This window comes from Chenopodium quinoa, unplaced genomic scaffold, assembly GCF_001683475.1.
Source record: "Chenopodium quinoa cultivar QQ74 unplaced genomic scaffold, ASM168347v1, whole genome shotgun sequence".
Lineage (NCBI taxonomy): Eukaryota > Viridiplantae > Streptophyta > Magnoliopsida > Caryophyllales > Amaranthaceae > Chenopodium > Chenopodium quinoa.
Genome location: NW_018745080.1, coordinates 1,946,744 through 2,018,665, shown reverse-complemented (window position 1 = coordinate 2,018,665; position 71,922 = coordinate 1,946,744). Strand labels below are relative to the sequence as shown.

General features: G+C 35.3%; 6 protein-coding genes across 7 annotated transcripts; 5 read left to right on the top strand and 1 right to left on the bottom strand.

The window, feature by feature from the left end:
* Window positions 1-398: 398 nt before the first annotated feature.
* Window positions 399-4,452, top strand: LOC110709605 (serine decarboxylase 1-like). The gene is made up of 5 exons (XM_021887817.1): window positions 399-819; window positions 1,497-1,728; window positions 2,191-2,384; window positions 2,581-2,717; window positions 3,711-4,452. Exons 1-5 carry the CDS (start codon window positions 462-464, stop codon window positions 4,275-4,277), a joined length of 1,488 nt encoding a protein of 495 aa, XP_021743509.1. The 5' UTR covers window positions 399-461; the 3' UTR covers window positions 4,278-4,452.
* Window positions 4,453-5,271: 819 nt separating this feature from the next.
* On the top strand, window positions 5,272-9,659 carry LOC110709580 (putative disease resistance protein RGA3). Its single transcript, XM_021887794.1, has 3 exons — window positions 5,272-5,914; window positions 7,038-8,036; window positions 8,134-9,659. The coding sequence occupies exons 1-3, from the start codon at window positions 5,272-5,274 to the stop codon at window positions 9,657-9,659; spliced, it is 3,168 nt and encodes a 1,055-aa protein (XP_021743486.1).
* Window positions 9,660-21,741: 12,082 nt separating this feature from the next.
* Window positions 21,742-27,717, top strand: LOC110709733 (protein MOS2-like). Of its 2 annotated transcripts, none has more exons than XM_021887962.1 (4): window positions 21,742-23,419; window positions 24,288-24,765; window positions 26,365-26,525; window positions 27,348-27,717. In XM_021887962.1, the coding sequence occupies exon 1, from the start codon at window positions 21,987-21,989 to the stop codon at window positions 23,385-23,387; it is 1,401 nt and encodes a 466-aa protein (XP_021743654.1). In that variant the 5' UTR covers window positions 21,742-21,986; the 3' UTR covers window positions 23,388-23,419; window positions 24,288-24,765; window positions 26,365-26,525; window positions 27,348-27,717. The 2 variants fall into 2 exon arrangements, with proteins under 2 accessions (XP_021743654.1, XP_021743653.1); XM_021887961.1 differs by having other exon boundaries at window positions 26,362-26,525.
* Window positions 27,718-35,343: 7,626 nt separating this feature from the next.
* LOC110709736 (heme-binding-like protein At3g10130, chloroplastic) lies at window positions 35,344-36,319 on the top strand. The gene has a single exon (XM_021887964.1). It carries the CDS (start codon window positions 35,588-35,590, stop codon window positions 36,218-36,220), a length of 633 nt encoding a protein of 210 aa, XP_021743656.1. The 5' UTR covers window positions 35,344-35,587; the 3' UTR covers window positions 36,221-36,319.
* A 530-nt stretch (window positions 36,320-36,849) lies between these two features.
* Window positions 36,850-38,640, top strand: LOC110709735 (NAD(P)H-quinone oxidoreductase subunit N, chloroplastic-like). The gene is made up of 4 exons (XM_021887963.1): window positions 36,850-37,493; window positions 37,957-38,073; window positions 38,175-38,260; window positions 38,378-38,640. Exons 1-4 carry the CDS (start codon window positions 37,074-37,076, stop codon window positions 38,439-38,441), a joined length of 687 nt encoding a protein of 228 aa, XP_021743655.1. The 5' UTR covers window positions 36,850-37,073; the 3' UTR covers window positions 38,442-38,640.
* A 100-nt stretch (window positions 38,641-38,740) lies between these two features.
* LOC110709737 (rho GTPase-activating protein REN1-like) lies at window positions 38,741-52,097 on the bottom strand. Its single transcript, XM_021887965.1, has 24 exons — window positions 51,958-52,097; window positions 51,624-51,707; window positions 51,215-51,251; window positions 50,905-50,981; window positions 50,066-50,136; window positions 49,706-49,784; window positions 48,729-48,873; window positions 47,890-48,009; window positions 47,215-47,292; window positions 46,516-46,571; window positions 46,349-46,418; window positions 46,022-46,106; window positions 45,564-45,810; window positions 45,055-45,285; window positions 44,076-44,396; window positions 43,871-43,920; window positions 42,413-42,473; window positions 42,233-42,316; window positions 41,878-41,985; window positions 41,610-41,779; window positions 41,357-41,423; window positions 40,510-40,560; window positions 40,131-40,328; window positions 38,741-39,523 (listed from the first exon to the last, which is right to left on the bottom strand). The coding sequence occupies exons 1-24, from the start codon at window positions 52,003-52,005 to the stop codon at window positions 39,032-39,034; spliced, it is 3,030 nt and encodes a 1,009-aa protein (XP_021743657.1). The 5' UTR covers window positions 52,006-52,097; the 3' UTR covers window positions 38,741-39,031.
* Window positions 52,098-71,922: the final 19,825 nt, after the last annotated feature.

Below are 71,922 nucleotides of genomic sequence, written 5' to 3'. Positions count from 1 at the left end.
ACCTTAACTGATCATTGAAGGCTTATCCAACTTTGTGGTTCCTTGCTTGCCCTCAAAAAGAGAGAAAAAAAAAAAAAAAAAAAAAAAAAAAAAAAAAAAAAAAAAAAAAAAGGCCTTTGTGGTGCCTTCAACAATGTCATTAATAGTTAGCGTTTATACGTACCTTTCGACATTGTTCAAGTAGTTGTAATTATAATAGAAGCTTAGAAAGATATAACCTATAAATAACATACATTCTTATAAGTTGTATTACACTAATTTGCTCACGTTTATTTTTATCTTAAATAACCATCTAGCTGCTAGGTATGTTTTCAGGTGTTATATTTATCTTTTTATGCGAATAAATTTTCGAATTACTAACTATATATAACTCATTACTATGTTTTTTTTTTTTTTTAATGTAACTCATTAGTCATTATTAAGATGATGTAGGTATTAAGTTGAATAAAAGAGAGCAAAAAATGGCGCCGACAGTGGTTTGTGCTGAATCACAAGCATTGCACCAAGATTTTTGCCCAACAAGTTTGGTTTTTGAGTTAGTTCCTGTTGTTTCTTACTCTCTAGGCAATAATGACAATAATGTTATTTTTGACGAAAATGACAATAATAACATTGTTGAGGCGAAAAAGGAGCAAAGTGGCAATGAGAATGGAAGGAAAGAGATTGCTCCTACAGGAAAGAACATGCACACCCCTTGTTGCCTTGACATCAAGGAACCCGAGGCTGACGATGAGCTGACCGGAAATACGGAGGCGTATATGAAGGTTGTTTTGGCAAGATACACGCAGAGATGGCTTGAGAGGACCAAACACCGTTTAGGTGATATATGATATAATATATATTCTCTTCTTCAATTTCAATTATTTTAATTATCATTGGACATGTGATTGTTATTGCACCATGCATATTAGTATAGGCTTAAGGGGGTTTGGATTTTGGTATTGCATTAAAGATCAAATACGTTGTATATAAATTTTGCATTGTTCACAGTAAGTTTATAAATTTTCACACATTATATTGATCATTATTTATTTATTTATTAAATGATTACCAACAAGATTTACATCAAATCATAGTGATATAGATTTATGAGTGTCCAAAATTATCAAAGATAACACAAAGTATGTATCATATCTATAATAATGATATCAAACATACTACGTAGTACAACACAACACAATGTATCTATAGTACAGTAAAAGTGATTAAAAATAAATAAAAATTATTTGTGTGGATAATTTATGCTTTATTAAATATTCTAGAGATAATTTCCTAGCAATGTCCGTTAGCTAACTAAATTCATAATTGAACTTGAGTTTGATCAACATTATTAATTACAAAGTGGATTTTATCTTTTACGTAGTTAACGAATAAGTTTAGTTCATTATCACCTTAGATTATTTAAGTATACTCTCCATTTTTATTATTCGAATTTAACTTGCAGCTAAATCATTAGATGTAGAACTCATGTAATTGTAACTAACATTTAAATGCAGGATATCAAATAAATATGGACTATAATTACGACGATCTTGATCGATTACAACGATTTTCATTTAACAACTGTGGTGATCCATTTATTGAGGGTAACTATGGTGTGCACTCGAGGGACTTCAAAGTAGGTGTATTAGATTGGTTTGCTCGTCTTTGGGAGATCAATAAGGGTGAATATTGGGGATATGTTACGAGTGGTGGAACAGAAGGAAACCTTCATGGCCTACTTGTAGGGTAAGTGTATGCAATATACTTTCTTCGTTTTTTTAATACTTGCAACAATTTTCTAAAATGAAAATGTCACGACAATACTTGCAACACACTATCATTGGAATGTTTTCTTTGGTTAAAATTGTACTATTACTCTTATTTAATGCTCATGGCCCACTTAATTACACTTCAAACAATCTCTCAACTCCATTTAAGTGTGGTAAAATCATGCAAGGCCCACTTTTCTTAAATACCGTGAAAAAATGTGTGTGTTGCAAGTATTAAAAAACAGAGGAAGTAAAATTTTATTCAGCAAAAATCAATTAATTAATATTACGATAAAATAATTAGCAAATTAATAAAAAAAAATTGAAAATCAATTTATTTCGTAAAAGGTTTATTTTAATTACTATAAATTACTACAATATTAATTTATATTGTTTATTTAGTGACAATTTAATCTTATTGATCATGAAATATTTTCAGGAGAGAAATGTTTCCTGATGGAATTTTGTATGCTTCTAAAGAGTCACACTATTCGGTCTTTAAAGCTGCGCGTATGTATAGAATGAATTGTGTTAAGGTTGAGACAATAGTTTCCGGCGAAATTGATTGTGTCGATTTAAAGGCAAGTCTTCTCAAGAACAAAGATAAACCTGCCATCATGAATATAACCATAGGTAATACATTCACTTCATTAATTACCTTTATTTTCATGATGTTCGTTTGAGAGTACTAATGGAATATGTGTTTATTATGAATTATTTATTTCGTTCATAATGTACGTAATTATCTCTTAAAAATTACATAGTACTTGTAGTATGTGTTACATAGCCTAATTGATTTGTATGACCATTTTGTGGCCTCTTGTTACAGGCACTACGGTAAAAGGTGCTATTGATGATCTCGATCTAGTGATACAAACTCTTGAAGAGTGTGGCTTCCCTCGTAATCGGTTCTATATCCATTGCGACGGAGCCTTGGTTGGTCTCATGCTGCCATTTCTATATCGAGTTAGTAAATTATCTTAATAAGGCATTTTTATTGCATTTTTTGAACATTCATGATCCTAATTATGCATCTATTTGCCAATTTCAGCTTTCTTATGTTTACACGTTTTTAGTAAAGACACTCTTACAACACTCACATGGTTATTGTTGTGACGAAGTGAGTCAAAAGGCGAATTCTAGTATGAGACGGAAACGAAATTAATGTCACCCAACAAACTTACAAACTGTAGCTATTATCAAAATGGTGTGATTTACTAGACGTACTATTGATCATAATTGAGGGGTTTTGGTAGGGGTTGCGCCAAATTAATGCCGTATTGAATTAGAACCATCATGTGTTTTTTTTTTTTTTTTTTTTTTTTGACGAAAAGAACCATCATATGTTAGACAACTGGTATATATTATACAAAGCATTAATTATGGAATAAGATTTTTTTTGTTTGATAATCGGGACGTTATTTGTGTCTATGTTATACATGCTTATGCTTACATAATTTATATCAAGTATATCTTATCTCATAATACAATAGAATGTATTTGTGGACCTTTAAATAAGGACCTATGCAATTTGCGAAAGCTCATATATAGGCCCTGTTACTTTCATCTTATTCAAAAAATAGTCTAAAAAAATAAAGGTCATTAGATATAAGCTGTGTTTAACAAAAATAAGTTAAATTTAGTAAAAATAAGCCAGTAAAAATTCAATATATTAAACGAAAATATATAATATCAAATCAGTAAAAATATCATTTAATCGATAAAATTACTCTAATAGTATCAATAATTTAATTTTAGTAAAAATTTAATTATTTCGCATTTATATAAATTCTGTAAAAATAATTTTTTTCAAAAATCTAGTGAAGTGTACAAAGACATAATATTACACTTTACATCTTTTAATTTCTAACTCTTGAACAATTAATTATACCTTTGTCTCCAACTTTCTTGTAAATTATTGAATTTTCATTTTAACATCTCGTGTTTAATTAATAATAGGCGCCTCAAATCACATTCAAGAAGCCAATTGATAGTATAAGTGTTTCCGGCCACAAATTCGTCGGATGCCCGATGCCTTGTGGTGTTCAAATGGTAAGGAGGGAACACATTAACTATTTATCTAGGAATGTAAAGTATGTAGCATCAAGGGATGTTACAATCATGGGAAGTAGGAACGGTCACGCCCCCATCTTCCTATGGTGTGCATTGAGCCGCATAGGATACAATGGATTCAAGAAAGACGTACAAAAATGCCTACACAATGCACGTTACCTTAAAGACCGGCTTAAAGAGGCCGGGGTTAGTGTCATGCTCAATAGGCTAAGCAACACCGTGGTGTTCGAAAGACCTCAAGATGAGGATATCATTCAATATTGGCAGCTCTCTTGTCAAGGGAATATAGCTCATGTGGTCGTGATGCCTAATGTTACAATCAAGAAGTTGGATACGTTCATAGGTGAGCTAGTTGAGAAGCGTTCGAATTGGTTAAAAGACGGTGAAAATCAACCTCCTTGTGTTGCTTCTGATATTGGCAAAGAGAATTGTGTTTGCCCTTTGCATAAGTGAGAATCTGCTTGCTAATTTGATTGTTTTGTATTAAGATGTACTCCATTATTTATTTATTTTATTTTCATTATTTTCGAATTTGTTTAAAATAATTGTACAATATGTAGAATATTGAGGTCAAAGATCATGAAGATATATATGATTCGTGATATATGTAAGGATTATTCGTCCAATAGTTTACATTTACAGATAATAGAACAGTTTTTTTTTATGTAATCCACAAAAATTTAGCAACATGTTACATGCATGTATAGTTGACATAGATTCATGTTAATCACTGTACAGCTAGCTTTGAATAGTGACAATATATATTACAGAACTTAATTGAAAAGAAAATAGCTAGTTAGTGGGGATCCTATAATGTCAATCCTATCTGCCAATCATCAAGGTTTGGTGTAGCCGTATAGTTGGTTGCAATGTCGAATTATCCTAATTGTAGTTACACTTAGAGGTGGGGATCGGTTCTCTTAAACTTAACTTTCCCATCATTTTAAAGTGTTTAAACCGATAAAAATTATATGATAATTGAATTTCGTTAGTTACAGTTAAATGTATAAAAATAAATTTATAATTTGATTAATTAAAGGTGAATAAATACACTTTTATTTTGGTGCAAAGGAAGTAATTAATATTAATCCACTCCGTTTGCCTGTTCATCGCTAGTAGAAGATATAAACAATATTAATAGGTAAAAAATTTACAATATATAAGTCAAGTTGACATTTTTAATTTGCTTGATTTGCTTACACAAATGAGTTCAAGTTGACATACTTAAACAATTAATCAAGTAGTAAGTAGTGAGTGGTGATACATAACTTGTTAACAAAAGTGGCAAATACATGGGGTCCAACATCTTTCATTCCTCACAATTTGCAAGTTTAAGCTCACAAATCAATCATACTTAACCAAAATCTTATGACCAAATCACAAATTTACATCTTACTTATCCTGCTTCTCTCATTCGCATCGTCGTAATCACTAAAAAACAGGAAGAATGGCGGTTGCAGAAGCCATAGCAATCGAGGCTGCGAAAGCCATGATACAGTTAATGGCTGCTCGGCCATTAGAGGAGCAACGACTCGCTTGGGGTTTCAAGGATCACCTACGAAAACTCAACACGAAATTAAATTACATCAAAGCATTCTTGAATGACATGGGAAGTGCCAAGAAAGAAATTGAAGTCCAACTTGTAAATTGTTGGCTACAAAATATCAAAGATGTCGTCTATTTTGCGCAAGATATCATGGATGAGTACGCCTATGAAATCCTCCGTAGGAAACTCGAGCTAAATAGTAATGCATCGAGAAAACGTTTACGTCTCCACAATGTGATGTTTAAGCGATCGAATAGAATCAAGTTCCGTTATCGGATGACTCGTAAGGTGACCGAGATCCTTGCCAAGTTTGATGAGCTCGAAAACGATGCAAAAAATTATGGGCTTAAGGCCGTGAAGTTGGCAACAGATGCACGTACATCTACTTATAATGATGATAATATGAATGAATATTATTGTATGTTGAAGCAAGCTCGACAAAATGCGGGTGTTGAAGATGCATCTGAGTTTGTTGGAAGGAAGATTGATGAGGAGAAGTTACTGCAAATGATATGTTCTTCACCTGAAAAAGTAATTCTTGCTTGTGTGTTAAGGCCATAGTTGGAATAGGGGGTAAGTTCTCTCTGTTTCCCACACTCCCTCATATTTGTACTCCAATTGTAATTGTTTAAATGTATTCCCTATGTCTCCAAGCCCTGTTTGGTTTGATGTAATATTTTCAAGGAAAAGCACAATTATAAATTAGTTTTCCTTCATTTGCATACAAGAAAAGTTCAAGAGAAATAAAAAATAGGAGGGGGAATGTGAGGATGGATGAGAGGGAAATAAGAAGGAAAGGAGGAGGGAGGAAAATGTGGTTTCCCTTGTTTTGTAAAGGAAACGTTTTTTCATCATTAAGGACACAATTTTCCACCATTGGGAAAATTGTTTTCCACCCGAAAACCAAACAAATGAAAGTGGGAAAAAATTGAGAAAATCATTTTCCATGAAAATATTTACATCAAACCAAACGGGGCCTAGATGTTCTTCCTATTTGCTTTTTTTGTTGTGAAGCAAAAAAAGTCCAATTTCAGTAGGAAGAAGTTTTAGAGAGAGCGACTTTTTAGTATGTTCCATTTTAACTTCCTTAAGGCCTTTATTTTTTTAGGCTCGGTTTGATTTATCTAATTATATTTGAAATTGTTTTAGACAAGTCACAACTTAATTTTAAGTTACTACCTATATTTTATATTGTTTGCAACAATTAGACATAAACGGAGGCAGTATAATTTTAACCTAACTTGAAAATGATTTACACTATTTTTGGGATGACAGCAAATATTGGGTACAATTTTTTTAAATCTAACTTGGCCCTGTTAGACTCGGCCTTGCACATGATCAGGTGATTCAGGTCCACTAATTGTAGTATTATTTGTTTTTTTTTCACAATCTTCAATTCAAATCTGACTATCAAATCTTCAATACACATCCATTTTGTTTAATGAGAGACAATTTACAAATTAATGTGATGATTTATAACTTGGGTTCAGAGGGGAAAACAAAATATTTATGTTTAGTAATTACTTTAACAACTAGTTGATAGAACATTTGTTAGGTAATCTGTCTTTTTTTTTTTTTTTTTTTTTTTTTTAATGACCATCTATGATGATGCAGATTCTTACAATATATAGACATTGATATATACTTTACCCTATACTATTAAACAGGTCTTGGCAAGACTACTTTAGCTAGGCGTTTATATAACAATGAGCAAGTTATTCGGCATTTTGCAAAGCGAATTTGGGTATCTATGTCAGAAGATTTTGATGCTAAAAGAGTTTTGAAGGAGATGGTTGAATGTCCATCAAAAAAAACTTACTTAACTAGCACTCATGCAATTATTAATCAGCTTCAAGAAGAGATCAAGTCAAGTAAATTCTTGCTCGTCTTAGATGATGTATGGAACAAAAATGATGATATGTGGAGTTCTCTACACCGTTTGCTGCAGAGAATAGGGAATTCTGCACATAGTGTGATTTTAATTACTACTCGTAGCAACGAGGTTGCTATGGAAGCCAAAGCTCATACACACTTGATGTCAGGATTATCAGATGAGGAAAGTTGGGCTCTTTTCAAGCAGCAGTTTAGAGCTAGGGAGACATTGCTTAATGTTCCGTGTTTTGAAGAAGTTGGGAGGACGATTGTTGAGAAGTGTAAGGGTGTTCCGTTGGCAATAAAAATGATGGGAAGATCACTGGAATCAAAAAGGTATTTGTATGAGTGGGAAAAAATAGAAAAAAGTGAGCTATGGCATGTAGAATATGCTACAAAAAATAGAAAAGGAAGCCATATCCTACCATCACTAATGTTGAGCTTTCACCATTTACCTTCTTTGTCATTGAAGCAGTGTTTTGCTTATTGTGCAATTTTCCGTAAAGATTTCCCTATGGAAAAAGGTGATTTGATTGCTCTTTGGATGGCGCAAGGCTTCCTTCACAAACACGAAACAAGCTTAACAATGGAGGAGATTGGTGAGGAGTTTTTAGAAATACTGTCAAAGAATTTGTTCTTGGAAGGAAAAGAAAGTGAGAAAACAGGACGGATGATATCTTATAAGATGCATGATTTGGTGCATGATCTAGCAGTGTATGTATTGCGTAAGGACTTGTTGGTATGGAGTAAAGAAGCAAAACCAAATAGTGACATTGAGTGTAGACATTTAGTAGGCAAGTTTTAGTATTCTGCAAGCATTTCAAGAAATCATTCCTGCAGAAATTTCTACAAAGAGACTACGAACAATTAATCTTTGGGCTGGTTTTCCAGGGAATTTGTTTACAGTAAGATACCTGAGAACTCTTATAACTGACGGGATTGACCTTCGAATTGTGCCGGCTTCCATTGGGAAGTTAAAACTTCTCAAGTATCTAGACTTATCAAACAATCCGTTCAAAAAGTTACCAGAGTCTATCACTAAGCTCTACCAATTACAAACTCTGAAACTTACAGGCTGCAAAGAACTGACAGAGCTACCAAATGAATTGCATAAGTTGGTAAACTTAAGACACATTATGACAACAGATCATAGCGTGTTTGCATCTGAAGGATTACGACAATTAACATGCCTGCAGACCTTACCTGATCTTGCATTGCGTGATGGAGAAGGATGGAACATTGATGAATTAGGCTCTTTACATGAAGCTAGAGACGGGCTCTCTATCTCAGGTCTTGAACATGTGAAGAGTGAAGCTGAAGCAAGGAAAGTTGAGCTCAGAAAAAAGGTCAAGCTTTTGCGATTGCACCTAGTTTGGTCTGGTAATAGAGTAGACAGCAACACTGATACTGATGAGGAAGTTCTGACTGGCCTTGAACCTCACCTTGGTATAATAGCACTGGCTATAGTTGGCTTCAATGCCGAAAAGTTTCCATCATGGATGATGAGGATGGCTGTTAAATCCGGGGCACCAAGAAGTAAGATACTACCTCTTAGCAATCTCAAAGAAATAAAACTCGTGGATTGCAGAAGATGTCGATTTCTTCCCACACTCGGTCAGTTGCCATTTCTTAAGTATCTATACCTAGATAAATTAGCTGTAGAACGCATAGACGATCACTTCTATGTTAGTGATCAGGATCTTCACAAGCAAATAGAAAAACTATTTCCAGCTTTGCGAGAGCTTCAGATCTGGAACTTTGACAGTCTGACAGAATGGATGCAGCCATCGCCAACACTTGGGGCAATCACCTTTCCTTGCCTGGAAATTTTAGAGGTTATGAACTGCCCTCTTCTGGAAACAATACCGGCCCTGAAATTTGAATCACTGAAACGATTAAGAATTCAAGAATTTCCTGGTACTCAATCCTTGGACAGTGTCATCAGTTATAGCAGCAGTCTCACATCATTAGAAGTTTGCGAGATACTAAAAATGAAGAGATTGCCTCAGGAGGTATCAAGCTTTACAAACCTACAGAAATTGAATGTATGGGGCTGTCAAGAACTTGAGTCTTTGCCCAATGGACTGCCAGCATCTCTCAAGACCTTGGACATAAGACAATGTCCTGCCCTAGCTTCACTTCCTGATGATCTTTTTCGGAACCTATTATCTTTGTGTAAGCTGAGTATATTCAGATGCAGCAGGTTAAAAAGGATTTCAACTAGTTTGCAGGAATGTGCATCTTTAAAGGAACTGAACATAAAGCAATGTCCATCAATAGAAGGTTCACAAACAGATTTAAGCAAGTTGATTGGTCTCGAAGAGTTGTGGGTTAATGAAGCAGGAGAGTACAACTTCCATACTACAAGTACTGCAACATTTTACATCTCTAATGGAGTTGAGTATTGGTGGATTTAAAAACGAAATAGAGGTTAAAACTTACTTTGCAAACATGGCCCCTTGCCTCACCAGCCAATCAATCAGCCTTAGACAAATAATTTTGGATGGTTATCCGGATGTAAAATCGGTACCTGGACAAATCCAACTCTTTAGCAACCTTAAAGTTATTTCTATATGGAATTTTGATATATTGGAACAACTTCCAGACTGGATAGGCAATCTGTCATCGCTTGAGGAGTTGTCGCTTTACCAATGCAAGAATCTGAAATTTCTGCCTTCAAAACAAGTCATGCTGTCTCTTACTGAGTTCTGGCATCTAAATGTTGCTGACTGCCCACTGCTAACTGAAAGATATGCCAAAGATGGCCCTAAATGGCATAACATCTCACATCTTTCTTATATTGTTTTTAATGATAACATTGTCCAAAGTAGTGAACAAGAATGATTTGTTCAGATTTAATAGGCTATCAATATACAAGTAGATTTTTGTTTCTTCAAACCATAACTTCTGTTGTTAGACTTGTTATGATAAAAACAAATATTGCACATGATTTTTCAGATTTGTTATATAATTAACAGCCACAAGATGACAAGAACATCTACTTGGACATTATAATGCCAAATGCTCCGAGAAAGTTTACAATGGCACAATTCTGGGGTTGTGATTCATTCAAAACATTACCATTAATCATGCCAGCAAAAGTAAAATTTTAATAAAAGAACAGAAGTTTCTATGGAAACTTGCGAAATGCTTCTAATAGTGCATTGCAGCATGATGCTAGCTGGAGCTGGAGAAGTTGTTAATTCCTTTAAGTACTGGAAATTGCACCCAAGACAGAAAATCAGCAAACGATGTGAAACATGTCACTGTTGCTAATTTAAAACACTAGCATCTATGATTAGATTAAATTCCTTGATACAGTCACCAATGACATGAGCATTGTTGTTTTTTGTGATACCAGGTTTCTCTGTGCAGAATTGCAGTTGTTAAATAAGAACATATTCCAACAAATTCTTTCTCAAAATGATTGGAACACATGCTTCTGTATCTTAGTAGACTAATAACAGCCCTTGTCTCTATCACCTTCTAGCCTAGACTAATGATTCAGAGTAACATGGAGCTTCTTTGGTGCATGCATTTCTATAAAAATACAATAGAGATTACCCTCGTGAGGAGGTTTCCTTAATGTTTCTTATTTCCTTGCCTGAAAAAAAAAAAACAGATAAAAAAAACTATCATTTGATATTATTTTGGTTCCTTATCCTAGGCTGATTTCTTAATTATTATCCTCTCAAAAAAGTGACCTTTCCCAGCAAGTGACAAAGTTAATGAAGAATACAAAAACTTGTACATATTTTTCTTTTTGGTTTGATGAAAAAATCCACAATTTGCAATTTTACAAAATCAATGTTTTGAGCCCATGATATGCACAATTAAACATGGAATTAGTGTTAAGAAACCATCTAAATCGAATTGAAAAGCAGTTTTCTGCCATGACAATGATTATAGGAAGAAGAATGTGCAAAATACATCTCTTACACGTCCTTCACGGCTTCACATGCAATTTATAGGATGACCTACACAACTGGCTCGTATTCTTCTTTTTCAGTTTCTAATTGAAAAAAGTATACTCTAAAAATGGTACTTTTAAAGCGCTTATTATGTCCCTCCCCAATCCTCCAACCTCATTATCTTTTATAATATCTCAAGTTTTATGACAAATCACCCACTCACCTTTAATGACACTTATTTTTTGAAGTCAGTAATTACAAGACCAATTTACATGATTCACAACCTAAAAGCCATAAAAAATAAAACGAAGAAAGGGATTTGTGAAGGCATCAAGCTAATTTGACTAATTTCATCTTCAAGTTTTCTATTCATTCGGTTGTGCACATCACGCCAAGTGAATCCATTTATACGTGCATGCATATAAAAAGAAAAACATCTAGCAGACCAATACCATAGAAGAATGCAAATGAATGCACATACCAGTGAATAAGAAAAAGAGGAAATATAAATATATAATTGAAAGAAACAGGATGCAGAAAGAGCTCACCCACCCTATATATATTGAAACAGAACAAGAACAGCCTCTATATATGCATATGTGTTGGCCTTGTTTGGCTGGATCAAGAATAAAGAATGAGAAAAAAGGTTAGCACCCACCTTAGAAGACTCGGACAATAAATAGACTCCATCCAGATAATTTGTAGGCCATCAATCAGTAACTAAAAATATCTACAAATTTGTATAAACTACAATCTACATGATGAGAACTGAGAAGCTAGGTAGCAAGAAAACAGTTCGAGTCATGGCATAAGTTACTAATAATCCCCAGAATAATCAGATAGAAAATCAACTATTGACGCCTAAATACCTAATACAATGAAACAAAGTGCTTATTAAAAGGATTTCTAAATCATTCACAGATTTAACATGGTACGCTTGTCAATTGGATGGCCATTTTTTTTTAACTTGGTTCTATTGAAGACCTGTGATTTTACCTGAATTTTACAAAGTATTACACTGGAATTTTTACCTATCAGTTAATGTTGGAGGTGGTGTACACTTTTGGAAAATCAAAAGAACGTGATTGCTCTATACCATTACTGCAATGTCTACAATGTGTCTATAATGCTTTAAGATATTGGAAAAAGTGTAAATTTATGACTGAGAATAATAGACTACCTCGCCAGTAGACACGCCATACCCAGAGTAATCATACCTGCAGTTTTGCACACAAAGATGAATGAACACCCAATAGGAATACACAGGAAAGATGAAAAGTCGTGAAGGATTGGGACGGGAATAATAAGAAGTTTTATGAAATAAAACAATAGTTACAATACGAAATATGGCGCAAGAAGCAAATTATGAAATTTAATAAAATTAAGTCACCACATATTCACAGCATGACATCTATTAAGGTAAAATGAATAGTTCATGTTAAAACCCATTAGGAGCATCTAAGAATAAGTATCTACGAGTCATGTGAATCCATGAAGAAAGGCGGTGTACATCTTATATAACTATCTTTGAAATGCCAATTGATTTTCCCATTTAAAAATTGAGTTTGGGACTCCATCATGAGAGCATACAATGTTAAACCTTCTGATCAAATAAATAACTGAGCATCAAACTCAAAAACAATTCACACCAACAGACCAATTTAACACTACCAACAAATTAAAGCTCCCATAACTACATTTTGCAATTAGTCATGTTAAGATATTCAACTTCTTTACCAAAATCGAGCTGCAATCAATACCCGAATCGATTCCTAACCATAATTAAGATAATGCATTACCAATAATTAACAAACCACATAGAATCATACTAAAAGGTGCATCTTTCTAGCAACAAACAAGGCTGATGAAGGGAATTTAGACTAATACGTATATCAAAACAATAACCAAAATGCAATCGAATCAACTAAAATTAAAACAAGAGTAAAATACTAAATAAACCAAAATGCACAAATCAATTAAAATTTAAACCGAAAAACCTACACTTCCTAATTATAGATATGAACTCATCAAAGCTCAAAACGTTGTTAATAATTTGCAACAATAACATAACAAAATTAACAAGAAAAACTAACAACCTTAATGACTTATTAAGCTATACTAGATGTAGTTATGGCTTATTCTGATCATTCTGAAACAAACCTCATCAGCAATTTCTTCATCACGGCTCTGCTTAATGCTTATGGATTTTGGAGACGATGAAGGTGAAGAAAGGTGATTTTGTCAGGTTTAATTTTTTTTTTTTTTTTTCTCTCAAAATAAAAGGGTTAATTCGTAACTGTTCCTAATGAGCGATTTATCCATGGATTAATAACATTTTTTAATCCAACTTTCACCAATTTAGTTTCATTAATCCCAACTTTAGATTATTCCTCAATAATCCCAACTTTAAGGTGGCCTATCATTCTTCATACCCAAACCGGTCAACAACCTTCTATTGTAAGTGGCTGGACACGTGTCGTCATATGAGTGGTCCATTTTTTTTTTTTTTTGGACTGAACCAAATTTTTTAAAAAAAAAACAGAAAATTAATTCTTTTTTATTTTATTTTTTTATTTTATTTCCCCCTTCCCCTTTAACAGCCCCTCCACCTCCATTAATGGCAGCCACCCAGCCACCATCCCCTCCATTTCCGACAGTCCCCCCATCCCCTCCATTTCCAGCAACCCTCCTTCCCCTCCGTTTCCGGCCACCCTTCCACTTCCCCTTGAAAAGTGAAAAGGGGATTGTGAGATTGAGTTTGAAAACTTAGATTTAATGCAAAATTGGGGGTAACGAGAGGTGAATTGAAGGGGATTTCGACTGGTGGAGTGGGTTTGTGGTGGCTTTGCGGGGTGGGTGGGATGGGTTTCAATGGTTGGTTCGCTGGTTGTATGGTGGTTTCGATGGTTGTGGATGTTGCTTGCGGTTGTTGTTGGTGGTGCAGTGGGTAGTGGTGGTGGTGCAATGGGTGGTAATCATGATTCGGTGAAGCTTCTTAATTATTTCTTAATCACATGCCCGTACTCTCGCTAATTAACTTCTTCAATTTTTGGGGATGGGGGTTTTTGGGGTTTGGTTGGTGGCGTGGGAGTTTTGGTGAAGGGGGCTGGTGGTTTTTGGGGTTTGGTTGGTGGCGTGGGAGTTTCGGTGAAGGGGGATGGTGGTTTGGCTCGGAGCGGCGCCTCTAGTGGTGGGGAGGGCCGGCGGTTGATTGGTGGTGGTTGCCATGGCATGGCAGCTAATAGCCATGGATGAACAACAAAGGGGAGGAGAGAGAAAATGGGTCTTTGGGTTTTTTTTCTTTTTTTTTTAATTTTATTTTAATTTATTTATTTTTATTTTGATAAACCAATTAACATGCAACACGTGTCAAATAAATGGTTTTAAATTTTTTTTAACCCTTTCTTCAAGTAACCGGTAATCCGGACCAAAAAATGAAAACGCACCTAAAGTTGGGATTATTGCGGAATAATCGAAAGTTGGGATTAATAAAAATAAATTGGTGAAAGTTGGGATTAAAAAATGTTATTAATCCTTTATCTATCCCTACCTTTTTAAAACTAGGGAGTACCTTTTTAAAAGTACGAGTAAACTCTTATGAATATTGATGACATTATTATACTTCTAAAAATATTTATTTACGTATTTACCCCTTTTAAAAGTATGACCACACTTTATGAATAGTGTTGAGACGATTATGTCCTAAAAATGTGTATTTACATATATGTCCTCATTAATGTTGTATGGACATTTATGCCCCTAATAATATTTGATGTATATTTTTCCCTAATTAACGCTACTAACAACTCTAAACAAAAAAACTTTCGGACATGGCTAGCTATGACGTGCGCATCACGCGTGTTAGCCGCCCTAGTTTATCTAAAATTCTAAAGGCTTTAATCGTTAAATCACGCCCATGTTTTACTAGGTAACGCCCGTATTTTAATTTCAATGGACGTGTATTGCATTTCACCCTCTAACCCAGTCAGGTACATTTTGTCCCCCCACCAAACACCCACCGGTCACCAGCCACCACCTCGCCACTAAAAGCCATTTTAATTTTTTTTTTACTAGACCATTTTTAAATTTGTTGGTGAGTCTTTTGAATTTATTATGTTTTTGTTTTTGTTTTTATTATTAACTAGATTAGCTCCCGTGCAATGCACGGATATAATGAAAAAAAGAGAGCTATATAAAACAATACTCCATAAAAAAGCATAAAATGATGTTTCATTGGGTAAAGGGTTGTCAAAAGGTTTATTTAAAAAAATTGTGAAGAGTTTAATGTATAGTATTCTGTATTGTATTTTATAGTCAATATTTAGTTTTTTCCATAAAAAAAACGAGAAAGAGAAAAAAAGTTTAGGCGGGAAAAAATTGAAAGAGAAGCTGACACATGTACAATTTGGATAAATGAATGATGTCAGCGATTGTTTTTTTAATATTAGTTATAGATTTATAGTTGCAAGGGGGTGTCTGGAATTTCATGACGTTTGAGGGACCACTTGAAATTTTAGAATCCCCTAAAACATTCTAAAATTGCAAGCATTTCCTTTCAGGTGTTCAAGGGGAGATGATAAGGAAACGCCTGAAATATTAAAATGTTAGTTAGTTCATTCAATTGAGATAAGTAAAAAAAAATCCAAATTTATTCATAAACATGTGAAGTTTATCAAGGAATAAAGTAGTATATTCAAGTCTGCAAAGAGGGGTATAATTGTAATAGATTGTGTTCAGTTTAACTAATAGAAGTAAATGGTTTAATTATGTCATTCATGAGTACCTTCTGGAGTTCCTCCAAGCTTCCTCCTTTTCTCTACTTTCACACATTATCTCAAGACCCACCCCAAATTCACCCATCCTCTTAAAAGTACATGTATTTTTTTTTTTTGTAAAATATTTTTAATTATTTCTTTTTAAAAATATTTTAGATATTATTATTATTCATGTCTTATATTTTATTTCACATAAATATACTCATTATATAATAATTCGGATATGTATCATTAAATTTGTTATAAACGAGATAATATACAGCGTAATTAAACTAATTATTAAATTTATTTTATAATACATAAAGATAATTTTATAATACCATGAAATTTTTTAATATAAAACAGTAACAGTACTTCTACAACACATGAAATTTAAAACAACAACCACTTGTCATTAACACCTCCTCCAAAGTGAGGATTTAACAGTTAATTAGCCGTTGCAATAATATAGCTATTGGAGCAAATTGAAATCAAACTTCATGTAAGCTATAAGGTGGCCGTTGGGATTGAAATTACCATTCACTTTTGGTTGGTAAGGTGGCAAATTTTCATTGGCAACCAACCAAAAATGCCAGCATTTGTTCCCCATACAAAAGTCTTGACATGGGCTTTGATTTTCCAACTTTTAAATTTCATTTGCTTTAGAATTATCTACCAAATATGTAAATCATATGTTTTTTAATACTATCAAAACTTTAAATGAAAATGGCATAATATTTAATGGTAAGCAATTAGGGTCTGTTCTGTTCAGCTTAATTTCAGTTCAGCTCCAATCAATTCAGTTTAGTTCTTTTCGTTTGCTAATTTATTTCAGTTCAGTTTCAGTCCCAATCAATCCAGTTCAGTTGTTTTCAGTAAATCAGAACAACCCCTAAGACTCAGTTATATAGGATATAGGGGACGAAAAAAAAATCCTAAAATTTTCTTTGTTCTCTCTCTTCAAACATAGCCACCATAATAAAACTTAGGGGCTGCCATCGATTTTTATCAATGGTAAGCCCCAAATTCTTCTCTAGTTTAATGGTTTTAGCCAATAAAGAGCACCAACAGTTGGTGATTATAGTTTAGTCAGTTCCTTCCATGTAAGGTTTAGTCAGTTCCCTAATGGTGGGATGTTTAGTATTGTTTGTTTGTTTGTTTTTCGTGTGTGCAAGGATACTAATTTGGAAGATTCGTCTTGCAAATTTGTGAAATTGTGGTCCTGTTGGTATAGGGGTGCAGATTTAGAAGATTTGTCTTGTAAATTTGCAAATCTTGATGACCAATCAAGTTTTATCACTTTTGCAACTATACATCAATGAAGCTATGTCAAGAACGATGCAAAAACATCTAAAATTATCCAAGAGCAGTTCAGAAGCGATGCCATTAGTTTAGGGGTGTTTAATTCTTATATTGAGATTTAGATGATTGTAAGTGCCGAACGACTATTATTATTTAATGAAATCACTTCTACCTATTCCATTCAAAAAAAAAAAAACTTAATGGTAAGCAATTTTTTCTTTTAGCTTAAATTGCCACATCATCATTTCTAGCTATATTATTTCTAGCTAATTTTTACTCCAATCTAATTAATTCAAATGCCGCATAAGCAAAATTGGCGAATGAAATTTTAAAGTTTAAATTAATCAAATACGAAATATAAAATGTTATCTTTTGAAATTATGAATTTTATCCAAATATGAAACAAACAAATTTTATCACATAAATACCAAAAATATTTTGTTTTAAAAATATAAACAAACCGTGCATTGCACGGGCTTCATCTAGTGATAAGCTATTTATTACTCCGATTTAGTTTTTAAACTAGATGAAGCCCGTGTGATGCACGGTTTGTTTGTATTTTTTCAAACAAAATATTTTACTAAATTTATATTTATCTGATAAATTTTGTGATATTCGCTTGTTTACTACTTGAATTTTTTGCTATAAAATGAATTATTAATTTTGTTTTTCATATTTAGATAAAAATTTCTAATATAAAAAGATAATATTTTATTTCACAAAGTTTCATATATGACTGGTCACACCGTGTGGCCGGGATCATTTGGTTAGGGTTACTCGGTTGGTCAAGGTTTACTTAATCGATCAGGGGTTACTCACACGATCAAGGCTACTCGGTCAGTATTTTGGTGTGTCTCAGCCGCCACACGATATGGCCAGCCACACAGTAAACACGTTGATTTTTATTTTTATAATTAATATAAAATTTTAGATCTAAAATAAATTGCAATTCTTTTTTTCATTGGCTAAAATATAACATTTTCCTATGTGACGCTCTGATAAATTTTTATTTATTATTATATTCCTACGTAGCGCTTTAAAAAAAACTAATCTTACGTGGCATAATCCTATTGTAGCGTTTTAAAAATATTAATCCCACGTGGCGTTTATTTTTTTTTATTATAATCCTACGTAGCGCTTTAAAAAAACTAATCTTGTGTGGCATAATCCAATTGTAGCGTTTTTAAAATATTAATCCCACTGGCGCTCTAATAATTTTTTAAAAATTAAAATCCTACGTGGCGCTCTAAAAACTCGGGAAAAAACTCCCCTTTATATATATATATATATATATATATATATATATATATATATATATATATATATATATATGTATACGGGGAGGTTCCGCTAAAAACAGAGCTTATGGTGAAAACTAAAAACAAGCAATCTTAGCCATTCATTACTAGCACAAAAGATCAAACGGTTCTAAAGCCCTAAGATCATTCCAACCTTACATATAATCAATTCAACCGTTTTAAAGGTCTCTCTCTCTCTTTTTTTTTTCCTGACAAACGCAACGTTTTAATGGTCAGTACATGCTAAAATAAGGTAACTTTATCTAAATTGACGATATTTACATAGAGTCACTATATATAAAAATAACGTAACTATATACAAAAATAGGGTAGCTATATCAATTTTTACAATATTTACATTAAGGTCACTATATACAAAAATAGGGTAACTATTTCAATTTTGACCATATTTACACAGAGGTCACTATATACAAAAATAGGGTAACTATAACAATTTTTACAACATTTACATTAAGGTCACTATATACAAAAATAAAGTAACTATGTATTAACTTCGAGTAATTATATCAATTTGACACCGTTTACCCAGAGGTCACTATATATAAAAATAAGGTAACACTATCAAATCAACATTTACACAGAGGTCAGGTTAATATATTAATTTTGACTACATTTTAAAAAGATCACTACATGTAAGCCTATGTAGGATTCGAACCCACATCATGTGCACAATGCAAGTACACAATGCTCGACCAATTGAGCTAATAGACTTTCGGCAAACAAAAACAATAAAGCTAATAACTCATATTATTGCACAAAATTAAGAGTCACTATAACAAAATTAATAAATGCTAAGCTTTGGTTTGTGTCAAAAAAAAAACCCAAGTATTACGAGGATATACATCCAACATAGTAAATCACTAACATACTTAATTATCATATGATAACATCACTATATCCATGAATAATCCATGTGCCAATGCTATTATATGCCGAAAAACCAAGGTTCCTCGCTATGTAAGAGAGGGAAAGAAGATCGACAAGCCAACAATGTAGCAAAAACCACATACAACCTTGCAAACTCAATATGCTATCAATCATCATATGATAATATGTCTAATCCTAAGATTAATCCATTTTTCATCATTACACCAGCAGCTTCCTCGGTTTCAAAAGCAAGATGAGATCAACAAATTAACAATACATTGCAGAACAACAACCAATCAGACCAGTAGACCACATCCTGCACTTCAACACACTCAAATGCTAAAAATCATCAGATGATAACACATTACGCCCATGATTAATCCATTTCCTAGACCGTAAACCAAACTTCCTTGGCCTCAAAAGCGAAATAAGATCGACAAACCAACAATGCCGTGCATTAACACAACAAACACAATGCCACAAATATCACAAATCAATAAATTTGAATCCTAGTGCGACACCAAGCTCTCAACATAAGTACAAATAGAATCTAAATGGCGAATAGCAGTTTTCTCACACTGTTTTAATTGCTGATTCTTGATGTTATAATAAAATGCGTTTCCAGAGTGTACTACAAAAATCATATCAGTGTTCTTAACATGAAGAATCACTACATTACTCTTGTTAGTGCAATCTTTGATAAAATCAGAAGCCTCTAAATTCGAGTCCCCTGAAAACCATATCCTCCACGTCTCCTTTCCTTTACCATCCTTTTCCATAACCCATACACAACTTTTTTTAGAAGAGACACTCAAAATAGCTAATGACTCATCAAGGAGAAACACAATCCTACCAGTCACTTCTCCCCCAGCATCTGGCAACTCAACAAAACTGAATAATGGAGTAAGTACTCTCTTTTGGGATCATAAGTGGGTGGGAAAACCATACTTAAGAAGTCTTGCTTTTGATGTCATTCCACCGGAAATTGAGGGTGCTACGGTGAGTGAGATGTGGGATAGCAATCTTGGTTGGAAGTGGAAACTTTCGCTGACTTGCTTCCTGGTGATACTCTTCAACGGATTGAAGCTTACACTGTTCAACGGGACTCTAGTATAAGGATCTTATATACTAGGGAGGCTCAGCTAAGGGGCGATTTACTATCAAGTCGGCCATGAAGATTATTAAAAAGGATGATGAGGTGATAGATGATGGAAGTTGGGAGCTGGCCTGGAGACTAAGGGTGCCCCAAAGAATAAGGGTGTTCATTTGGTTGGTGCTTCATGATCGTGTTATGACTAATGAAAACAAATTTAAAAGGAACCTTACGGATGATCCTAGATGCAAGGTTTGCAATAATCATGATGATACCACTCTTCATCTTCTACGAGATTGTACTATAGCTAGGGACATATGGAAGCAAATCGGAGGCCTTGCTAGCATTAGAAGCTTTCGAGAGGGAAATTTGCAGCAGTGGATTGTTTGCAACATAAAAATTCAAGTAAGGAATGATTACTCCCCTGAGATTTGGCCCACCTACTTTGCTATTGTATGTTGGTGGATTTGGAAGTGGCGGAATAACATTGTATTTGGTAAGAGCCAAGACAATCCAATAAATGTTAATCAGTTTCTACTCGCTAGATTTGAAGAAGCTTGGCGTGTGTTAGGGGATGGGGAAAACACTGATAGCTCCTTATCAGGGGGAAGAAGTGAAAGCTTTGTTAAATGGCTCGGACCTCCTCAAGGTTGGTTAGCTCTAAATACGGATGGGGCTGCAAAGGGCGCACCCGGATCAGCTGGAGGGGGTGAGGTGATTAGAGACTGTACGGGGAAGATGCTATATGCCTTTTCTCTCAAACTTGGGGCATGTAATGCCTTCATGGCCGAAGCTCGTGCTGTAAAGTATGGTTTGGAATTGGCTGCAAGACTCAATCCTCTAAAGTTGCAGGTGCAAATTGATAAACAGGCCTTGGTACGGGCTTTGAATGGTGCAAGCAATTATAGAGGTGAAAGTGTTCATATTGTCAAAAGATGCAAATAGATGCTAGAGGATGCGAAGTGGGAAGTGGAAGTGCATCACATTTATAGAGAAGCGAATAGGGCTGCAGACTGGCTAGCAAATCAAGGTGTTACTCAGAACAACAAGATCGAGTTGATTCCAGTCCCCCCATTACCATTGGACCAAATTTTGTATGATGATGTTGTTGGCGTGGTAATGCCACGTTTAGTTCCACCTTAGTTTTTAATCATTTGGTTTCTTTGGGGCCTAGCCCCTCGTTTGCAAAAAAAAAAAAAAAAAAAAAAAAAAAAAAAAAAAAATTAGCTATTAACTTGATTGAAAATTATAAAAATTGCAAGCTTGTCTAAGTTACGACTTATTTTTGAAAGTAATACAGAGAGGCAGAGGGCGACCGATCCACCGTGGTAGCCAAAACTGTCGCCAGAAATCAGACATTAATCGCCGCCGTCGAAGCGCCATCTGAGAACTCCATGTGATAGCCTCCAACACATTCTTTACAGTAAAATTCTACAGAACAAATTCGATTTGAAGAATTTCAGCAACTTTAATTTTTCTCTCTCCTTTATCAAAAACCATGAAGAAGATCTCTTTCTCTGTATCATCAAATCAATCTTCTTCTAAATCAAACACCAAAACCAAGAATGATTCTGCCCCAAAACCCCAACTTGATCGTGAATCAATCACCGAATTCGATCCTTCTCAAACCCTAACCCTAGAAAAAGGCCCCAGAAAAATCTTGATTCCCCCGAAACAGAACGAATGGCGTCCCGCTAAGAAGATGAAGAATCTCGATTTACCCCCAATTCACTCCGAAGGAAAACCCCTTGAATTTGAAGTTGAAAACGAAGCTGATGTTGCTGCCCCAGAAGCTGATTCGAAGATTTCATATGGGTTGAATCTCCGCCAAGATTCGGTTAATGGTAAGAGTGAATTTGATGTTCCTAATTCAATTGATGCGATTATGCTTAAGAAATTGAGAAATGATTTAGATAAGTTGCCTGAAGATGAGGGTTTTGATCAATTTGAGGAGGTTCCTGTTGAGGGTTTTGGGGAAGCTTTGTTAGCTGGGTATGGGTGGAGACAAGGGATGGGAATTGGGAGAAATGCTAAGGAGGATGTCAAGGTTGTTGAGTATAAACGCCGGACCGCGAAAGAGGGGTTAGGGTTTACTGATGATAATGTGGTTCCTAAGAAAGTTGATGGGAGTGATAATAAGAATAAAGGAAAGTTTGAAGTTGGGAAAGAGGTTAGGATTATTGGTGGTAGGAAGATGGGATATAAGGGTAGAGTTATTGAAGTGTTACCGGGAGGTGATTCGTTGTTTTTGAGGCTTCCGCGTAGTGATGAGGAAGTGAAGGTTCGAGTGGATGAAGTGGCTGAGTTGGGTTCTTTGGAGGAAGATAAGTGTTTGAAGGAATTGAAGGAGTTGAAGATTCAAGGTTCTAAAGAATCTTCGAGGAGCAGCGATAAGAAGGGGAGTAGAGATTCGTCGAGTGAAAGAAAGGAAAGTAAGAGAGGTAGAAATGAGGGTAGGAGAGGTGATGTTGGTGATGTTAAGAGTGAACGCAGGGTGCGGGTGGATGAGAAAAGGACTAGTAGTAGTGGAGTTTCTTGGCTTAGGAGTCATATTAGGGTCAGAATTGTTAGCAAGTCGTTTAAAGGAGGAAGGTTTTACTTGAAGAAGGGTGTGGTAATCGATGCAGTTGGAGCCAGGACCTGTGATATATCGATGGATGATGGTAGGGAGATTGTTCAGGGAGTAGAACAGGAGATATTGGAAACTGCCCTTCCTAGGCGAGGTGGTCCTGTTCTTGTTCTCTTCGGAAAGCACAAGGGTACTTATGGCAGTCTTGTGGAAAAAGATTCCGTGAGGGAAACTGGTGTAGTTCAAGACGCTGATACACATGACCTGATTCATGTGCAGCTTGAACAAATAGCTGAATTCGTTGGAGACCCAAGCGACATTGGTTATTGATTAAGGATGCCATATTGAACTAGTATAACAAGGTGATATACCAGACACATTTTACTTATGGCTTGTAGCTCTGGCTTGTTAAGTTTTATACAAAGCATCTTACACTTGATGTATTTTTTATTGTGAATTGTGATGCTTGATGTAGAAAGCTTGATTTAGAAAATTCAAGTGATTTGTTATAAGATGCTCTTTTTGGTTATTGCATTGTTTAGTACTTTGCTGTAATTGGTCACGCTTCAACTCCAATGAATAATTCTACTGTTCTGTCTGAAACATGTAGATGCATGATTAATATCTGACTCTTGATCTTGAATTGTTTATACTTGTTTAATAATCTTAGAAGTGTATGATTGCATTGATTTTCCCAATGAAACTCATTTGTGGACTTTGATTTGGTGGATTTGGATTTATCGTTATTCTTGTCTCTTCCTTGTGGATGGGGAAGAGTCGTAGACCCTTTATTTTCATAGTGAGCAGTCAGTTTCTGTGTTGTTTGTCTGAAATTGGTCCAAGCTGTATTATTTATTGTTATACATTCACAGGAATATTCTGCAAGGTTGAAGCACATAAAATGTTTTGGAAACTTCTTAACATCCTTTGTTGACTTAGAAAGGCGAGCCAATCACTGAATGGTCTAACAAATTGTTGCACTGAGTCAGATGCCTGTAATTAGCCACCAATATCACCTCCCCTCTCCCCTCCTGAGATCTTCCTCCCTCCTTTCAAGAGTTTCAGTTCCCACCTTTGGCCATGAATGCCTATAGTTGAAACAAAGAATACATAGGCCATCAATTGCTTTTGAGATTTGACTGGCTCAGCAATTGTTCTTTATATATATATATATATATAATTGCTGTAATTGTGCTTTTTCATGCATCATCTTGTGATATCACTTTGCAGCGTTTCTATCCCGAGGTTAACGATTGGTCACTATAGGAGTTTATCACTAATGGGATGTGGTGGCAGCAGTGGAAGTAGAGAGAGTTCCTTGGGCTATTTGTTTGGAAGCATTGAAGCTCTGAAGCCTGCTTCTACTAAAGCTCCAGCCAATGTTATTGCAGAATCAGCTGTGAAAGGAGCAGCAAAGCCTGCTACTGTGAATCCCTAGCTTATTGATGTCCAGAAGGTTCCTGAAAGATTTAATACTAACTGTGAACAGAAATTTGGGGATAGAGTACGTGGATTAGTATTTGGTGTTGTACGGATCTTCACAACCATAGACCCGGCTTGAACAAAGAGGTCTTTGAAGAGTTGCATTTGGAATCCATTTGGAATGGCATGGAGAAATGCCTTGAATTAGGCCTATGTAATGCTATTGGTTTTACAAACTTCAACACCTTCTAGATGCCTTGATCCTGTATGTCCTGATGCTAATCAGGTATTCTTTTTGTTTTCTTACCTTTCCTCAATTTTTCTAATATAATTGCTTTAATTTTAATTGAGAATTTGTCCTTGAATTTGGTGATGTCTTTCTCTGATTAAATTGCCTAATTACCTCTGATTTTTCCTCAGATTGTACTTTATTTTCATAGCAAATGCTCACACACACACACATACAGTGTTCTGCAATTCATTTTCAGACATTTTAGGGCATTAATGTGATAGCATAGTATGAGTTCATGAAATGCATGTATAGTATTGTTTATACGTATGTGGCATGGAAACGGCTTAGGTTTTGCAGACAAATATGTTTTGAAAATAAGAAACCAAGTTTGAGCTATTCCTAGGTTTCATTAGTATGAAAATGATTTGGTTTTAAAAAAAAATGGGGAAACTTCTGGTCTCAACAGTTTTCGTGCTTCCTAAGTTTATGCTATCATGTGTATTATGAAGTTAATGGTTGTTTGTTAGATATGTATATCCTTGTATTTGATGGTGAGTTGGCCATCACTACTGCTGCCAATCTAATATCACTTTCTTATATGTGAATATCAAAGTTATATGCCACCCTTTATGGGCAAACATTGGAAAATATAGAGCATATAGTAGAATCTTTTAACTTTATGATCTTTTTTTGAACTCCCAAGTTTCTTTAGTTGATGTTTAGGATCTAGAATGGTAGGAAGATACTTTGTGCATGTTTGATTGCAAGCCTGCACAGTGATGTCTGCAATCAGGAAATAAATCTGCTTAGCTTGTGAATTTGTATAAAGATGAGGATTTGGGGAAGAAGTAATACCATCTTATTGTGGCTGAGCTTATGGAACCCCTAAGTATGCTATATCTCAAGTCAAATACAGAGTGGGGTATTCTGTGGAGAGTGAAACCAGCAAGAAACACCTTTGCTGCAAGATTAGAGCTGCTGACTCTCTGTTCTACGCTCAATCACCATGTAACTTGTCATTATTCTTCCCTCTTGGTGTTCACTTTCACTTCCATTTGCATATAAAGCTCATTGCTGTCTCTTATTGACGTTCCTAATTCAGTTTCATGCTCATTTTGTCTCACATGATCATAACGATAGTTGCTTTCTTTGCTATGCACCAAGCTAAATCACCAGTGACTATCACCTACCAAAGGGGAAGACCAGCTCAGCAGCATCTTAGTAACTAATTCGCAAGTCATCAGGAGGGAATAATAGCTGTTATATAAATTTGTTATCAGCAAAATTTAGGTGGAAGGAATCCAAAAGTTGTTAGAGAGTTTGTTATGCCTTCAGCATAATAAGGGTAGATTATGAATGTAAGAGATAATTGAGAAATATATTGAAGATTTGTTGGGAGAGAATTCACGCCTCTCGAAAGTAGGAAGGTCTGTTTGGCTACCTTAAGCCATTCAAGGTCTGTTTAGCTACCGTAAACCATTCTTATCTTTTGCTATCTATTTTTGCCTTGTTGATTCCTGTCACCACTCTGAAGCACAACCCTTTTCCTCTCATATGTATGGAAATGTTATAATTTGTGCCTGCTGCATTGCTCTTGCTATCTAATGGAATGTTCTGTTCGATTTGTTGATAGTGGTTTGTTTATTTCAGCAGCTGGAAACGCTTTCTGATCCTTTGGAATCAGGCATAATGAAAATATTGCTTGTCACATGACTGTTAGAGGTGACAAGGCAAGGCAGTTACCCATAAAGTGGTTTGAAGGTCAAGGAATACGAGTCACCGAGAAGAGACTTCACCATATATCTTGGAATCAAGTAAGCTATCTTTTGCCCATTATCATTGTTATGTGGCCATCTGTTGGTGCAGGTAGTCTTGCTGCTGCAATTTTTTATCTAAGCTTATCTGATTGTGTATGTTAATCATTAACTTATAATGCTATCTTTCAAATTTATGACCATGTTGCATATTACTTGAACTTGATAAAGACCCTGAATATATAATTGTGAGGATTGTAAGTTCATTATTTGTATTATGCATAATATTGGTTATACTTCAAACAGCTTTATAGTAGCTATGGCAAGTACAATTAATCCTAGCAGACTTTCTTGGGGTACCGCACCTGTTAGCATGGTGCAACTAGTAATTACAAATTTCCCATGGAACTTACTATCAGTCACTCTTTGAATTAGGATTTATGGAAAAAATAATAATGATAATAATAAATAAATAAATAATTAATTAAAAAAATAATAGTAGTGCGGGTCGTAAAAGCATTTAACATTATACAAAGAATTTTATATCTGAGAGCTTCTCTGTTGTTGAAAAATATTTCCTTGGACCTAAAAAGTTTGGATAATATATCTGGAAAAGATTATGGAACTCTTGTTTGTTAGTATTGTTCATTAGCATAGGAGCATTGGCCTTGTGTTTTTGTGACATTTTAGATTAGCTAGCTTGAAATCTCACACTAGCCTGGAAATGAACCTGCTTATGAAGTAAAGAGTAGTGATCGTAAAGTATTACAGATTATGCCTTGTTACTGAGCTAATCTCTAGTGCTTATACTAGTGATTGTAAAGTATTACCATAACTCTGCTCATTAGATGTGATTGAGAAATCTTGGTTTATTGGGTGCAGGACCAACCCTCAACCAAGTTTCATAATCCCCAAGTGGTGGACGTGCTTTAGGCTATCTATGTTCTGGTTACAACCTCGCCATTTCAAATATAGACATCGAAAAGTTGAGTTAGTACCTCTAAGGATAATGTTTATTCTCTTCCATTGTTGTTGTCCTTGTTGATGCAAAAATTAAATGTGGAGTATGTAGTGTAAGTTGGGGTCTTGGTATTGTGATTTTTAAAAAAAGGTACAGAGTATTGTTGTTATCATTGCAATTTTTTATTTATTTATTTTTTTTATTTTTTTTTATTTATATTTTTATAAGGATTTAGGTTGTGTGACATAATTCTAAAATCGCTATATAATTGAATTCAACTCTTTTTCAATATTTTATAGACCAATCAGTTTACCTGTTCTGGTTCAACACTTTATGACTTCCGAGTTTCCCCCTAATTTCATTCAATTTGGGGAAAAAAAAACTTAAAATTGGTCCGAAAGTGTAGATTAGCCTTCGAGTTTTTTGAGTATTGTAGCCTTGGAAACGAGAAAATACAAGGATCCCACAAGCCGAAAAAAAAATATGAAATCACAATGCAGAAAAAAATAATAATTTTGTCATTTAATTTGGAACGGAGAAAGTAATTTCATAAGAGGTTTACTCATATTTCAAAAAAAAATTAGTACTCTGTTTAATTACATACTGCATATTTTCTTTAAGAAGTTGAATTTCAACTTCACATTTATGCTTAACCGAATTGTGTTGCAATAATGTTACATAATCCTGATCACCACTAACAAAAAATGGCGAGTGAGGGCGAGAAAGAGAAATCCCTTTCGAGCGAGGAGAATGACCTTCTCTAATGAAGCAATAAAAAATGTAAAAAAAGTTTAGGTAAAAATGGAGATATCTTGCTGAATAATGAGAACATGGAGATGGAGACAGATTCTTTTGTCGCGGATTCAATGGCTACAATACCGACTGCGCAGCCTGCGAGATCGTATATGCAAGCCACGAATGGATTTGGTCGAAATGTGAACCCTTTGTATGATGACGGAAAAATGGAAGAGGATCCGGTATCAGATGATGACATCCCCTTGGATTGTGACTCTGATGATGAAGGTTGTCCAACCATCTATCTCTCTAGAGAGGAGAAGAAAAGACTGCGAAGTCCATGGAAGAATGCGCTTATCATCAAATTGTTCAACAGGAGACTAAGCTATGAGGTTCTAGTTAAACGTCTGAAGGCAAAATGGAGTCTTAAAGGTGAGATTGCGCTTACTAATGTTGGACACGCATATTATGTGGTGAGATTTAGCACTGTGGAAGATTATGAATTTGTTTTTTCTGGTGGTCCTTGGATAATTGCGGATAGTTACTTGACAATTAGAAAATAGTGCTTAATTTTGTATCGGATGAAGAGCCAATTAAGAAGCTTAATGCACGGGTGCGTATTCCACAACTATCAGTGGAGTATTTTGACAGACAATTCTTGTACAAAATTGGTTCGAAAATTAGGAAAGTCATCAAGATTGATAGGAATACAGAATCAAAGGATATAGGACAATATGTTCGTTTTTGTATTGAGGTCGATCTAACGAAGCCATTGCTGTCGAAGTTCCGATTAAATGGTCGAGTTTGGCGTATCCAGTATGAAGGCCTTAAAACGGTTTGTTTTAAGTGTGTTTGTCTTGGGCATAAGGATCAAGATTGTAAGACATTCATCCAAGCTGATGGAGTGCAAGATAAAACAGTCCAAGGGGTGTATCCACAGCAGGGGTTGTTCGATAAGAGCCAGGTCCATGGAGAGCGTCCAGAGGAGAAAGATAGGTATGGTTCTTAGATGTTAGTTCAGAAAATCCCAAGAAAGAGTGGTCCTAGGACTAAGACTGATCAACCTAAGAAGCAGGTGATTGTGGAGAAGACAAAGCAGGGTCATGTAATTCAAAAAGGTGAGAAGGAGACTACTAAGGGTACCGTGACTAAACCAAAAGCTAAGGAACAGAGTGGTTCGAGGTCTTAAGAGAGGATGATTTAGACTAGATGAAGAAGTGCTCGATCGTCTACAAGTTCATGACTTAGGGTTAACTCAAGAGGAAGAGATAATGGAAAGACAGTGAATTTAGACGTGAATGATGGAGATTCCATGGAGATGAAGCTTGATAACGATGGCAATGAACAAACAACGGATTTATCGATGGAAATTATTCCCACAGTAGAATTGGGGGAGTCAGTTAAGGAAAAAGATAATTTGGAGAATATTAGGCAAGTTGATATGGATGGAAATAAGGGATTTAATGAAAAGATTTCTTCGGTGGAAATAGATAAGAATTTATCTTTGAATAAATCTTTTTCAAAAAGTTTGGATAAAAATCAAAGGAAATCTCCTAGGACTCTTTTGAGTATCTGAAATAAGGGAAATCCTATCATTAAACCTTTTTCTAAAAAGATAAATTATCGGTGAGTCAAAGAAGAGTGGGAAGTAATAGTGACAAGGAAAATTTTTTTGAGATCGAAATTGCTTCCTCTACCTCTTCAGCTCTACGGTTGAACAGTGTAGAGAATCACGGGAACTCGGAGAATATTGGTGGTGAAGTGCAGCATGAATCCTCTTCAGGTACCAATCACTCTGGAAAGGAAGATCCCCTCGTCTTACGAGGCCTTCATGGACTACCAGATGGAGGGTCCGTCGATGGTAACAGCCCATCCGTTGGTGAACAAAGTGTTGATACACTGGGATACGTTTCTACCCTCGGAGCACAACCCAGCAGCAATGCTGGCATCATTCATGCTCCCATTCGAAACAGCAGGGCCAATGAGAGCACTTCAACAAGCGTTCCTCGACATGATGCCTAACGTTCCTTTGAACGTTTATGACACCTATCCAATCTTTCCAATATTTAATATGTCTTTGAAAATAATGGTGTGGAATGTGCAAGGAGTAGGGAATAAGTTGTCAATAATCAAGGAGTTAATCCGTATTAATGAATCGGTGATTTTGGTTCTTGTCGAGACTCACATGAGTGAAGTGCAAGCTCAAGCTATTTGAAATAAGATTGGTTTTTCTGGTCAATAGAGAGTTGAAGCCCAAGGTTTTAGTGGAGGTATTTGAATGTTCCGGAGAAAAGTAAAAATTGAAGTATCGGTGCTTGATGAACACACTCAACATCTTACCGTCGAAGTGAAGAAAATTGGAGAGGATCGATCCTTGGATTTTTTTCTGCCATTTATGCTAGTCCTGATAGTACGATTCGAAAGGAGTTATGGAGAGAGCTAGAAAGAATAAAGAATTCCTTCTCGGGGCCTTGGATGCTAGCAGGGGATTTTAATGACACTGTGAATATGAAGGAGAGGAATGGAGTTGGAGGTTCAGAGATGCAAAGAAGGTGTAGAGAGTTTTCTATTTGGATTGAAAATAATGCTTTGATCGATCTAGGCTGCTTAGGGCTGGCTCATACTTGGTTTCGGGGTCTTACTCCAGAAACTTTTAAATCAGCAAGATTAGATAGAGGGCTAGCCAATGATGACTGGAGAATGAAGTTCGAGGAGGCAGCGGTGCATAACCTTCCAAAGGCCATGTCTGACCATTGCCCTATTCTTATTAGCACATCGGGATTCGCTCCAATCCCTTCAATTTTGAGACCATTTCGATTTCAGGCCGCGTGACTTAATCATTAGCATTTTCATGACTTTGTTCGAGCTAATTGGCTATGTTCTAAACCGGTTGTGCCTTTTCTGAAAGAGTTTGCTGAGAAATTAAATAATTGGAACAAAGAAAAGTTCTATAATATTTTTCGAAAGAAATTTGAGCTGTGGCCTCGTATAGAGGGTATTCAATCTGAGCTCTCGAAAGGAAGGCAGAGACACTTGGTTAAGTTGGAAGCTCGTTTGAGAAGAGAGATGGAGGAGGTTTTGAATGATGAGGAGATGCTTTGGTTCCAAAAGTCGCGCATGGATGCTATTTGCGATGGAGATAGGAACACAAGGTATTTCCATCTAGCTACAGTGATTCGTAGGAAGTGGAATCGTATTAATCTATAAAAAGATGAGCATGATGAATGGGTATCAGATAATTCAGTAGTCCAAACTTTAGTCCAGCAATTTTGGTGGAAGCTTTTTTAGGAAAAACGGGGTGGAAGTGCGCAGCAACAACAGCTACTCTGGAATTATCTCCCGAGTATTAGTGATTCAGATATGGAGAAAATTTCGAGACCTTTTGGTGAGTGCGAAGTTTATGCGGCTTTAAAATCCATGAAACCTTTTAAGGCTCCAGGGCCAGATGGTTTTCAGCCATTGTTTAATCAACACTTTTGGGATCTTGTACATCCAAGTGTGGTTAAATTGGTGCGTGATGTTCTTGAAAGGCGTGACTTCCCTGAAGGGTTGAATGATGCATTTTGGTTCTTATCCCGAAAGTTGAAGTGTCAGAAAAAGCTAATCAATTCCGACCAATTGGATTGTGCAACATATTGTATAAGTTGGTAACGAAGGTGATTGTGAATCGTTTGAAGCCTATCTTACCAACGTTGATATCACCAACGCAATGTAGTTTTGTCCCAAAAAGACAAATTACTGATAATGTCATCATAGTCCAAGAAATGCTTCATACAATGCGACATAAGCAAGGAAAAGTGGGGTATATGGCGGTGAAGATTGACTTTGAGAAGGCATATGATCGCCTTAGGTGGAGCTTTATTCGAGATTCTTTAATGGAGCTTCATCTTCCTCAGAATATGGTGGAGATAGTTATGAAGTGCATATATTTGGCTAAGTTGCAAATCTTGTGGAATGGGGAACCGTTGCAAGCTTTTAGCCCGACGAGAGGAATTCACCAAGGTGATCCGTTATCGCCATATATTTATGTGATTTGTATGGAGAGATTAGCTCACCTCATTGATAGAGAAGTTCGACTTGGTTGTTCGAAGCCGGTAAGGGCTAGTAGAAAAGGGCCACCGATTTCTAATTTGAAGTTTGCGGATGATTTGATCCTATTTTGTGAAGCCTCAGTAGAACAAGCAAAAATCATGCAACATTGTTTAAATTTATTTTGCGAGGCATCCAGTAGTAAAGTGAGCATCTCTAAATCGAAGGTGTATTTTTCTGGTAACACAAACCTTGATGTGAGAGATAGTATTTGTGCTTGTTTGGGAATGGAAGCTACGGAAGATTTCGGTAAATACTTGGGTGTGCCTACAATTAATGGAAGAACTTCTAAGAGAGAATACCATTAGTTGGTAGACTAGATTAATGGAAAACTTTTGGGGTGGAAAAGCAAAACCCTATCTTGGCAGGGAGAGCTACCCTAATGCAATCGACTTTGTGTTCGATTCCTTATTATACTATGCAGTCAACCAAACTTCCTCGCTCAACTTGTGATGAGCTAGACCGCAATTCAAGAAGTTTTCTTTGGGGTGAGCAAGAAGGGAAGAGGAAAGTGCACCTTGTGGCTTGATAAAAAATTACTAAGCCCAAGTGTGAGGGTGGATTGGGAGTTTGTTCAATGAGAGATGCTAACCGAGCTTTTTTGACTAAATTGGGATGGAGGCTGTTATCCGAACCATCTGTTAGGTTTTCAGCAATTCAATAAAAAAAAAATTACTTAAAGTTGGTGGAACAAAACCTAAACAGTGTATAATTTCAATCAAATTATACAACAATCAATACTAATCAAGTATTACAAACCAAACACCAAAATATCAATGTAATCAGAAATTACAAGGAATACACTAATATGAAAGATACTAAAACTTGCCTCTACTCCAAGCCAATGAAATCAACAAGAACATGAGAATACCAAGGACCACGTGAGTCTTCAATACCGGATACTTGTCTAAGGCGTGTAAACACTTTCCTAAAGTGATTATTTCCCCCACCACGGTACTTGGGTTGAAACTGGAAAGTCACTTTGAGATACAATAGACAACACTACAATCTTTGCACTAAGATTTGTAGCAAGATGATCAAATTCTCAAAGATTAACTTAATTGATAGAGTTTTCTATAGAGAAAATTGTGAAGAAAAGTGAAAACTTACAGAGGAAAAACAGAGAGAGCAAAAAACCAGAACCACCGTTATGCTTTTAATTTCGCAATTAAAAGAATAAACGAAACCGCAACTGCCAGGAGGAGCAGGCGCGGACAGGGAAATCGCAGATTTCACCCAACTTTCTGGAGATGCCTGGCCGCGCCCATAGCATGGCTTTCCGTGGCTTCCTAGCCGTGGCCTCTCCATTAAAGGAGAGGGCTCTATTCTACCACTCTCTAAATTCCTAACACCATCAGCCATGTGGTCAAGGGTTTTAAGAGCGAAATAATGTGACAAACGTTGCGTTTTAGACATGTTCAAGGACAAGGCTTGTGCTTCAAATACTTGGAGAGGCATTATGAGTAGTATCGATATTGTTCGCAAGGGGGTTAATATGGCAGTAGGAAATGGGGCTAAAACGCTCTTTTGTCATCATAGATGGGCTACCAAGAAACCTTTAATGCCCTATGTAAGTGAAGATATCCCTTTAGAAATTTAAGATTTAATAGTAAACGAGCTGTGGGATGTGAATTTGGGATGGAAATTTGATGAGTTTGCAGATTATCTTCCAGCTTCTGTTTTGAGTGAAATAGCTTCTCACGATTTGATCGAAGATGATGAAGCCGTAGATGAGGTCTATTGGAATAGGGAGCCTAGTGGTGGCTTTACAATTCGATCGGCCTTGGAAATAATGAAAGACAACGTTGCTACTCCCCTAGAAAGTGTGCGAGGCTGGAAAAATATATGGAGGACCCCAGTTCCTCAAAGGATAAGGTTCTTCTTATGTTCAGCCATTCAAGATCGTTTGATGACTAATGGTAATCGGTTTATAAGAACCCTAACTGATGATCTGAGATGCTTAGTGTGTGGTGAAGTTGAGGAGAATGCAGAGCATATTTTGAGAGGTTGTCTCGCGGCCAAGATAGTGTGGAAAAAGATGGGAGTGGATATGAGGAAAATTGTGAACAACATCCCCTTCAAGGATTGGATGCTGGGTCATATTGAAGAAGGAAATAATGATCTGGGATGCGAGTGGCCACGTGCTTTTGCCCTCATGTGTTGGTGGTTATGGCGTTGGAGGAATGAGAGAAGCTTCAATCGTGATCCTAATATCCCTATTGATCAGGTAGCTTTTATTTTTAATAGGATTGGGATCGTGAAACAAGCTATGTATAAGGATAGGACACTGCATGGTGTGGGGCACAAGGAAAGGAAAGAAGTGTATACTAGATGGGTGGCACTGAATATTGGTTGGGTTCGTTTTAAATACGGATAGGGCTACGAAGGGTAATCCTGGTCGTGCTGGAGCAGGTGGTATCATACGGGGTAGCAATGGAGAATTATTTGAAGTATTTGCAATGAATTGTGGAGTTTGTACTTGCACCAAAGCGAAGTTACTTGCAGTTCAAAGAGGATTGTCCATTGCGTGGAATGGAGGTCATAGGAAGATTGTTCTTTCGGTGGACTCAGAAGCTGTTGTGCGCATGCTTACATTCACATCATTCGTAAATGCAAGGCTCTCATATTTGGTAGAAGCTGGGAGATTGCTATTAACCATTGCTATAGAGAAGCTAATTGGGCTGCGGATTGGTTAACTAATCTTGGGGTGGGGTCGGAGCAAAAGTAGATTCTTCTTGAGGCGATCCCGAAGGATCTTTGTGACGTTTTATTGGAGGACTTGAGTGGTGTGACGTGGGCTAGAAAGGTGCCGCAAGATGTCGTCATTTGAAGGCTTGATACCATTCTAGCTCTTAGCTTTTAGTTTATTGCTTTTGTTTTCCTCTTAATGTGCTTGTTTTTCTTTTCGTTTTTTTTTTTTTTAGTTCTTTTGCTTAGTTTGTTCTTGGGGGTTTTCCCCTCTTTTGCATTAAAAAAAAAAAAAAAAAAATTTATGCTTAACCCATAATAAAAAAATGACTTGGAATTAAAACTATTTGACCCAACCTGACACTGGCCCGATCAACCGCTCTAACGGGTCTACTTAAAATAATTTTACAGCATCTAGTTCAATATGGGACGTGGAGAAAGAATGTCCGCAACTCCTGCCTCTCTTACGAACCACAAACAGAATTCCAAATGGTCATCTATCACCTTACTACCCCTTCCCCAAGTGAAGGAGAACGCAACAGGTATAACATTCCTGACACCAAAACATCCCAATATAATCTCAATAAATTTTACCAAATCATTTCATAAAAAACCCAATTCAAAACTTCCCAAAAATCCTTGAACAAAAATGGGTATGATATTAGGCAAGATCACAGTAGAAACCCCAAAACATGAAGTTTTACAATCAACAAACGAGTATGAAATACGCAAGTACCCATCATCAGTTATTGCCGAAGTAACATATGATCCAACCCAAATGAATGGTAACAAAGATGGTGGGTTCACCATTTTAGCCAATTACATTGGCGCTTTGGGCAATCCTCAGAACAACAAGGCTGAAAGTGTTGCTATGACAGCCCCAGTTGTAACACAATCAAAGGCCGAGGATGTCGGGGAGAAGATAGCTATGACAGCCCCAGTTGTAACAAAAGAACAAAGGGGTGGCGTAGCCGAAGGCGGGGAAAAGAAGATGATAACTATGCAGTTTATATTGCCTGATAAATATAAAAGAGTTGAAGATGCGCCGAAGCCGTTGGATGAGAGGGTGGTGATTAAGGAAGAAGGGGAGAGGAAGTATGGTGTGGTGAAGTTTAGTGGAGTTGCGAGTGATGGTGTGGTGAAGGATAAGGTGGAGGGGTTGAGGATTGCATTGGAGAAAGATGGGTATAAAGTGATTGGGGAGCATTTGTTAGCTAGATATAATCCTCCTTGGACTTTGCCATTTTGTAGGACTAATGAAGTTTTTATACCAGTTGAGTGAGTGAGATTAAATTAGTATAGGTTGTAATTTATGTTGTAATATTTCGTTTTTTGTGTTTTGTAAAACTATGGAGTATAAATCTTTTGGTTGTCTTTTTAATCAATTGTTATTTGCATAATTTAGCATATTCTTCTTGAAGTAATGAATGTATGCCATGCCACTACATGCATGGACAATACATTCAAATCATCACAAATCCGGCCCAAAATCAAATGAATAATTCATTATGTGAATAATAAGCTTATGGACAAGAAACTTTAGTACAAACTCAAATATTAACTTATTCATAAACAATAAGTTTTTTTTTTTTTTTTTTTTTCCAGCTATAAACAATAATTTAATGGACAATAGATTCAGATAATAATAAACCGACTTAATATTGAACGAATAATACACTACGTAAATATGATCTAGATGATTCATAATAAAGCTTTTTTTTAAAGACTATTTTAATATACTACCTCCGTTTTATTTTTTTTTGCAACTTTAAAATATTTTATATCTTATAAATAATACTCCAAAGTTGTAAAAAATATGAAATGGAGGTAGTATATAAGTGTCCATATCTTAATTTACCATAATTTTGAAATTTTGGTTAATTGAAACCATCTAATTAAGTAGTTTTATAATAAAAACAAAATAGCAAATTTGGGTCCATTTAGTATGAGTCTATTCAGCTTAGCTAAAAGACTTCCACAAAAACAAATTTGCTTTAGCCAAACTCTTCCTTATCTTCCTTATACACCTTACAAATTTTAACACACTGCTCAGCTTTGTCCTTTGAAAGCTCTAAACTGTTATGTTATTTCACAAAATAAAACAAACAAACTGAAAGAGAGAAAAAAAAAAAAGTATGGCTACCATGACTTCTTTACAATATTATGGGATGCCATCCCCCAACTTCCAGCAGAAAAGGCAGCATTTACCAAACAGTGTGCTCTACTGCATTACCAATTCAAAAGGCATGATCAAGCAGTCCTCGAGAAGCCGAAATGGGATGCAAAGGAGAGCTGTGAGTGTAGTCAGGTGTAGTAGTAGTGGAATTGGGATAGTAGATTTCATAGGAGGTGATCTTCTGAAGCCTGATATAGGAAAATGGTTATCAGATGTGGAGGAGCATAAGGCCCTTGCTATATACACCCCACATGAAGGTGGTTATGAGGGCCGGTACTTGAACCGCCTTACTCGTCTAGGCTATCATTTTCTCGATGTCTCAGCTCGTGGACTTGGAGATCCGGAATCCACCCTCACCAAGATTCACCCTGTCTGCCCTGTGAGTCTGAAAATCCTGCTCTGATCTATCAGCATTTTGTACTGTTCCATTGATCCACTCTGACAACTGTAGCTTGCATATTATGCGTCAGTAATGCGAATGACATGAACTCTTATGCAAAGAAAAAACTGCAGAGATGACTTACATTGCAGACAACTGTTACTCGGACGTGTACTAGTGTAGGACATTGGTATTTCATATATGTCTATTAGACTCAGATGTTTCATATAAAATATATGATGATGGAAAAACAAAAGTCTGATATTGCTTCAGAAATAAGTGTGAAGAAATATACGTAACATTATGTCGGAATATTGAGGATCTGACATAGATACTTGAGGTGAAATTATGAGTCTGAGTAACATAGGCTGACAAACCGCATTTATTAGCTTTCTAGCCTAAGTTACCCTCTTTCAACTAATTTGTTTTTTCTTTTGTTGGAATGGGTTGGTTTGACTTTCAGCCTCATGTTGGGAAGCAACCCATAGCAAGGTGGTGGTTTCCTCCGGAAGTTGATTATAGACTCGAGGCTCTTCCTTCTGATGCTAAGGGCCTTGTTGTCTGGGTCATTGAAGCCAAGGTAATTCAACTATTTTCTTCTTTCAGGAAGGGGACATCTTATTTGACAGTTATAACAGAAAGTCAGTGATACTGGATTCTGCATTATGTGATTCTGTCCAGGTTCTTTCTAAATCAGAGCTGCAATTTCTGGCACTGCTTCCATCTCTTCGACCCAAAGTCCGAGTTATAGCAGAGTGTGGCAATTGGTATGTTGTACAGTTTTTCGGGCTTCCATGCATATGACTTTAGTGCAATGTTTTTTTTCTTGGATTTGAAATTTTGTTGCGGACATTGATTATATTCATTTTGGTGTATGCAAATAGGAGAAAATTCATGTGGAAGCCGCTGAAGGAGATTGCAGGACTAGCCCCTCTACAGGAAGTGTGACAGGCGATACTGTAAGGAAATTACAGCTGATCTTGAGAACTCTTAAGAAATTAATAGTTTCTTACTTTCTTTCACTCTAATAGCAGTGTCAAAATGTTTGTGATTAATTGTACAGCATTGTAAAATGTATGGGATAACAGGTGAAAGTAAAAAGGCGACTGAAATAATGCTTTGTGTATACAGAACAGAATTAAGATCAGCTGGATATAAAAGTAACTCAAGTAGGACTGTAGAAGATTACAGAACACCACTCATAAATTTCGTAAAAAGAAAAAAAATAAAAAAAAATACTCCCTATAAATTTTTGATAGACTAAAGTAATGTAGTTGGTACGATGTCAATTATTGGTAAAATGGAAACATTAATTTTATAAAATCATATTTTCCCCATTTCTACTGTAAGAAAAGTCAGCCACCTGTGGTTCTGTACAAAGAGGGTTCAATGAGGTTTTGGACACTGTGTATTGAAGTCACCACTATAAACTAATCTATCAATCTGATTCTAATCATAAGCATGGAGTCACAGTAAATGAAAATTCCTGTTGAATGACTGTCTAAGAATAGAAAACCGCTGTATTTCCAGACTACTAATCATCTGGATAGTGTCCTGGAGGTACTAGATTGCTGACCATCTTGTCGTCGACCTTTATCTGATTTTTTTGATGATGATTGTCCTCCTTCTGATTTTAATTTATCGGGTAGCTGCTGATTCTGTGGCAAAGAAGCATCTGACTTTGAGCTAGAACCCTTATTATCACTATCCCTATTATCAGTCTTTTTGTTGCTGTCCCTGTTATCAACTTCTGTTGCAAAACCCTTTCCTGAACTATGTGATGATTGATGCACACGATCTTCATGGTTACCCAAGAAATTGCCCTCAGGACCTTGATTTTTGTCAGGAGTATTGACGGTATGGGTAGGTTCTGGAACTTTTCCTTTCCCAGGGCTTAGGATGGGTTGGGTTGATAATCCTCGGCATTTGTCAATGCTTTGGAGCTCAGTTGCAATTTGTGTGCGCCTTTCCTTCAAGAAGTTGAGCCGGGTTGTCAGTTTGGACAGTGCAGAGGTGGTAGAGCTGCTTCCCTGTTATGCACATGTAGATTTTCCTTTAGAAACTTCAATTTCAATTGTCAGCCACTCACTATAAAAGTTACTGGACTCTTAATTAGAACTGACATTTCACTTAAGGCCTATGTTTACTTGGATCTGATACTTGTGTCAGGCACAAGTATGTTGGCTCTTAACAAAATAAACATGTATTTTTTTCAAATTGAAGTATCAAGTGTCCAACACAGGTACTCGAGGAGAAATATAATATTAGAGTAACATATTATTAGGTTGAAGATGTCCGGAGGGTATTCTCTGTAGTACAAGGCCAAAACTAATTCACTTCGACATCCTTTTTTAAGGAATGAACTAATTCCTCAATAGGAAAGGTAATTTAGTAGATAATGGCCTTCAATTTTTACAAGTGAAGAAGAAGAAAGAAAAAATATATATTAGTAGCTCAAGTTATTGGCTGAAGATAAATGATAGTTTTAATGATGTCTTAGAATGAACTTTTCATAGATGAAAACCATCACATTATAAAGCCCCTTCTTCAAGCATGGAATGAAATCTTCTGATCTACTTCGAACATTAGAATTGAAAGAAAATATTTGCGGAGTTTTGCAATGGAGAATAGACCTACCTCGCCTTTTGAACTTGTCCTCTTTGTAGTGGAGGTATTAGATTTGGGGATTGGGGCTTCCATTGATGAAACACTATTTGGAAGCAATCCCAATTTGGAAATATCTCTTGATAAATCATTTGGTTGATTACTATTTGATGATTCAATTTTTCTACCATTATCACGATCAGTTCCGTCAAATTTACTATTCTGGCGTCCCTGAAAATTTAATCTTTAGCTTATCAACGAAATAATGGCAGAAAATAGATGAAAAACAGAATAATGTTAATATCACACTCAACCAAAAGGTAACTCAATCTGTATTCAATAAGCTTATCAAATAACTGATGATAAACAAGCATTCCACGTTGAATATAAATAGTCTGGCCAACTCCATTACCTTTGCTGATGCATTTTTCCGATCAATGTCATGCATGTAGCTCTGCTGTCCCTGAAAGACCTTACTTTAATAAGCTAATACTCTTAAAACAACTGATGGTATATAAACATCTCACAGACTAGAAGAGTAAAAGGCAAACGCTATGACATGCGTATAAGAATTAATCATCTGAATTCAGCTTCACAACAGAAGGTGTTCATGCAAATGTTGATATAGTAGAGGTCATATTAATACTAAATGACTAAAAGCCTCATGACTTATAGTACTTGCTTCCTTAATAGCAAGAGCACAAAAGAAAACTCATACAGCTAGAGTCAATGCTACCTCACCATATCTTTTTCAATTCTCATATCTGAAACAGAAATAATTAATAATCCTTCCACCTACAATGACCTTCTGATTTGTCCCATTCAATTGTCCCTTTTCTTTAAAAGATGTACACTGATCTGAGCATTGTCCTATGTTCCTAATATGCTAAAAAAAAACTACTAATTAAATCTTATTTGGTCATTACACTCCGCATTTGTAAAAAACAAATAGAACATGGAAATATGCAATGTGGTATGGAGTCACTAGAGTCCCATCCCCCTAAATATATTTACGATAAACCAAAACAAACAAATCCTGTAATAAAACCCATTGACAACTAAAAAAAGAGAGCTTAGAAACAACTCCATTCCAATTGAAAACCTCTCTAGATACTCATTCCGTGCATTTCAAAGGGATAGACCAAACTCAATCAAAACTATGCATAATTATGTCCCAACTCTTCAGCTGCTTACTGCTGCTAGCCACTTAACAGGTTTAATCTCAAATTTACTGATGCTGAATGGTGACGTACACTTACCTCAATTTTACTTGGTATTTTGACATGATGTAACTCGTCTTTCATTTCATTGTCCTTGTTATATATCCTGCAATGTCAAAAAATAAAAGTTACTGGGTATTGCCCATAGGATTGGCAAATCGATCGTCTTTGTGTAACTGAAACTGTTACTTGATATCCGACACAAGTCAGCTAGTAAAGCACTATGTTTCAAATTATACTTTCACAGAAAGCTACAAAATGATGAGGATAAGGATGGAATAAGTGTTCTTACAACATATTCCCTTTATTTAAACAGTCTTGTACTTTATTATTACTATCCTGCAAAAGGGATGCAGTCTGCTCATGTTGATGAATAAGCTCTGCGTCAATATCATCAAGCCTCTGCTTCAAGTTACTAAAATTTTCCTCGGCTATAGAAATTTTCTGAAGCTCAACCTTTGTCTTGAACAGATAATGTTGAAAGAATCACAGAGCAAAAAAGAGGACATCAAGATACTGGTTGGATGAGTTGCATCATAGATATTTAATCATCAACTTACCTTTTCATTGATAGAGACAGGCAATTGGGAGATATCAAACACAGATCCGGCTTCCAATGCTGCTCTTAATTCTCTTTCCTTTTGTAGCTGTTCTTGCAACCTAGCCACCTGTGTGCACCATCAATTCAAGCAGCTTTATGCCTTTACCAAAACCATATGACCAATTTTGTTGAATTCATGGTCAGTTACATGGGCCGGGCCTCCTATTTCAGGAAGTAGCCAGCCCATCACAACAGCCCAAGCACCCTGGGGGTGAGGTGGAAGATATGGGAATCCCTCCCCAAAGGTGGCTCTAGTGTGATTAATCCCATGACCTCAATGTCGAATGTTAAAAATGCTAAACTGTAAAACATACATCCTTCTCAAGAGCTAAGCGACGTTCATTTAGGGCTTTTTTACGTCTCTCCAAACTTGCTTGTAGAATTGCGTTATTGTTAGCCTATAACAAGGTGTGAAGTACATGTATAAATACAATCAAATAAAATGACTGGATAATAACAAGAAATAAAATGCCAAAACAAGGAAGAGCTTGTACCTCTTCTTCAATTCTATTTTCGAGTTCAAGCTTTGTCGCCTCAAGTCGTTGGATTTCATTTCTGTAAATGAACAAACAAACAAACAAAAAAAAAAAGTTCAGGTACATGATCACTTTACAATGAAGGCAAGGCCAAATCAAGATCAATGTAATGGAAAACTGTCAGGGACTTTTTATCACCTTTCACATGCAATATTACACCTTAGTAGCCGAAGTGATTCTTTTTAACTAATTATTTTTTCTATCCAGCCAGGTAACACCATCAAAACTTACTATAGATGTATTGAAAGAAAAAACACTATCTAAACGGAAGGATACTAATCATATTAGACCTTAAATAATAAAGCTCAATATCAGGTATATCTGAACTTGTTCTTTTCATCTTATTTCAGAGACTTAATACTTAATTTTGCCAGAATCAGTCTGGATCCGACCACATCAATCCCAACAAATAAAAATAAAAAATAAAAAACTAAATATCACAAAATAACTTTGATTGCGTATTAATACAAATTATAAAAAACAAAAAAAAAAAAATCAAATATTTGGAAAATACACATTGAGACGAATATAACAATTTCTCAATAAATAATGTTTATTCTGCATGCGAATTAAAGTGCGGTCAAAGCTTGGTCATATCAGGGCATCTTATTAAACCAGACCTGATCTAGGTAAAACCATACTAGAATACTTTATTTCAAGTGAAGAAAACAAGTTCTAAATGTTTGCGCGTTGTAAATACAAATTTTAAATTTTATGTGCCTACACGCACATCTTATATTCTACACTTTGTAGGCTACATTTCAAAGAAATCCGCAAAATTCTATCTTCAAACACTGGTAACAAGTTTAAATAAAAGACTAGGCAAATTAAATAAACACCCAGAATAGGTCACAGCTCTGAATCATGGGATTTTAATGACTTTGCCCCTAACAAGCAATGCTATTTCTCAAAGACCCACCAGGAGCGGAGTGAGATAATAAAGGGGTAGAATCAAATAATGGTCAACAAAAGTAGATGAACAATTTGAAAAGTAAGTAAATAAATATGACATGCATACTAGACAGTGATTATGATGATAATTTGATAGCAATAATAACACCTAATACAGTTATACATATCAGTACCCATGACAAAAAACAAAGAATAGCGATCATCACAAACCGTACACCAGATAGAATATCCAAATATGAATACTCTTACACCTAATGCCGAAATTTCAGTACTCTAAACTCTAGAACCATAACCAATTTTTTTTCTTAAAAACTAGAGAGGCATATTCAGAGCAACCACTAGCAAAAATTGATGCACAACAAGAATATAATTTGAGTAGATTGCAAAACTATCATGTACATAGATAGAAATCAGGACACTAAGATCAAGTACAGGAATAAAATCTTTAGTCAGAAATAAAAACATAATTACGTAATCATGCAGAACGGCCAAAGAAAAACTTACTCATCTTCAAGTGAGAAATCTATTGATTCCATGGAAAGATTCTTTTTTGCCTAGAACAGACAGAAAATTGTTGTTGTTAGTACAGTTTGAGGATTCAATAAGAGACTATTATAAAAGAAGAAAACCTATTGAACCGAATACTTATAAGTCCATATCCAAGTAAGCAAACGAGAAAAATCAACCATAAGAGAGGTAACAAACTTACCGATGTTCTTCCCCACCTATGCCGTCTGAATTGTGAGGACCCAAGGACCTTAGTTGCTGACATTTTGCTGCCTCTTTGTGGACTTAAACTATCAGGCTCTTTTATGGAACTTGTCTCTGCTGGAATATCTCGATGCATTTTAGTAGAGTCAGCAATAGCCACTGATGTATCATTATTTCTTTTTGTGTTTTTGTCAACTATCTGGAGATTATCTTGCTGAGATTCTGGAGTACGAGGTGAAGCTGATGATGATCTCTGGCTTGCTAGAAAATCATGAACTTGTTCAGGAGACCTTGAATATGAACTGGACCTTTCACTATGCTGCAGTTTAGAGAGTGCGTGATGTAAGCAATTTGCAGGAGGAAGAGAAGTAACTGAGAATATGTCCTTAATATAAGAAAATGAGATGTAACTGCAAATGAGTCTGAGACAGATTGGAAAATAAAATTTGTTCACAATAAACAAATTTATTTTAATTTTCTTTTCCAATTGCAATCATATTATACCATTGTTTCAGACCCCAGACCTCTTATTGAAGTTCCTCCCTATGGCATAATATGTGGATAGTGGACATATGGAGTCTTAACACTGCAATGTAGTATCAGAAGGTTGTTTCTGTAGCAGATTCTACGGAATAGGTAGAATGCCTGAAGTGAGACTTAAAAGCGTAATATCTTATTGTGAAGTAGCAGATGGTGGTATGGTTTGAAAACAAGGGTCAACTAGAAACAGCCTTTCTGTTATCGCAAGGTTAAAGTTATACATGTTCAGCACCCCAACCCCCTTGCCTAGGGCGGGAGGCTCATTAAGTGTGTGGGATTATGTAGATGTTAAAAATTTAGAGCTGAATAAATGGCGCCAGTAGATATTCCAATTTTATAGAACATGTGACTGATTTAGGATCAAGTATGTAATAATAAATAACATAGTAGCCAAGAATTATATGCATATAATTACTAAAGTCTAATAATGTACTAGCCTTATCATCGCAAGAATCACTCTCTCCATGGTCACCACTGCCACTACACGTCTCACATGCTGAATGCTCATAATCATCATCTGTTTCATCATGATCTGATGCATCCTCATGATCATCATCTTCAATATAATCATCATCATCTTCATACATTTCATCATCACTGGCCTCCTCTGTCCCGCTTCCACTCTCATCTGAGTCAGAGAACAAACCACTGTCCGACATCGAACCTTCCTGAATAGAATTTTAATGGCCATGAAGTGCAAACCAAGACAAAATGTATAAGCTAAATCCTTAATGTAGATACTTCAACAATATGTATGGGAACAGGCATATGACTAGATATGACCTTCAAATGCAGGAACAACAGAGTTACGACACATCAAGGAAAGTGATCCTAAAAAAACCTAATTCTTCTACACAATGCAAAGGAAAACAAGGAAAAGGTAATTTTGGACAGAATCGCTGATTCATCCTCAAAGCAAAAGTTAAAGAGGGAACTTGAAGTTTACCCCAAAAATTTTGTCGTATTCATCTAGTAGAGTAATAATGATAGCTTGAGCATGGTTTGCTGCTGCTGCTGCTTGAAGAAGTTGGAAAGAACCATCTCCAGCCACATCCATTTGTGTATCTCCAAGTTCACAATCACCAGCAAGAAGAGGTCGCAGAAGCAAAGGAGACATGCAAGCAGCCACTGCTGATGTGCTCATCCGATTTACTGCCTTGTTGGAAGCCACTGTTAGCATCATCATGAGTATCCTGGAGATACAAACAAAGGGACTAAGGAATGTAGACATGTGATTATATAGAAAAAGACAATACATTATATAACTGCGGCGAACTATCATCTAATGCACCGCACATATGCTCCTTTGATGATTGGCGGCTGCAGAAATCTGTACCTTAAGAGGATTATGCATTTGGTTAAAAAAACTCACGTGAATGAAGTAAAATTATCTATACCACATACCTCTGCAGTAATTGTCGGTTAGGCTCCGGAAATGTTTCAAGTATTGCCATGCGCATAGCATTAAGCCTGTTGTTTCGTTCACTTCCTACAAATGATAGTTCATTTGTTAAATAACAACAGTCAATTAACATTTACTTGGACATTATTCTGTCTAAAATTATCTAAAGCATCAGAATCAAATAGAAGAAATGTGGGCATGTCAAATGCTCTGGAAAATTTTACAATGGCCCAAGCCTCATGGTTGTGATTTATTTAAGACAATAACATAATTGTGCCAACAACAACAAAATATTTATTTCAGAAACAGAGATTACTATGGCAACTTACGAAATGCTTCTAACAGTGCATTACAACAAGATGCTGGAACTGGAGAAGATGGTAATTCCCTTAAGATGTACTGAAGATTGCACCAAAAGATAGCAAATCAGAAAATGATGTGAGAATGTTACTGCAGCAAACTTAAAATTAGTAGCATAGATGATCAGAAGATATACCTTAATACAGTCGCCAATGACATGAGCATCCTCGCTGGGGGAGAACTCAGTTTTACCTGTGTGCATATTGAATTAAACAATAATAAGCCAACAAATTAAGGATGCAGTGCTATTTGTCAAAATGAGTGTAATATAAGTATCTTAGTACACAAATTAGTAATAACAACCCTGGGTCATGTTATGTTGCCTTTGTCTAGACAAATTGTTCAAAGTAACTATAGGTTAAGAAAGTAGGACCGATAAATATATGTGAAATAATACACAACACTCTTTGGTGCAAGCATTTTTATAAAAAATAATAGCAAAACCCTATGCCTAGTTTCATAATTGATTTTTCTGAGATACCCAACAGTCAGTATAAAAACCATCCTTCACACACCTTTGACTATTTGTGTAAGGTCTTCATTGTTTAGGACCATCAATAAAAAAAAAAAATGATGTACATAATTTTTCAGTTTGGTGAAGAAAACCACATTAGTTAGCTAATAGACTAACAAATTTTTTAAGGGTTATGTCCCTTTATATATCCTCGATCATCAGCAAACCAAAAAGAATGAGGCTGAATGACCTGAGTTTATTCTAATGTTGAATTAAGGGGAAAACTGTGTAGTGTATAAATTAAGACTCGTCCACATCTAGGGCTCTTCTTTCAAAGAATGATATTTATTTTCTAAATGGACAGAGCATGGTTATATAAACCTTGTTCATATTCTCGAACACGGCGATAAACTTCATCTACATCTGCAGCTTGCCGCAAAACTCCTTCAACATTGACTCCTGCACCATCAATCAAAATTTAAGCAAGAGAAAAACACATTACATAAAGTAAGGCAGTAACTGTTCAACTAGACAGAACAGAACAAAAGCTGAGCAAATCGATTTGCTTAAGTATAGGTGTATAGCTACATAATATGCTTGTATCAATCAACACAAAAGGCAGAGGCAGCTAGACAGAACAAAAGAGAACTTTTACTCAAGAATACTCAAAATTGCTGCCTTTCTCAATCCAACCAGTCAGAATCATCAGAAATGAATTTAAAAGAAATGAAACGACAAGAGGAAAAATATTAATATTCGCATGAGCAAAATTCCAGAACTAGTACGTAGCTTATCCTTAAGGAGGAAGTTCCAAAAAAAAAAAGCATGCCTTTCAGATAAGTGGCTCTGTGTGCAAAGAACAGAGGTGTGTCATGAGAGTTACAATTTAATGATGCTAATACATGTACTATCAACACTTCAAAAATATCCCAAGCTTGAGAGAAGCTGTTAAATGAAATAAAATTCTACCAGGATAATAATTTACAATACTATTACACAGGTAGATCATTTCAATCTATGAGTTTTGAGAGGCATCACAAGAAAAAAGGATTCTACCATGATCTTCAATGAATCTGAGGGCTTTCTCCAAGAAAGAAGGTGATCCATCTATATCTTCCAAAGCGAGTAAAATCGGCCTACCAATTACCATAGATTTTCCAGGTGGCCCATCAGTATCTGTAACAGAAATATAATATTACCCCCACGCTTCTCTTTATTAAAGAAGTACCAAAAAAAAAAGTACAAAAATATGAGAGCATGTTCATAAGCTAACATTAAGCAGCACAGAAACTTATACAACCGCAGCCAAGGGCAAATTTAATTGACATATCAACTTGACAATAGCAAATGTTAAACGATGACAAAAAAAATCTTTTGATTATCTAGATCAAACGGACAAAGTTTTTTCCAACTTGAATGCCACTAAAAAGAGCTTCATAGCTAGGTCTTAATATAGCTTCTAAATATTCATGACCAAATAATACTTCTTTTAGATATAACACTATCAACGATAATCGGACAAGAATTTCAGTCAAAATTGTTAATTGAGGTGTTGCATAAGCAAGCAAGAAAAGCAACCCCCTTCACTATCAAGGAGTATCAACCTAAAAGCCATGAATACTTAAATCCCAAAGTAGTTTAGCTGTTTAAAATGGGAGCTAATACATTGAAATATTCTTGTAATAGTTCGCTGGCGTAAATCTGAGTACAAAGGCTAAAACATAACCATATAGCACACTCTTGATTTTTAAGATTCGTTAATGAAGTCAGCAAGAATTTTAATCTGAAAGCTCAAGTCTCAGCTATAAGAAGTGATGGCTCAAAGTAAAGAATAAGCCAAGTAAAACCAAAAGTGTAGCAGACAAGCCAAATATGACAACAAAACAAGAGCATACGTTGATCAGCAGCACCATTAACATCATCAACTTGCTCACTTTTTAAAATCCCATTTTGTCCTGCACTGTGGGCTGCATTTGGTGCCAGTGCCAAAGCATTCTCAAGTGCTGTCTTCCACTCCTGTAAATCCTCCAAAGTTTCTGCCTGCAGCAATAGGCACAAGATTGTCTAACATCAGCACAAGTCAACCTACTTTTCTTCATTACTTCACTGTAGGGGTAAAAGGAAACAAAAAACTATACTTTGTATTAATCTATACAACTATATTTTGACTTAAATGGGCAACTTCTCAAAATTCATTTGAACCACAAAAATGCTATAAGGTCAGCAAAGGAAATAAATTTGCACTCAACCTTCTCTTCTACTACTCAGATTATTTTGCTTCAATTTCTGAAGTTCTTAACCCATTTCCTGAAAGGGTACCATGAATTATCTAATTACTTCGTTAAAGCCTCTGGTCCATAACATATTTCTAAGCCACATTTCAAAGGCTCTTTACCTTGTACTTAAAGCAGAACTACTGACTTCTTACCCTTGCAAATTTCAAAATATCAGCCTTCTTAAGAAAGGAAAGCTTCTCACCAAAAAAAAAAAGGAAAGCTTTGATGACAAGTTGAATTGAAATTGTAATAATTTCTTAAGCTCCATCTTTGGGAAGGAGGATCCTTCACATACGAGTCTATATCAACAATTACGAATGACTTATGTCTCTGCAGATCCTCTAGCACATAATTTTAATTTTTGATATAAAGGCCATATACAAAAATGTCAATTAATCACAGGATTTTATATAAGTTGACCAACTATATTCATCGACTCATGAACAAGTTCATCAGCAATCTGGTGATGAATTAGAGAACAAAATATTTTTAAAAAATAAAATTAAAAAAAAATTTGCAGGAATGACACGTGGATAGCTGTGAAGAAAAAGAAACAGGTAAACAAATTATTTTCAGTAAAACAGAAAGTTATATACCTTAAGTGTAAAAGCTCGGCCATCCCGACCATCAGGGAAGAACACGGTCAATAGCTTCTTATCTGTTTTGATTTCCACACTAACAAAACAAAAAATAAAATAAATAGATCAGGAATTTGTCTTCGTTTGACAGCATAAGTTACATAAAAATAGTAATATCACATTATCACCCAACATAGATCCCAAATTCCCAGCACTGGTAAGGCCTTGTAAGGTCAATGCTTATGATACATGAAGCATTAACCACAGCCAGTGGAAAATGGTAAGGGGGTGTTATCATAACCCAAGAATTCAATGAACTATCAAGTATTACAATAATTTAAAGTAATAAAGAAACAATAAAAATCAAAACACACTAACCTGGCGGAGTTGTTTAGGTCTATACCACCAAGGGTTAGATTCACCTCACCGCCCTTTTGGGGTGTTGCACTCTGAAAAAGTGGAAATAAATAAATAAATATAATTAAGGTTTTCTGTCATTCACACAAACGGAGACAGTATTGCAGATACTGAAATACAGTGGTTGGCATTCATGAAAAACTGAAAGTTGGAATATAATAGGCTTTTGAAATTTGTTAGCTAGTAAGTAAATTCTCAAAAAATACAGTCTCTGTCTCATATTAGATGTTTGACTTCAGAACTAAATTTTAGGAAGATTTTTAACCCAAAAAATATATTTATATATAAAAATATTAAAAATAATGATGTGCAAATGTAGTACTAGAATAGATAGCTGTTGTTTAATGACACCTCAAGCGGACCTTTTACATAATTTTGGGGCAACAAGAAAGCTCGGCATATACCTATTAAGATAATCCTACAATATGATCCCTAATGTTCCACTTCAGACATGTCATTCATATGTGACAGTCAATTTTCTGGTTCCTCGTTTACAACATTAACTTTTGTATAAATTAAGTCTATCAATTTAAAGATACTTGACCCATGCAACTTGAATGTAACACTAGAAATCATCTGCAGAACATAAAGACTAGCAATATTCAATTTTTTCCATGGAAATAATCTTGGGATCCATTTCAACTGCTGTATGAAAGAAAAAGACCACATGTTTTCACAAACAGTTTTGTACATTGTTAATAAAAATGAAATTGTTCTCTTGCTCTCTCTGTCCTCCTCAATCAATTCTCACCATTCAACATGCATTAAAAAAATTTCATTAGAGGGGACAAAGAGCTTACAGGATCACTTCGAAAAAAAACTAGAGATGTGCGCGTCAAAATGAACCATCTCTTCTTCCAAGAAGTCCATCCAATTCCTGAATGAAAGAAGAAGAAACATTAGTCACAATATATATTCACTTTGACAGTTAAAACTTAGAACATATGCAGCGCTATATAAGAACTTTGTATAAGTTAGCTTTTGTCACTATACTCCATATTTCTCAAGCAAACGACAATGTGAGTTTAAGACAACCTTGTACTACAAGAAACTGAAACACACCACACCAGATCTTAGTGAATAAACACCCAAAAACAGTAAAAGCCTCACCTTTGGATGATATATAGAGAGGCCCACTCTTGAACACCTGCAAGAATCACAAGATTATATAAATTAAGGCGTACATTCTTCCATGATAAAACAGCAAGCATCTCATTCATCCCCTCTTATCTCAAGAAAATCAAAACTACTTCATTTACAATAAATGAACAAACAAACCATAGATCACATGAACAATATATTAAATGTAGCATTTTCATTCTAAAGCAAATTATACAATTATCAATATGTACTCTGCATTTACGAGCCAATTCAATATGTATGAACAATATACCAAATGTAAAGTTATAATAAGGGAACAATGGAACAGCAACAATATACCAAATGTAAAGTTATAATAAGGGAACAATGGAACAGCCTTACATAGTAAACAAATACACAAGAATAGTCTCACAACTACCTGATTCCGGGACCGTGATGTCTGAAGCTCCGGTGTCCCGGCCTGAGGAGAAGTATCAGTTACATTCTCTCCTTGTGACGGTACCTAAAATCACCACAATGTCATGACACTATTACATTAATAAACTTGACATTTGAACTTGATCATACAAATATTGTAATAAACCCCATTTATAAATTCTCAAAATCAAGGGTATTCAATATTCACAATTTTCTTTTTATAAATTATCACTACATTGATTAAATTATAAATTAATAAACTTTCAAATTAAAAAAAAAAAAAAAAAATTGCGCATTTCAATATTAAAAAAAATTATAATAATAATTACGAGTACCTGGGAAGAACAATCGCCTGATTTGCTCGTCATCGATTGCTCCTTCATCAAAACATCCTATTTAAAATCACAAAATATTGAAATAATTTCAACAATTAACAGTCCCACAAAATTCATAACACCAAAATAAAATTTAAAAAAATAAATAAATAAATTCAAAACATTTTATTCTTCGAGGAAAATCTAAAAAAAAACTTACAAATTCTACAATGTAGGTTACCTTCGAAATTCCATAATTCAAGAATACTATCAAAAATTAAAAGGAATGAAATTTTAGGGAAAAAATAAAATTGGGTTAAAATTAATTTTCAGGGAAAAAAAAGAGAGAGAAGCAGAAAGAGGAAAAAAAATGGAAGCTTAATTTGGATTTTGGTTTTCAACGGAAACCCCGTTGGTGACCCAATTTGAGCGGGCCCGGGTAATACGGCAGTTATACACTTGGCAAGCGTAGGTGTTCTTATGCTTATAGAACGTGGGAGTCACTAATGGCATTTTTTTTTTAGTTTCTATATTTATACAACCCACTTTAATAATAATAATGATGATAATGATAATGATAATGATAAAATATATCATAATAGGTCAGGATCTAGTGAGAATACCCTTTATGTGAGAATCAATCCCTTATGTGAGGAAAAATCTCAGCCATTAGATTGTATTAAATCCATCAGCTAAGATTAATGTAATTTGCAACATAACAAAATCCACCCAAACCCAACATCACACATAACCTCTTTCTCTCTTCAGAAAAAATTACCCAGCTTATTTCTCTTTCTCCAAAGTTGAAGGAGAAACATTATCAATGGTTTGAAGCTTCAAGGATCGATCATTTCTCTCTCCTCTTGTTCACTTACACATAATTTTGGTAAGTAATTTTCGAATATCACGCCCTTAATTTTGGTTTTTCATTATAATTTTTGAATTGAATTATCTCAATTTAGTATTTTCATCAAAATTTTCGAATTTGATGTTCTAATTATCAAATTTTGGTGTTCTATGCTCTTATTTGGTTATTTGAGTTTGACATTATGATTTTTGCTAGATTTTTTGAGTTGAGTGCTCTTAATTTAGGATTTTCATTATAAATTTCCTATTGCATGTTACTTTTACGTTAATTAAAGCTAATTTTCGTGAAATTTTCTATTGAATATTCTTAATTTGTAAAATTTTTATTAATTTTTGAGTTGATTAATTTTTGTTATGAATTCTGTACTTGTGTTGCAATTAAAACTTGGTTTAAAATGGGTTATTGGTGCATTTTTATGATACTTATGAATATCCTGATAGTGTATACAAGGTGTTTGATAAAATGCTTGTTAGAAATCTTGTGAATTGGTACTGTATTATCAATGAGTTTGTTTTGAATGAGTTCGTAGGTAATACTTCGGATACTTTTGATGCGTAAAATGAACTGCCCTTTGTTATGAATCCTTTTACCCTTTATTTTGTACTTATTTGATAAATTCAATAGAAGATAATTAAAATGAGCAAACATAATTAAAATGAGCAAACTAAATATGAAAAGTAATATAGTGAAAATAAAATGAGCAAACAAAAATAAAATGAGCAAAAAGAATTAAAATGAGCAACAATTATTTGCTCATTTATCAAATGAGCGACAATTATTTGCTCATTTATCAAATGAGCAAACAATTCTTTGCTAATTTATCAAATGAGCAAACAGTTCTTTGCTCATTTATCAAATGAGCAACTAATTCTTCGCTCATTAATCAAATAAGCAACAATTCATCGCTCATTTATCTAATGAGCAACAAGCTGGATTAAGGGATGTCATGATTGACCAAATTAGTGGCTGGATCTCCATCATCTCTAAGACAACTTATAATTAATGATTGTGGGAGACTAAGAGACATAACGTGTGCATTACAGCGTCTCTCTTCACTTGAGGATTTGAAGCTTTGTCACTGTGAAAAAGTGGATTTGTGGGATGTCAAGAATGATGATGATGAAGATGAGGCTATTAGTGGCAGGTCGTCTGCTTTGCAAAGCCTGAAGTGCCTTAGCTCCTTGAGCTTGTATTCAATCTCAAAACTGAAATCTCTTCCTAGGAGCATATGCTATGTCACAAGTCTTCAAGAAACTTACATTGATGAGCTCTTTGAATTAAGGGGCCTACTAGAATGGTTTGGAAATGTAACCCAGCTAGGATATATTCCATTTTCAGGTGTACATTAAGGTTTTCCTTAATAATTAGTTGTAATTTTGTAATTTACATGTTATGGGGCTTGGGGAGTTATTTGATAGAGGTTTGGACAAAAGTTGATAAAATGTTACTGCAAATTACAATTATTATTTATGTTTGTGTTGGTGTGTGTAATGTTGCGGCTTGGGGGACTATAATGTTGGTGTTGACTGTTGAGTATGATTGGCTTCAAAGAGTAATTTAATTTGACATTTGGAAGAGAATTCTATAATGCTTCATCTCAATGTGGGTGAATTTGACTTTTCAAGGCTTTGCTGAAGTTGCTATGTTTTTTTTGAAGTGTTGCATGGTAGCAAATGGGTTATTTTTCATGAATTTTGATCATATGATAAACCTATTAGCTCAATTGGTAGAGCACTATGCGAATGCATAGGCGATGCAGGTTCAATTCCTACACAGGTTATCTCTATAAACAAAATTATTTTTTTTTAAAAAAAAAAAAAAAAAAATCAAATTCGTACTAAATTATATGACCAAAAAAATGGTTTGAAATGATTTATAACTATATAAACTTTGTTACAATTAAACGCTCATACAAACTTGTTTCTCCACATTACATAAATGAACCTACGTGGGATTCGAACCCACATCTTTTGTGCATTTGCACAATGCTCTACCCTTGAGCTAGTAGGCTAATGTATTTAAGACATTCAAACACACTCACAAATGAGCATTAATTTGACAAATGAGCAAGAATCATTTGCTCATTTGAAAAATAAGCGTTAATAGGTTGCTCATTTGACAAAGGAGCATTGAATTTTTTTGCTTATTTGACAAATTAATGCTCTGATGAAGCTAGATAGGCTTTGATGATCAAAATTGTTTAGTTTGTGCTGATGCAAATGAGACTCGATCTTAGGCAGTTGAACAAATGAGCAAAACAGTATTTTCTCATTTGATAAATGAGCAAAAAATTATTTGCACATTTGTCAAATGAGCAAATAGTTAGTTGCTCATTTGTCAAATGAGAAAACATTTCTTTAATCATTCATTAAATCAACAAGTATTTCTTTGCTCATTTGTGAAATGAGCAATCAATTATTTGCTCATTTGACAAATGAACAAATATTTCTTTTACTCATTTATGAAGATGTTACATGTTCTGTGTCTGCAGCACTCGTACAAATGAAAGATCAATTTCCTATTTCTTCTCTGAAATATTGATCAACAACTTCAAAAAGCAAAAGCAACTCAACCTATCAGATGACTCAAAGCACGTTTCTCCCAAATACAAACCTCCTGAGTTACCTCTACTCGACACCTCAAAAGCTCCTATGAAGCCAAGGGAGCCCTTCAAATCCTCCATAGTCTTTGCATCCATCATGGTTTCGCATAAGAAGAGTAGCCTAGGGCTATATTTTCTGCTCCACTTACAGAGCTCACGAACAGACCAGAGAGGCAAGCATGCATTTAGAGTGGTGGTTGCTACTTTAGCATTAAACTGGGAACCTTGTGAGAAAGCAAAATCCAAGCTCCTCATTTCACACATCATGTTGCACAACACCTCAAGACCCCAAACCCAGAAAAATGATTTATTTAAGAGCAAGTAATTTACAGAAAATGGATGACATACAGATATCTGCATACAGAAAATGTCAACAAGTCCAAAAAATGGCAATTAGAATTGGAGCGAACACCTTAAGTGAGCTAGAGCCTAGAGAGTAGAGATCACTTTAGTAAAACAACCTCGGAGAGATAGGTCATAATCCAAGATGATTATGGGTATCAAGTGATATGAAAGCAATTATCTTGGAGGTCAGTGACGGGCGTTAGAACGGTCGCACATTCCACACTCAATCAAATAAATTTATAAATCCTAAAACTAACCCCTAAACAAGTCTAGTGGTAAGTTCGGAGTCGAACCACAAGGAACGGTAATGCTAGATTGTTCTTAATCTAATGCCTAAGCTATGCCGAAGTCGATTTACGGATAAAGGACACTACAACTACACTAAAACACATATAAAGAACAAGGTATGATAAAGTCTACTAGGGGAAAAGATCCACTTAGAACAATTAATAAGCTAATGAGAATCCATTTGATAATCAATCATGCAAAGAAAGAATTATAATGAGAATTAACTACACTCAAAAGTAATCTCTCAAATTCCTAGCCTAGATCCCTCATTGACTAGGTGCATAGAAGAAAATTACCCAAAATGCAATCAAATATATCAATTCTAATTCACAATCCCTTGTCAAACTAAAACCAATATGCAATTAAGTGTGCTATCATGGGAGATCAATCCAATCTAAAACAAACAACATGCCAACATCAATTCAATCAATTTAATCACACAATTATCATCAAATTTATCTCAAATAACTCAAATAATCATTACAAAGCCTCACTCAACACCTAGTAGAAGGGAAACTACTCAAGCATAATGAAAGCAACTAAATAAAGCAATAAGAGAAGAGAAAGTAAGAAATGCTCATTGATATAAGATGGAGATCTTCAAATTCCTCATTTGATTATCCAAAATCCATGAAAACCATTGTGCTCCTCACTTTCTCTCTCTAAAATTTTGAGAGTTTCTCTCTCTAAAACCTAAAACTAACCTAAAATCTATTCTAAAACTGAAAAAATCTTTTTCTTTAATGAGCAAAAAAATCTATTTATACCCCTTACAAAATTGCTTAGGAAGCTCCGCAAAAAGTCAGCTGAAACGGGAAAAGGTCCGACCGAACTCTGTGTAGGTTCGGTCGGACTCAAGGTAGGTTCGGCCAAACTCAGGGTAGGTTCGGTCGAACCTCCCTGATCCTTGTTTGGTCGAACTTTCCTGGTTAGACCCCTCCTGTAAACATGCTGAAAACTTGGTTGAAACTGCCTTGGAGGTTCGGTCGAACTTTTCAAAAGTTTGACCACACCTTGGTTCGACCGAACCTCTTAGAGGTTCGGCCACACCTCCTCTTGAACTTCCTCTTCTTGCTTCCTCTCCTTCCCTTTTGCTCCTCTTGTCTTTGTCCATGCCTCCATACTTGGCCAAGGGGCCTCCTACCGTGCTTAGGACCGCCATGGAACCTGCAAAATATAGCAAAGATCACGAGAGCATGGGGATGATAAAATTATGCATAAAGATTATCAAAACAAGCGCAAATAAGCATACTATTCATCCATAAAAAAAAGGAAGCCATAAGAGGAGAAAAGAGGTAGAAAAACCTAAGAAAAACAGGAGAAAAGAGACCAATACACTACCCCTAAGGGTAACATAAATGTCACTCATCAAACACCCCCAAGCTTAACTTTTGCTCATCCTCGAGCAAAACAAAACAAACACAACGGAAAACGATGTATTTTTTAAAAAAAAAATAAAATAAAATAAAATAAAATAAAACTAGAAGAGAAAGAATATACACTAACTCACTTTCGTAGGAATCACGAATGCATTTAGCGCATGCATCAAGCACTTTAAACCCCATAGATCGCTCTAGAGGACGAGTATGCTCTCGTAAGGGTATCCTAAGAGGTTAACCCATAACTCTTGACAAAAATCAAGGCAAAGCAATAAACAAATAGATAAAATAAATTGAAGTAAAAGAGAGGTTACAAGCGTTCTTAAGTGGATTTTTACAATGGAACAAGCACTAAAGAATGTCAATCTTTCTAAAAAAAAATAAAGGTATGCACGTTCTAAGATGTCCAAGGTTGATTGAAACATAGCATATGCTAAGCATAGAGAACTAACGGAAACATATTCCACCTTTTGTTCCAACTAATCAAACCACAACTTCTCTACAAGTTTCAAATCCACTTTCAAGTTAGCTTCTCATGATTCCACGAAGGAACCGGAAAATAAGTAAGAAATTCAAAACATGAGAAGGTTACCCAACATCTTGGCTATGCAAACTCGCTCTATAGGCTTGATTCCTATTTCCTGCCACCACTAAATGACTTAACCCTCTAGGATCAAAAGGACTTTCAAGGTTGTAATACACAGGCTAGGAGAGTAAAGGTGTGGAAAAATTTTGAAATTGGTGGTAAACCTACATGTGAAGCTCGGGTGGAACTTTTTCCACAAGATCCAAACGAATCCAAAACAAAAGTACCAACTATGCTCATAAAATAAATTTCCCCCAAGCTTATTTAAACAAACTAACAAAAATAGGGAAAAAAAAACAACTATAACAAAATCATTTTGTGCTTTTCATTCTTCTTTTACCTTTTTTTTTCGACATTTTTTTTTTCATTTAAAAGTCCTTGCCTCTTTAACTTTGGACGACTTTTTCTCAAAATGCATTTGCTTTTATGCACAAACTTATATACAACACATACTTGCTTTGCAAATAAACTCATAATTCTAAACTTGCACCATAAACAATAAAACAAGCTCGAAAACTAAATTGCTTCACAAAACTAAAGGTAGAAAGTGAAACCAAGGCTTCAAGGCTTGTATTGTGGCTAGAGAAAAGAAGGTATATGGCTCAAAAGGGCTAGCAAGAGGGGCAAATATAAACTAAACTCAAAAATAGAAAATCTATCCTATAAAAAGAGAAATTCCTTTGTCATCCCCTAAAGTGGCACGGTCGCGATCTTGGGAGCTAAAAGTCAAGTTCTAGATACGAGAATGCAATAGCCAAGGATCCAAATATGCCGCTCAACAAAGTATGATGAAGGCTTGAACAATTTACCTCACTAGGGATAGCAATAACTAACTCTTGATTTCATATCCACCATAGAGAGCAACTCCATCTTACCACAAGCAAGTGAACTAGGGCTTCATGGTCTCAAAGTTCTTAACAACTACCTTAGCATATCATATCCTAGAGTCAACCTAACACATTCTCAAACCGTGCATACCTTTATAATTTAGGAATAAAGACATTCAAGAATACAAGTCCAAGCGTATTATGTAAAAAGTAAGAACAAAACAAAACACATTGCAAATTTGCCTTGATAGAAACAAAATCTTTTTGGAATTTTCAAAATAAAGAAAATGGAAATGCATATACAAATGTGCATGGCATATATGAATCAAAATTCCACCAAACATGATAGAATACCCTCCCCCAAGCTTGAATGAGGCAACATGCTCAAACTTTAAACCAAAGAATCCATGGGAGGAGAAAAGAAAGAAAGTCATCCAACCAACCAACATATGTCTAACAAGTCACAAATCATTAGAGGAAGAGCAAGGAAGGATATTACCGGATATTAGGTGGGTATAGTACCCGCAAATGACCCAATTAAACCTTCTTGAAGCCGACTACCTCTAAAATTGAATCTTGTTTTCCATGTGCTAGCAAAAGTGGAGTCAAACTTCCTTGATTCTTGATCCAAACCAATGCATAAGAGTATATTAAGTTATGTACCTAGCACCAAGCACACAAACATTTCCATGAGGCCGAAAACTATTTAAAAAAAAAAAAAAATGAAAGCAATAAACACGGGTTACTTCCCGAGAAAGGCTTGCTTAAGGTCCAAGCTTGACCGCTCTAGTAAATAATATTGCAAGGATCGTAAGAGCTTATCAAATGCACTACTACACATTTCATAAGAAAGAAGGTAGGAAAATGACGGGAAGATAACGTGCAACAAGGATAGTGCACGCAAATGAGGAGAGAGATGCCAAGAAAAAGAAGAAGAAGAATCAAAAGAAAATTCAACAAAAGAAGAAGAAGAAGAAGAAAAAGAAAAGGAAGGCAAACTCTCCTTAAAATGTTTTTTGGTGGCAAAATCACCCTTTTCCTCAATAATCGATGAGTGGGGAGCTTGAAGATCACAAATAGAAAGAGGGTCCCCAATAGGCTCTTTGAGAAAAGAAGGGAGTGACATGGGATAGGAGGGAACATGATCAAATTTTCTTGAAAATGGAAAATGATGACGTGGGGGGATAGGAGAAATGGTCTCACAAATGATCTCATTTTCACCACCTTGCCTCTCATCACTAATAAGGGAATGAAAATTAATCATTGAATTCTCAAAAGAAGAACACTCGTGATCTACATCTCCCTCAAACAACCAATCTCCAAGAGAAACAACCTCATCTTCCAATTCCCTATCACGACGATAAACAACATTTCCCTTAGAAATCTGAAAGCCTAAGATCTCAAAACCATGCATGAATGGATGCAAATTCATCTCAAATTCATCTCTTTCCCATGAAGCATTCTCAATGAACTCACTCAAAATGTCATTATTTTTCATTTGAACCTCACAAAATAAATGGGACATAATCTCAAATGAGTCCAAATACTCATGAATAGAGGAATCACAAACATGCACTTGGTCAAAATAAGAAAGAGGGTTTTGATTCATAAAATCATCATTTAATTCACTCTCAACTCTCTTTCCTTCACTCAAAAGCTCATTGTTGTCTTCCTCACAATCTTTTGATTGCACAAAAACATCATCATCATCATCTTCAATACACACATGGGATTTGAAAGATTCAAGATCATGCAACAAAGATGACAATTGGCTTTCTAGCTCTTCCTTTCTCCTTATTACCTCCTCAATACGCTCTTCACTCCTATTCATCATCTCCAATTGACTTCTCATAGAATTTAAAAACAACTCCTTACTTGGCCCAAAAGTAGAATCAAGCTCAACACACCTAATAAGGGATTCTAAATAATCAATCGGACACTCACAGGATGAAGAAAATTGAGGGTTAACAAGGGGAGAAGGATCACAACCAAGATTGTAAGCATCAACTTTAGAAGGATGAGTATAATCATCATCACGGGGAGAGGGGGCACAATCAAGCATATAAGATTCATTATTGGGAGAAAAAGGTACATCACAAGAAGGCATGCTAAATAATGAAGAATAATGAAACACACCATGCTCATCAACATTGGAATGCACCTCATCATCATGAACAATAGGGGAAATAGAGTTGAAATCATTTGTTCTAGGTTCACTAATGAGATCATGTGACAAATCATGGGAATGCATGCTAACATTAGAAGAATCGACACATTGCACATCAATATTAAAAACATGATTACCCTTATTGTAAACATCCCTAGAAAACCATACATAAAAATCCCAAGCATCATCAGTTGATAATGCTTTAAATTCACCATTATACATGCTTTCAACAATATCCCTAGTTTGCTTATTCAAACCAAAATAACAAATCTCAGAAGCCTCCCAAAGACTATAACAATTACGATCTACAAGTCCCTCAAGTCTGTTGAAATAATCACAAAAAGGCTCATTATCATATTGAGGAAATGAGAAACATGCCATTTTTTAATTTTTTTTAACAAAAACAATCAAACAAACAAAAAATAAATAAACAAATAAAAAAAAGTATACACAAAGACCTAGACTCAAGCAATCAAAAACAATCAAGCATTGACATCGCTCCCCGGCAACGGCGCCATTTTGACGGGCGTTAGAACGGTCGCACATTCCACACTCAATCAAATAAATTTATAAATCCTAAAACTAACCCCTAAACAAGTCTAGTGGTAAGTTCGGAGTCGAACCACAAGGAACGGTAATGCTAGATTGTTCTTAATCTAATGCCTAAGCTATGCCGAAGTCGATTTACGGATAAAGGACACTACAACTACACTAAAACACATATAAAGAACAAGGTATGATAAAGTCTACTAGGGGAAAAGATCCACTTAGAACAATTAATAAGCTAATGAGAATCCATTTGATAATCAATCATGCAAAGAAAGAATTATAATGAGAATTAACTACACTCAAAAGTAATCTCTCAAATTCCTAGCCTAGATCCCTCATTGACTAGGTGCATAGAAGAAAATTACCCAAAATGCAATCAAATATATCAATTCTAATTCACAATCCCTTGTCAAACTAAAACCAATATGCAATTAAGTGTGCTATCATGGGAGATCAATCCAATCTAAAACAAACAACATGCCAACATCAATTCAATCAATTTAATCACACAATTATCATCAAATTTATCTCAAATAACTCAAATAATCATTACAAAGCCTCACTCAACACCTAGTAGAAGGGAAACTACTCAAGCATAATGAAAGCAACTAAATAAAGCAATAAGAGAAGAGAAAGTAAGAAATGCTCATTGATATAAGATGGAGATCTTCAAATTCCTCATTTGATTATCCAAAATCCATGAAAACCATTGTGCTCCTCACTTTCTCTCTCTAAAATTTTGAGAGTTTCTCTCTCTAAAACCTAAAACTAACCTAAAATCTATTCTAAAACTGAAAAAATCTTTTTCTTTAATGAGCAAAAAAATCTATTTATACCCCTTACAAAATTGCTTAGGAAGCTCCGCAAAAAGTCAGCTGAAACGGGAAAAGGTCCGACCGAACTCTGTGTAGGTTCGGTCGGACTCAGGGTAGGTTCGGCCGAACTCAGGGTAGGTTCGGTCGAACCTCCCTGATCCTTGTTTGGTCGAACTTTCCTGGTTAGACCCCTCCTGTAAACATGCTGAAAACTTGGTTGAAACTGCCTTGGAGGTTCGGTCGAACTTTTCAAAAGTTTGACCACACCTTGGTTCGACCGAACCTCTTAGAGGTTCGGCCACACCTCCTCTTGAACTTCCTCTTCTTGCTTCCTCTCCTTCCCTTTTGCTCCTCTTGTCTTTGTCCATGCCTCCATACTTGGCCAAGGGGCCTCCTACCGTGCTTAGGACCGCCATGGAACCTGCAAAAGATAGCAAAGATCACGAGAGCATGGGGATGATAAAATTATGCATAAAGATTATCAAAACAAGCGCAAATAAGCATACTATTCATCCATAAAAAAAAGGAAGCCATAAGAGGAGAAAAGAGGTAGAAAAACAGGAGAAAAGAGACCAATACACTACCCCTAAGGGTAACATAAATGTCACTCATCAGTCAGCAATCACAAAGAGCCCAGGGTAAGAGGCAAAAGCGGGCACCTTGGTGAAACAAAGCTCTCTAAATAAACCATATATATATTTCTTAATCACATATTATGGAACAATCTAAAATTTTCATACTACAGTAGTACAACATCATATGACCAAATTATTTCTTAGAATGTAAAAAAGAATTCCGGCACTTGTGAATTTCATTATATAAAAATTTATAAAGACATTACTTTCAAAAAAACTTCCAAAGGCACATCTCTTATGCTTAACAGATTAAGTGCCTTGTGGCATCCTAAGACCTAAGGTGATCATCTTCTGAACCTAGAGCCTTAGTGCTTTTAGTGCCCCTCAGGTGCCATATTCATACTGCTCAGATCAGCTTTCACTGACAGTTTCCGGAACAGGGTAATGTGAACTTTGTCTGAAACAAAACTATGAACATAAACTTTTAAGGTTGGTCCAAAGTTCAAGCATGGGGTGTGACTGAACAATAATCCACATACTCACACAGTACATCATATGTCACACCTCTAGCCCCCCTTTAATACATTTGAGTGGTTTCGATCGGTCTCTGACTAACTCAATAATCTTTACCATATATAGAAAGCCGAGTATATCTCCTAAAGCTAATCCATGAGAAGGAAAATAATTGGCTTTAGACAAGCATAATGGAAATCAGAGAATGAAAATACACAAACAATTGATCAGGAAAACCCTAAATTTCGCAATCAAAATCAGAAAAAACTTGTTACAAAATCGAAAGTAAATCAAAGAAATATAATGATAACAAAAATCAAATCAGAAAAACTAACCACAATCGCCGCCGCAAGGTACACCGGCGATTTCACGAACATCCGCGAAATCTCATCGTTCTCGTACATTAAATCTATGACATCACAACAAAGCTCGATGCTCACCATCTCACCAACCTTAGCCATCTCTTTAAGCTTCATCATCAATTCTTCAATCACCAAAAACACCGAATTCTTCATGGTTCCGAACTCGAAACTCAGGGATTGCAAAAACAGGATTTCAGCGTCTAAGAAATCGATTTTTGTAAAATGCTGATCTTTTATGCGTTGATCGCCGATTGTTTTTAGGGTTTTGAGAGAAAGAGGGAAAGAATCGTAGGTTTTGCTGGAAATCCAGAAGGAGACGAGAGAGAATAGCTGTAATTGAGGGAAATTCAGCAATGGTGATGAAGGTGAAGAGAGAAAATAACTTGCTAAATAAAGGAGGAGAGAGAAAACGCTGTTTTTTTTTTTAAAAAAAAACAAAAATTATATTTGACCGGAATAAATGGTAACCATTGGATGCAATTGATCCAACGGTTGTAATATATCCTCACATATACCAGGTTCTCACATGATCCCATATATATATATATATATATATATATATATATATATATATATATATATATATATATATATATATATATATATATATATATATAAAGTAGGTATATTTGGAGAGCATTCGGAGCGCCACGTAAGAAATATACTTATTTCGACCAATAAGAAGAAATATTTGTATTTTATTTTTGAATTAATAAATTATGTCACCACCTAGATATAAGTAACGAATTATATTTGACATATCTAAAATTTTAATGCCACGTAGATTATAATCCACGAATTAAATTATTTTAATGAAAAAAATAAAGTAAAAATATAGGAAAAGATAAATTTATTAATTCAATACTATGAGTAAAGAAATCCAAAAAAAATATACTAAAAAATATTTAAATGATAAACCCTTATAATAAAGTTTGATACCTATCATTATAAGATAAATTTTGATAGAATTTATGATAAGAAATACAAATTGTTCGTTAATTATAATTAAATTAAAATTTGTGATACCTACCATTATAAATTGACACATCATACGACACAAACAAAATTTTGTATCAATAAAAAAAACCCCATCAAGCAAATTTTGTGTTAGTAATTTTGTGTTAATTTTTGGTCATCAATGGCCGGGTAATTTTTAGCTTAATTTTTAAAATCCTAAGTTTAAATTAGTTATTCTAATTATTACTTACATTGTATTAATTTGGGATACTCAATGATTATATGTTTATGTTTTATTTACTAAATGTTTTTTTACATGCAGATCTAACACATCATACGACACAAATAAAATTTCGTATCAATTCAAAACCCTATCAAGCGAATTTTGTGTTAGTTTTAGGTCATCAATGTCCGGGTAATTTTTAAAATCTTATGTTTAAATTTATATTTGTAATTATTAGTTACGTTGTATTTATTTAGGATACTTAATGATTATTTGTTTATGTAATGGCATATGATTAGATGTTGTGTACTTAATATATGGATGGTTTTGGTTATTTTTGGAGATGATGAAAAAATTCTAATGCATAGATTTGATTTTATATCGCAACAATTTTTCATTTATTGGTAAATATATTGATTTATTTTATATAAATATAAGGATTTAATTTATATCAATTTCAATTTGGCTAATATTTCACGGTTCAATTTATCCATTGATGTAGTAGGTTGGTTGTGGACGAGCTTGGTGATTCTATCGAAATAAAAGACTGGTAAAACAATGAATAATGATTTAGGATTTAAATTATTAAATATTTATCATTTCAAATTAAAGATTTTATATAACGGAAAAAATATCATATTTATAATTTATTTATATTTAATAAATTCATTATAAATTATAGTAAAAAAATAAATATTAAACTTTTGTAATTTTGTCTGAAATTATTAAATACAATAAATCAATTAATAAAAAAATCTTAGATGAAAAAACCGTGCATCGCACGGGCTTCCATCTAGTAATAATAATAATAATTGTTTGACTTCGTTCCTAGTCGTGTTGTGTCGGTTGCAGCTTAGCGGAAGCAGGACAAGTATGGAGCGTGTTGCAGGGCTGGCTATGGTTTTCTTCCTTTCTCCTTTTTTCATTGGGGGAATTAGAGAAAGATGTTGTTGCGTTGCTGAAGCGCGTTCAGGCGTTCGCTAGGAGTCAGGATATTAGTGCTCATGCGGCTCCTCGCATCTTCAACAGGATCGGGTTCGCTATAGCTAGAGGGGTGGGGGTTTAGATTGTGCCTCGGATCCCCACTAATTTCTTGTAATTCGGTTGACTTTGTAGGTTTTTGTTATTTTTCATAATAATAATAATAATAATAATAATAATAATAATAATAATAATAATAATAATAATAATAATAATAATAATAATAATAATAATAATAATAATAATAATAATAATAATAATAATAATAATTTCTTGTAATTTGTTTGACTTTGTAGGTGTTCTTGGTCGTGTTGTGTCGGCTGCGGCTCTGCGGAAGCGGGATAAGTATGGGGCACGTTGTAGGGTAATTGGCTATGGTTTTCTATCTTTCTCTTTTTCTTCTTTGGGGGAATTAGATAAGGATGTTGTTGCGTTGCTGAAGCGGATTCAGACGTTTGCTAAGACTCAGGATATTGGTGCTCGTGCAGTTGCTCACATCTTCAGCAGAATCGAGTTTGCTATAGCTAGAGGGGTGGGGGCCCATATTGTATCTCGACTCCCCACCAATTTCTTGTAAATTGATTGACTTTGTAGGTTTTATGGGAGTATTACATTTGATGATTTATTACTTTATTAAACAATTTCAAGAATGTGTGTTGCATTTAAAAGAAGGGTAATGATATATGTAGCCCTTAGGGTTATATATAAGTGATTAAGGGATTTTGCTCCCACTAATCAGAATGCGCCATGTGGGCCAATCAGGTCCTGCCAAGTGTCCTTTAATTGGACTTGTCAGAGCCTTCCACGTGGCACGCGCCTATTTGTCCACCAAGGACCTATTATGTCACGACGCGTGGCATCCTCCATGCCTAATGGAAAAACCGGCCACCTAGGCCCAACTTTCAAGGGAAGCCCAATCAGCCCTAGGTTAACCGAAAACCTAGGATTGGCACGCATCCCAAGGTTATAAATACCTTCATTAATCCTCATTAAAGGACGGTACGCTCATTAATTACTCTCACCTAGAGAAACACATTTTACTTTTCCGCATTAATTACTTCTTAAACAAGTATTAACTTGACCGTTGGAGGCGGAACTCCAATCACTCAGAGTCTCCGTTTGTTTTGCAGGTACAGGCGTCCGGTTCCAGTCTCGGAATTGTAACTCTCCTGCAGGACATCAAAAACCCCGAAACAATAAGCATTAAACATATTTTCTAAAATAGAATTAAGTTGGGAATTCATGACAAAATCACTCACAAATTGGTGTAATTAATGTTAATTTATCCTCATTATTTTCACTTTTAGCTTCTTATACATAGCCCTAAGGGTTATGTTTTTCTTTTTCCTTAAAAGAAAACAAAGAAATATGACATTGATGGTTTTTCTAAGAAAGATAATATCTATATCCAAAAAAAAAAAATTAAATATGATTATAACATATTCTTATACTTCCTCTGTTTTTTAATATTTGCAACACTTCCCTAAAATAAAAAATGTTACAATACTTGCAATACACTATAATTGGAAAGTTATTTTGAGGAAAAGTTGTGCTATTTCCCTTATTTAAAGTACATGGCCCACTTCCTTTTAAAAAAATAAAGGACATGGCCCACTAAATTATACTTCTAACAACCTCCCACCCCATTGTAAAGTATATTAAACCATGTAAACCTCACTTTTCTTAAATACCGTGAAAAATATGTGGTTGGTCACATGGTGTGGCCACTTCACATGTAAGGCAATTAATTAAATAATAAGGGGTCATGGTGATGAGTAAATGAGGTTACCTTGACGTATGTGGGTTGCTTAAATGAGAAAAAAGGGTTACTCTCTTCCATAAGTGGAATCATTCTTTCATATTTTAAAAGAAAATAATAGGGGTTACTCGAATGAAATAGCAATGTATTTCCGAGCCTCTATTTCACTAACAACTACTAATCCCTCCGAGAGTGAAAGATAGTTCAAGTGGTTAGAGGTTTTATCTCGATTCCAAGGGATCCTGGGATTGATTCTCATCATTCGCCCTTATGGCTCTCTAAACACCAAAAAAAAAAAAAAAAAAAAAAAATACTACTCCCTCCGTATTTTATTACTTGCTTAATTTTTCTAGGGCACGTATACCGATGTAAAGTTTTTATCAGTAATATGTTTAATTAAAAATAAGTATAATAATTAAAAATTAATAATCTATCCATTGAGATGATTCCAATAAGTACTCACAAAACTATAATTTGTCTTATGTATAAATCACAAACATTAATCAAACTAGGTCGATCGAATAGTTGTAAAAGTGCAATAATGGAGCAAGTAAGGGTGTGTTATATTCACCTGATTTTTACTTATCTGGTCTTATCTGAACTTATTAGACCTTATTAAAACTTATTTAGTTGTAATTTAAACTTGCACAACCCTTATCAAAATAGTAAAACTGATTTTTCCTGAACTAAACTTATCTTAACTTATTAAACCTGAAATAAGTGAAAATAATGTAAACATAATAGGCCTTAATAAATACGGGGGAGTATATATGATTTTGGTGCTTATTTTAATATACTTATATATGCTTCAACTTTTTAGTTGGCAATTGCATCCTAAGTAGTTATACCAGGCTTGATTGTAATGAGCACTTTTTTTTTTAATTGCCCAAAAAGGAGGCTAGCTCCCAACTAACTCAAGAGTACAACGAGCAAATTTAAACCTCTTAACCAAACTAATACAAGAACTAAAAAGGGGATTGGGGTTACAGACGCTACGAACTGCTTAGCAATGCAAATAAGGGGGTTGAGAAGGTCCATCGCCAGAACTAGCCCTAAGTTATTCTGAACTTATTCCCTTGTGTTTCTTGATCCTGCAAAAACAACGACTAAAATACCTTTTACCTTTCTTGTTCTTCACCCTTGACTTTATTGACCTTCCATTTTTCTTGACGTGACAGAGAACATGAAGGTAGAGAGTGGTGGAGAGGATTGCACATGGTCGGGATCAACAGTCATGGGGTCTTCATCATTAAACCTACGGATTCCTCTTCATCGATATCAGTGGTAGTTAAATCTCTCGCATGTATCTCGCTTAGCTCCCCTCCGCAATATTTGAACCCTCATTGTTGCTAGAAGTTAGGCTAGTAGGTATATGATCATCTAACTTCTCAACGACAGCAGTGTTGGGCTTGGGAAGTCCAACAACGTGGTTAACCATAGCGGAGTCCAGGGATCGCTTGTCCTTTTTCTTTTGGCCCTTTCTGTTGCGACACCTCTTTTTTGGACCCACCATCCTAGTGGGTGTGGGCAAGGTTTCAAAAACTTTGGATTCCTTTGCCTTATGGGATTCAGAATGCCCATCATAGGTGGTCTTTTCCTTCAAAGTTTGAAGAAACTCAAAGTTTTCCCTTAACTGAGATCCAAATAAGACAAATCGGAGATCTTAAGGGATTGATTACTTCTCAATCCGTTAAGGAACATATGAAATTTCCTTGATCCCTTGTCATTAGCTTGTCTAGAATCCTGGTCGTTTAGTGGGCTAGTAATATCATCGTCCCCCTTATCTAAAAGGGTAAAATCATTGGATGTAGTGGCAAGGCTCTCTACCATCATCTCATTAGCAGCATCCATAATGGGTAAGGCCGTTACATCACTCTGAACATCGCTACTAGGAAACCTGATAGAATCTAAACTGACAGAGTGTTGTTGATCTTCCTGTAATACTCCTCATGATTGCTTTAAAGGAATTTAATATACTACTCATACCAACAAGATGCATATTCCTTTTAGGGAGATGATATGCTAAGATATTACTCAGTTAAACGTACTTGGCTGAGAGTAGTCTTGGGATGGGTGACCTCCTGAGAAGTTTTCTTAGGGTGCGCATGAGTGAGGACAAAATGCGCCAGATTGTGGATAATTAATCCTATGTCAGTCGCCTATTGGGGGAGAATTCTAGGGCCGTATGGCCGTATCTAGACTAGATGTAACAGTTTGGCTATCCAGTTGCTATTAGGCGTAATATCGGGGTCCCTAGAGTTCCAAACGCAACGAGGGAGTTGCCATTCTCAAGTGGGGGTGTATGTAATACCCCTCATGATTGCTTTAAAGGAATTTAATATACTACTCATACCAACAAGATGCATCTTCCTTTTAGGGAGCTGGTATGCTAAGATATTTCTCAGTTAAGCGTGCTTGGCTGGGAGTAGTTTTGGGATGGGTGACCTCCTGGAAAGTTTTCCCAGGGTGCGCATGAGTGAGGACAAAATGTGCCGGATGGACTTGTGTTGGCCTTTGAGGACAGTTGTTGGCCCTTGATGCGCATTCCGTGACAATAGGCCCCTCCCTAATTTGTTTGGGGTCGGGGTGTTACACTTCCCCTTTTTGTTGAAGATGGTGTAGGACAAGTCTGAATCCACAATACTCCTCTTACCCTTGATCTTGATAGCTTTGCTTCTTAACCCCTCCGCCTTCTCCATCTCACGAAGGATGTCTTAGTTTTTAGGCTTAGCCTTAGCTGCTTTGCCGAGGTCTTCATGGGCCTCTTCAAGCTGATAGAGCTTTATTTTGGCTAAAGCCTTTATGTAAAGGGCTTTAGTATTGTTACCATCAAGCATAATAACTAACGAGCATAGCTCCTTAGTTTGTTCGTAAGCAAGGACTTTCAGGGCGCAAGCTGTAAGATTTAATTATCTCAAGGGATATGGCAAGGTTCTATAGAAAAATACAATCATCTCCATTTTTTAGCAGACCATAGCACAGAAGTTTCAGCCCTCTGTCATACTCAGCCCCAGCAAGAACGATTTCACCTTTCTTGAAGTGAGTATTGCCCTCCTCCTTCAAGACCTTATACTTGATTAAGGATGTTCCGGGGATAATTGTTTTTAGCAAGTTGAAAATGCTTTTGTCATAATCATCGTTCAAGTGAGTATGCAATGAGCACTAATCCAATCACTTTCATTATTAACAGTAAAAGAAACTTCATGCCAAGCTTCGAAATTCTATTTCCAAACAACCTCCAAGTCAAAGTTAAGGAAAGCTTAAAAGTTCTAATTCTAGATAGCTTCAAATATTCAGTTTAAGAAAATAGAAGTTGATCTATGAGATAAACTATTTTTGTTTATCACATGATATTTTTGTAAATAATCCAAGAACTTTTTCCATAAAAGTGGGCCCACAGTGATGATGACTGGATAAAGTTGTTGATTTATTAACCAAAATGTCATGTGATAAACAAGATTAACATGGGCTTCTTCGGTTAGTTTGTAAAAGCTCTAGCTAATTCGCTACTTTTCTAGTTCACTAAGTCTAATAACAGCAGAGATGCAACATTAATAATACCCACAATGACAAATCACTAATGATCTTGTCATAAAATGACTAAAAGTGACAGAAAATGATAAAAAACTGAATGCAAGAAAGGTGATATAATGGTCACAGAAGTGATGTCTTCTTCATAACACAAAGCAGATTTTAAGCACTCCAAAATAGCTACAATACCGAAGTTAGAGCATTGACTATGACTTTAATGTCTTCTTCATACTACGTAGTAATTTTGCAACAAAATTGGTAGATTTCTAAATTACTCTAATCAACTTGATACTATGTTTTATCTCATACTATAATTGTATAGAATCCTCCGAAATCTTATATAAAAGAATCATGTACTTAGAATGGTGTAGAAACTTCTTGGACTTGTCCATTAAAGGAGGTTAAGAACACTTTAGAAAAGAATAATCTAGGTTGTAAGGAGGCCTATAAATAGGAAGCCCCTCCCCACACCCCCCCCCAATTTTTGCATCATCGAATCAATTGTAAACTATCTTAAGCATTAATAAAGCATCCTTTCATAAACCTCTATCTTACAAACTTTCTTACTTGTTTTCTTGTGTCTTTAAACCATCCTCACTTAACTTAGTAGCATCATCACTTAGCCTTGCTAAGTACTTCGGAGAGCCTTAACTAATAGG

Bases quoted from the DNA above. Each gene is read 5' to 3' on its own strand.
- LOC110709735 (XM_021887963.1), top strand. From the start codon at position 37,074: ATGGCTACCATGACTTCTTTACAATATTATGGGATGCCATCCCCCAAC. The intron at 37,494-37,956 runs GTGAGTCTGAAA...TTTGACTTTCAG, and splicing joins AGATTCACCCTGTCTGCCCT to CCTCATGTTGGGAAGCAACC. The intron at 38,261-38,377 runs GTATGTTGTACA...GTATGCAAATAG, and splicing joins ATAGCAGAGTGTGGCAATTG to GAGAAAATTCATGTGGAAGC.
- LOC110709737 (XM_021887965.1), bottom strand. From the start codon at position 52,005: ATGAAGGAGCAATCGATGACGAGCAAATCAGGCGATTGTTCTTCCCAG. The intron at 51,708-51,957 runs GTACTCGTAATT...TGGTGATTTTAG, and splicing joins CAGGCGATTGTTCTTCCCAG to GTACCGTCACAAGGAGAGAA. The intron at 41,424-41,609 runs GTAAGAACACTT...TTGACATTGCAG, and splicing joins TTAAATAAAGGGAATATGTT to GATATATAACAAGGACAATG.
- LOC110709736 (XM_021887964.1), top strand. From the start codon at position 35,588: ATGGGTATGATATTAGGCAAGATCACAGTAGAAACCCCAAAACATGAA.
- LOC110709605 (XM_021887817.1), top strand. From the start codon at position 462: ATGGCGCCGACAGTGGTTTGTGCTGAATCACAAGCATTGCACCAAGAT. The intron at 820-1,496 runs GTGATATATGAT...ATTTAAATGCAG, and splicing joins GAGGACCAAACACCGTTTAG to GATATCAAATAAATATGGAC. The intron at 2,718-3,710 runs GTTAGTAAATTA...AATTAATAATAG, and splicing joins TGCTGCCATTTCTATATCGA to GCGCCTCAAATCACATTCAA.
- LOC110709733 (XM_021887962.1), top strand. From the start codon at position 21,987: ATGAAGAAGATCTCTTTCTCTGTATCATCAAATCAATCTTCTTCTAAA.
- LOC110709580 (XM_021887794.1), top strand. From the start codon at position 5,272: ATGGCGGTTGCAGAAGCCATAGCAATCGAGGCTGCGAAAGCCATGATA. The intron at 5,915-7,037 runs GTGTGTTAAGGC...ACTATTAAACAG, and splicing joins TGAAAAAGTAATTCTTGCTT to GTCTTGGCAAGACTACTTTA. The intron at 8,037-8,133 runs GCAAGTTTTAGT...CTGGTTTTCCAG, and splicing joins TGAGTGTAGACATTTAGTAG to GGAATTTGTTTACAGTAAGA.